The sequence below is a fragment of the Carassius auratus genome, chromosome 30, assembly GCF_003368295.1.
Source record: "Carassius auratus strain Wakin chromosome 30, ASM336829v1, whole genome shotgun sequence".
NCBI classification, from domain to species: domain Eukaryota; kingdom Metazoa; phylum Chordata; class Actinopteri; order Cypriniformes; family Cyprinidae; genus Carassius; species Carassius auratus.
Window position 1 is genome coordinate 26,890,920 of NC_039272.1, and position 72,089 is coordinate 26,963,008.

General features: G+C 36.7%; 3 protein-coding genes and 1 long non-coding RNA gene across 5 annotated transcripts in view; 1 reads left to right on the plus strand and 3 right to left on the minus strand.

Moving 5' to 3' along the window:
• Positions 1 to 17,057: 17,057 nt before the first annotated feature.
• Positions 17,058 to 20,641, minus strand: LOC113049827 (uncharacterized). Of its 2 annotated transcripts, none has more exons than XR_003276647.1 (4): positions 20,217 to 20,641; positions 19,281 to 19,406; positions 19,070 to 19,189; positions 17,058 to 17,792 (listed from the first exon to the last, which is right to left on the minus strand). It is a non-coding gene; the product is annotated as an uncharacterized LOC113049827 (long non-coding RNA). The 2 variants fall into 2 exon arrangements; XR_003276648.1 differs by lacking the exon at positions 20,217 to 20,641 and adding an exon at positions 19,977 to 20,107.
• Positions 20,642 to 20,707: 66 nt separating this feature from the next.
• Positions 20,708 to 30,525, plus strand: LOC113049826 (Meckel syndrome type 1 protein-like). Its single transcript, XM_026212489.1, has 18 exons — positions 20,708 to 20,967; positions 21,192 to 21,319; positions 21,402 to 21,454; positions 22,397 to 22,552; positions 23,091 to 23,188; positions 23,320 to 23,448; positions 23,772 to 23,876; positions 23,973 to 24,081; positions 25,308 to 25,364; positions 25,448 to 25,490; positions 25,685 to 25,747; positions 26,083 to 26,153; positions 26,233 to 26,302; positions 26,403 to 26,510; positions 27,639 to 27,772; positions 27,867 to 27,949; positions 28,037 to 28,134; positions 28,372 to 30,525. The coding sequence occupies exons 1-18, from the start codon at positions 20,891 to 20,893 to the stop codon at positions 28,473 to 28,475; spliced, it is 1,686 nt and encodes a 561-aa protein (XP_026068274.1). The 5' UTR covers positions 20,708 to 20,890; the 3' UTR covers positions 28,476 to 30,525.
• Positions 30,526 to 57,801: 27,276 nt separating this feature from the next.
• On the minus strand, positions 57,802 to 60,331 carry LOC113049828 (frizzled-9). The gene has a single exon (XM_026212490.1). The coding sequence runs from the start codon at positions 59,832 to 59,834 to the stop codon at positions 58,089 to 58,091; it is 1,746 nt and encodes a 581-aa protein (XP_026068275.1). The 5' UTR covers positions 59,835 to 60,331; the 3' UTR covers positions 57,802 to 58,088.
• Positions 60,332 to 71,344: 11,013 nt separating this feature from the next.
• The window catches only part of LOC113049829 (inactive peptidyl-prolyl cis-trans isomerase FKBP6-like), a 4,891-nt gene continuing 4,146 nt past the window's right edge, over positions 71,345 to 72,089 (minus strand). Inside the window, exon 8 of the mRNA XM_026212491.1 lies at positions 71,345 to 72,089. This exon is cut by the window's right edge and continues 186 nt beyond it. The gene's annotated coding sequence lies outside the window, so the exon portion shown is untranslated.

Genomic DNA, 72,089 nt, shown 5'->3' on the forward strand with positions numbered 1-72,089 from the left:
ATATGGGATTAGTTCCCTATTGTAATTTCAATAATATTTAAAACATGACACATAAGTTTCAATAGAAAATATTCTTCAATGTCAATTCTGGGTAATGGCACAGTGAGTGTCCCGGTCGTCTGAGAGCCCTCACTAAATGACTTGTGAGGGCAATAATTGGAGAGGAGGGAGAGAGATGCATAATGAGCAGTGGTATCAAACAGAGAGCAGAATAGAGGTCAATGTAAAGGCAGACACACAGGATGCCCACCAGCAGATTACATTCACAAAACAGGAAGTCCTGCTGAGGAAATTAAGTAATTTTAGAGGATAAACACTTGATTTGATTTAAAGGAACAGTACAACCAAAATATTCTCAACTGGTTTTGCTTCAGAACCAATATATATATATATTGTTAGTTTATCTAAAGTCCTTTATGCTTATTAGTATAGTTGAACTGGATCATCAAAGGTCAGCAACAAAGACATTGGTTAATAATACGGGATTAGATACATTTGTGTTGTTTAACATATTTAATTATTACAGGTTTCCGTCTTATTCTGAGTTTGCATTTTCCTGTTTTAATTCATTTTTGATGAATACTAAATCTGTTTTTCTGTGAGTGGGATTAATTCATGCTCATTCACATTTAGTCTAGAACTACATTTCTGATTTCTCCCAATATGGGGACAGGAGATTTTTCTGTTAATAAATGGGGAAACAAAGTAACTGGCGTTACTTTTTTTATTATTATTAACTATTTTCTTATAAATGTTTTTTATAAAATATATATATATTTTTTAATTTACAAGATATTTTCATGTAAATTAAAAAGTAATGTGTTACTTTATTAGTTACTTTAAAAAAATCTGATTACGTAACTCGCGTAAACTGTAATCTGTTACCCCCAACACTGCATTGTAGTAGGCACAAACAATATAAATTCCACCTGGGTCATATTTTCCTTTACTGTAGGCCTTTGTTGGATGGTTTTTGAGAATGTCGGCATGTCAACATTTTCATAAAATAAATTAGTTTCTATGAAGTGACAAATCAAGTAACAATCTAGTACATACAGTGAGCTTTTCCTTCCTTATAACCCCGCCCATTTAACATCTTATTATTTGCATTTAACAATGTATTTTCCCTGTTTTTCAATGGGTTCTGACCCACTACTTCATGGTGTGCTAGCCATACACTTTTGTTTTTTGTGGTATGCAAAAGAACAGTTTGAACATTCTTTAAAATAGCTCTTTTTATGTCCAACACAAGGTTTGAAACATAAAATTGAGTAAATTCTCTCTTTGGATCTCAGAATCTCAAATTGGGCACAATAAACACAATATATCTTCATGAGTTTCACATCTCACACCACACTAATCTGATTCATACGAAAAGCTTCATGCGTTACAAGATGGAGAAATTAAACAATGGCCCTTCAATAAAAAAGAAGTGAAGAGAGGGAAGTGAGGGTAAGTAGCAAGCTGAGAGGGGTGTGGGTGAAAAGAGACAAGGCAGATGGCAGAAAGCTGAATAAAATACCGCTGTAAGATCTGAGCCTGTATTCATATGAGCCGCCTTCCTTTGATTTTCAAGAGGATTACACCTTGTGCTCAAACACAGAGCAGAGACAGAAGGAGAACGAGGAGGTGCAGCATCCATTGACTGACTGCTTAAGGAGGTCTTCATTCAAACTTAATTCCTTATGTCTCATTAACACTAATCCTTATTACTCTGTGAGTAAAGCAGGTCTGAATGAGCCTGCGCTGGGTAGGTGGACATGTGCCCCTATTGTGACGGGGCATAGGGGGTTAATCCAGATCTTAGGCTGGGGTTGAAGAGGAGAAGCCAGGTTACTCCCATCCCCCTATTTCCCTTACTGAGGTCAGGGAGGGAAAAGACACTGTGATGGTGGTTGTCATAGTAACAGGCAAGTTTGGCTCCGAACAGCAGCAACATGCAAATATTGCCCCGAGGTGATATTAAGGTGTAAATGCTACAGTGAGTTTATTAAAGGCAATTTCTTTGTCACTATAATACCATATGGTATTGCAAAAATAATGTTTACAAACAGGTTTTCCAAACCCTCCCCTGTCTGCCATCAGACAAACTGGACTTCAAGTGTGTGATGCACTTATGCATATATATATATATATATATATATATATATATATATATATATATATATATATATATATATATATATATATATGTCAACATTTTCATAAAATAAATTAGTTTCTATGAAGTGACAAATCAAGTAACAATCTAGTACATACAGTGATCACATACAGTGATCACATACAGTGATTTCGGTACTCAAAAATCATTTTAAGTATTTGCATCCTTTTTATTTCATTCAAATCATTTTCAAAATGCCTTTATCCTAATAGTTTAGAATTAGCATAAATCTGTGAAAAATTTATTTACGTTAAAAAAGTGTCTGTAAACTTGCATAGTATTCTGGCAGCAAATCGGCAATCCATTTTCTGTTTTCTGTTTACTACAGATTTTTTTTCTTACAAAGTAGGACAAAAGAAATACAGGACAACAATAGCTGGAGATCTATCAATTAGAAATACCCCACATTTGATTTTGAATGTAACACATCATAAAATCGCTGAAAGACAGAGAGCCACATGGCCTTTAGCCACTTTTATATGCCATCTGGGACCTGAAGTTCAACCCTACGGGTTCCTCCAGAGTTCTTACTAGACAACCTCGTTAACGCAGGTCAGAAATTAGCACCTGCTGTTCTCTCGTTAGCGTTTGTGAGTGAGGTGTTAATGGAAGCCTAACCTGTTGAGAGATTCCGGCTGTGAGAAAAAGCAGAGATGGATAAGGTGAGAACATTGTATTGGAGGAAGGAGCACTTTGTATAGTGCCAAAAAATCATTGGCTTTGAATTCTTTACTGTTTGCATACAGCATATTAAGCATGCTAACTAATTTAGCAAACTTAGTAAAGTTGGAATCTTATGTAAATTTAGCTAACTTTGGGTAATACATCAGAGCAAGGGTTTTCAAACCTTTTCTGGAACCTCCAACAATGCACATTTTGGGTTTACTTGACATCAGCTGATTAATAGATTTACTTTATGATCTGAGCTGGGAGACAATGATTTGAAAACATCTGCATCAGAGTGTGCCCCAAATGTTTGACCAACACAACAAAGCAGTTTCTCATTTGAGATCAAAGTGCTCATTTTATTTTTGTTCAAACCACAGCTGCCAATAAATGATAGAATATTATTACTTGATAAAAAAAAACCCCATACAGGCTCACATCATAAAATGGTATTGTTTAAGGAGTTAATGTTATGAAGCCTGCCAAAAACAAGTTATAAATGGGTCAAGTTCATAGTTCATCCCATACTCAAGAGAAAATATAATAAATCATTTTCTGAATAGAGAAAATGTTATCTACTTTTACTGTAGCAGGACTTTGTTAACACTACTGCAAATGTAATTTTACTTAAAAACTATAAATATGCTACATTAAAAAATCCTGTGAAAACTGGCTACTTTAGAATATTACAATATTACAACTTTTACTTTTTTGTTTTAAGAAATATATAGAGACTGACCAAAATAAAATGAATCAATATATATATTTAAAACAATTACAGGAGTACAGCATATTCTACAAGTATGCATATTTTATATAACTAATTTATATATAATTTTCTTATGTTAGAATTATGGCAGTGTATTTTGCAGTAAAGTAACAAGTTAAATGTTTCTAATAATAGAATATATCAAAGTATAAGATTTTTCAGCAACAACGAAATGACTTAAAAATGACCGTTTCGCAAACATTTGTTTAAAGAAAATGTTTCATCGTAATAAAATTTTGGAACTTAAATGTTGAAAACCTTATTTACGTTCTATATACACAAGTTCTTATCGCTCACATCATCTTTTGTGAGTCATTAAATGATTGCTGGACATCCAGACACCATCCTTCTGCACATTTCCTTTATTAAGTTTGTCACTGCTTCAGTAAAATCACCCCCTGCCAGAGTTTAAACATACACTTCAGCTCACACACTGCACCATATCAAAATGTAATTAAATTATGAAGAGATACGCATCAGACCGGTCACGCTTATTTGTTTCTCCATTATTAGAGAGTGAGCGCTTCATGTGGTGAATATGAAGTAGGGTTTGTGTACTCTTCTCTCTTTGCTGTGTGCCAGGGGCCATCTACTCCAGCGAGACACGCTCATGCTGGGAAAACACATCTTCTGCTGGGAGCTCTGCTCTTTAATAGTTTTACCCTCTCTCCAGAGCATATGCTATATTATCTGTTGTTGTGCTAACTGAATTGTGGGAAACCTCAGCGAGGTTATTAAACTGTATGTGACAACAGGAGTAGATATAATTGCTAACAAGGCTGGTTGATTGTAATTATAATTATTGGGGGAAATGCATATATGAAACTATGATATTCACTGACCAAAAACCTTTAAAAAGCCATGGAGAGTAAAAGAAGAGGCAAAGAAAGCTCTGAAACTATCCTGATAATCTGTAAGTGAATAAGTACAACGGAATGGCAATAAACACAGTTTTTTTAGGGTTTTGAAAAACTCCAGGGTCATTTGGTAATTGAATTTCCATCCAAATTGGAATAGTTTACTGGGAGGAAGTCATAGCAAAAATAGTTCAAGAACAAGTTTTCTATTACTTGTAGAAAAAAAATATTATTTATTATTTATTTTGTGCCATAGCTATATACTACTAAAGTTTAAATGAGAAGAATTGAGTGTATTTCGGATAAAATAGATGCTTCTATGGGACAAACATTACAAAAGTACTTCTTAGGAACATTTAAGTGACCACCTTAAAACAGTGATTGAGATTACAAGACAAAAAGAAAAGAAAATGAATGTAAATGTAAATGTAAATGCATTATTATAATGCCAGAAACAGGTGTATAAACACACACACACACACACACACACACACACACACACACACACACACACACACACACACACACACAAACTAACATTTTATGCTTAGCTATATTGCTATCAGTAAATTTCAGGTGACAGGTGAACACGACATGATTATTTACTATTTGATATATAAACATGGATTATATGCACATTATATGGATTATAAGCATTTTGTGAAAAATATAAAGATTCTCCATTATTTGTGGTTGATTATGTGACTTCTTTGTACAGACAGTCAGATGTTCTTCCTTCCTTTGAAGCACAAGATGCTCTTTCGATCATTGTCAAGTCTCATTTTGAATTAAATTAGAAAAGAATGAATCTTATCACAAGTGAATTTTTACGAGTTCTCACACTGGCTGTGTTTCTAAATGAAAACAGACCTTGAACAATTCAGCTGTTTTGTTCAGCAAAGTGGATTGAGTGTTACCAGAATTATTCTGGCTGTTTTTCCAGTATTTTCCCTGAACATATTTATAGCAGACGGGGCAAATATCGCCCTACTTCCATCCTTTTGATGAGAATGACTGTTTTGTTGCTGTCTCCTTTGTACGCACACTGAATCTGTGAGGCTTTTGTTGCGTACAGAAATTGGTGTATTACATTTTATGTGTTTTGCCTTTTCAAATTGGGGACACATTATTATATATAGGACTCACAGCGAGCGCCACTGAGGTGAGGGCAATTCACAAAACGCTCACCGTTCAACAGCTTTAATGACCGCCAATGGGTGATGTCTGTACGGTTTAGAACGTGTCTGAATCAATATGAGGTATAATTGGCTCTGATGGGACTTTATGACATGTTAGTGGTGGGACATGACAGCGTAAACACTCATTTGTCTAAAGGAGGCTTTCTGAACACAGTCACATGGTGCTGAAGGTACAGATGAAGAGGAAGTGTGGAGAAATACAGCAATCTACCATAATCACCTCTCCATTTGCTAAAGAAGAACAGCTCTCTCTGTATTTCAGCAGTAGCCAATTTCAGGCTGTTTGCTTACTTGTTAACGTGCTTATGTGCTGTTCATTTGGTGGTGCTTACAAAATGATTGTGTTAAATTCTTTCTTATCATATTGAAAATTGAGTCCAGCAGGTCATTTTGAGATGTTTGCATACAACGTTATAATTTAGTTCCATTTCTAACGCTTGGGGGAAAATGGCTTGGCTTGTATTTGCATCTAATTTTGTTTAAATAATGATATTTTCAAAATGTCTTTATCGAAATTCTTTAGAAACAACATGAATCAGTTAAAGTATGAACATGGTTTAAATATGATTCACTTAGTTAAAATGCTTAGTCTTGTTTACATATGATGCACTGTATTTGCTGATGTTAAATATAAAAATAAATAGTCTATTATTGTAGTTATTAGTATTATTACATGAAACTTGTTCTTGTTATGCATGACTGATAAATAAGCATCACATAACGCTTATCAGATTTTGATAAAACTCCAAATCCAAATGGATACATATTTATATGCAATTAAAATATTACATTTAAATATGTATAGGCATTTTTGTGTGAAATACAAATGTTGCATTACATGTGCTCTTTTAGCCAAAATAGTGTTCCTTCATTACTTACTTGTGTTTGCTTTACATAAACATACAGATTACAAATTTGTAAAACTTGTAAAAATTTGTAAAAATTAAGATATCAATATCGAGCTTTCCTGTCACCCAAAATCTGTGTTTTGACTTGATATTTATCAACTGACATGTAAACCTGTGGTGAATGTGTATGTGAAGTGGATGCATAGTATATCAACATCACTCTGGTCAGCTGCTGAAATCAATTCAGGCTAATTAACAGAAAGGGCTCTCCAGGGTAGACACTGTCTCATTGACATGATGATGCCACTCAACCTGATATGAAGTTACCACAATTATGGCAATTACACGTGGATGATTGCACTCAAACTGAGCAGAGCTCTGAGAGACTCTCAGCTCGATTATCACTCGATTCCTCCGAGCTCTCTGATGGAGGGCTGTGCTGAGGATGCATCAGGAACCCCCCTTTGACACATTGCCCAAAATCACTCAGAATTACAATACGCAAACATATTGCATTGTATTACCCTAAAATTAAAATGACGATTGAGAATCTCTATCAAAGACTCCCATATAACACACATATTTCTCCAAGATAAATGCCTTTAAAAAGTCAGTATTACACTATAAATATAAATATCTTAAATACATTTTCTAAATGTCTATTTAATATCTGGCAAGTTACATCAGAGATAGCTAAGCAAATACTATAAAAAATATATCTTACAGATGTAAACACGCACATCAAATAGATGTCTCTGAGATGTACATGTGCTATAAGGGACTGTTTAATATAATGTTTCAAAACCTTGTTATTTGGCTTGCTGTTTACTGATTACACAAGAAGCTGCCAATTAAAATAGACCTTTATAATTGACTGATTTAGAACATTTGCTCTGTAGTCATATCCGCCGAGATGAGCCTGGTCAGTACCTGGATGGGAGACCTCCTGGGAAAACTAAGTTGCTGTTGGAAGAGGTGTTAGTGAGGCCAGCAGGGGGTTCTCACCCTGTGGTCTGTGTGGGTCCTAGCGCCCCAATATAATGATGGGGACACTATACTGTCAAAAAGCACTGTCTTTCGGATGAGAAGTTAAACTGAGGTTCTGACTCTTTGTGGTCATTAAAAATCCTAGGATGTCTTTCGAAAAAAGTGTAGAGGTGTGACCTCAGCATCCTGGCCAAATTCGCCCATTGCCCTCTGACCATCATTGTCTCCTAACAATCCCCATATATCTACCTATGGCTTCATCACTCTGTCTCCTCTCCACCAGTAAGCTGCTGTGTGGTGGGCATTCTGGGGCACTATGGCTGCCGTCACATCATCCAGGTGGATGCTGCACACTGGTGGTGGATGAGGAGATACCCTCTGACAATGTAAAGCGCTTTGATTGCCTAGAAAAGTGCTATGTAAATGTAATGAATTATGATTATTATTATTTTTATTATTATTTATCAAGGGCTAGAGTAATGACATATTATTGTAGGCCAGACCTTATTATCACCCTCGACATAAACCCAATAAAGCAATAGGCCCCAAGAAACCAATTTCAATTTATAACTGCTAAGGGGGATTCCACTTCACGTGCCTAACAATGCCCCTTAGTAGTTTTAAATTCACTGTAAACCACTTCACGGGCTTATTGCTTTTATAGACGGTTTCAACGGCAGCAACATAAACAAACATTACTGCGCATGCGCGCTTTTGTGGCCCTAACTTAACTTCCGGTAGACTTCCAAATAAAATCAATAACAACAGCCAAGTCCCTCTAGAGTATATTTTTTTTTTTGATAACAAACAAAATTATGTTTGCTGCATAAATCAGGTGTACTTAATGAAAATGCAAATTAATTATTTCCGAGCAAGAGATGCATAAAGCGCAAGAAATAGAGGTTTCCCCAGTAAAAGCAGTAAACAAAGCAGAGCTACGCTCACATATGCTGCGTTATCAGGCATATAACATTCAAGTCTTCCTTCAGAAATAGTGATATAAAAACACCCGTGCCTCGTTTTCATATTTAAACATATAAATGTAAGGAATTATTATTATTAAACATGCAGTACGTAATGTTACTCATTTTTATTCAACAAAGCCTTTTTGAAAATCGATCAGTTTTAAAATCGTGGCGAGTCTCCAAAAATAAATAAATGTATGGGAAACACAACCCACAGCCCAACCACCTGAGCCCAACTTCACTCTACTCATCACCTTGACTTTAACTGCGTTTGTAAAAGGCACCGCAGCCAGACCGATATACTGTACACAACACAGACTGGAAGTTAACTTAGGGCCAGGCGCGTGCACCAGATGAAACAGTCTATAAAACAATTATTCCATTTACACGAGCAAATAAAGAATGATTTAAATAAAAACAGTATTCTTCCAACAAATTGTAGAAATTTTGTGTGAGCATTTGGCTGGATATTGTCTTTAACTAACTAGAAACCTGAAAAGAAAGCATGGTCTGGCTTCATAACAACAACATTTTTTTATTAGTCAAAAGGCTGGTTGAGGTTAATGGAGCTTTGAGACAATATGTTGGGCTACAAAGGGAGAGGGGATTTATGGTTAATGGATCATGGCTGCCAAATGCTGGCAAGTCTTCTCTAGCTACAGACAGGAGTCATCTTCTCATGTTGGCAGCCCTTCAGCCACCCACCCAGAATCCTATCATTTATTTAACACCTAATCACCATAGAGAATATGCCTTACTAACACCGTTAAACACAAAACAATCACAGCAATTACAATGTCGTAATTGTAATTTCACATGGGAAGTATAGTTGATATAGTAGAATGTCGGGTTACTGTTTAGCAATTAACAACATGCTGTTGCATGACTAAAAACAGCTTGTAGGTACAGTATATGTAAATAAAATGTACATATTTATGGAAGAAAAACACATTTTAAGGTTTCATGGAAATAAAACAATGAAAGAGCGCCACTCCATAAATATTCTACCCCTCACTTTTATCTCCTGCAAGCTCTCTAGCCTTGTGTGTGGCCTTTCCCATGAAGAACTGCCATATTTTCTGATAAACTCACCAGATATTTGTCCAGATGACAGCTGTGTCGCAGCTATGTGTGAAGAACATGCAGAGGTCAGTGAGATATTGCTGGTCACATGACTAACACATAAGTCATTTTTATGTACATTTTTCATTTATAAACATGTGGCTGAAAGACAAAAGTCTTATTTTACTGCATGCTATGCATATTTTGTAACTTGCAAGATATATACAGTATTGGATACACAATACCCAATCTGGATCCTGCTTTTGAATGCAAAGCTCACCATCATTATTAGTCGATGCACAAACACAAAACCCTTCTGAAATGGGATGTTTCGAACATACACAAAACATGTTTTAAATAACATAATGGGAACATTAGGAAAAATTCTTAAAACATTAACTTATTCTTTAGATTTTAGTCATAGTCACTGTAAGGAATAAGAAACAAAAAACTAAATAAACACACAAACACACACACACACACACACACACTAAAACAGTATAAAAATAGAGTGATTTAGCAATATTTCATTAAAAACGTTTAAAGAATAAGAGATTTTTACACTGGATTCAAGGAGAGAAAGACAGCAGGCCATTAGCCTGTCCAGTATAACCTAAAAGAGACAGATTTGATGGCTAATTTAAAAACAACAGTTGCCTATAAATCAAGACTGAGGGAGAAATTGGATGATGAGGAATAATTAATACAGGGGTCAGACTTTACAACGGTGCAGGATGACACTCCATTTGTTACAGTGAGCTGCTAGAGGAAGCATCACTCATAGTGGAACCTCCTGGAATTGTAGAGGAGCACCAGTGATCCTAAAGTATGAGTCAGTGTGTGGTTACAGAGCCCCAAATGGGCTTTCATGTATCCAACAACAGCAACCAGTAGCATCATAATTGTCCAATTATTATAAGGGTGTTTTTTAAATACATGGATAAATAAAAAAAAATAAAATATAAAAAGGTTGATTCTATAAGCAGGTGTGATGTTAAAGGTGTTAAATCAAAGCACATTGAACCGGTTTTGTATTGCCTGCTGGCAAAATATTATATTTTAATATCTAATTATGTTATGTGGAAATTAATGTAAAATTAATGTGGAAATTAATGTAAAATTAAACACTATTTTATTGTTAATCAGATGTGTTAGGACACTATTTAATGTTGTGTCTTGATTGCTATCTGATTTCAGCTTCTACAATAACAAAATAATAACATTCAATAAATAGTTACTTATTAACATATAGCCTAATTTTGAGCTGTTGCAACCTGGTGCATTGAACAACTGCTGTATGGTTGCAGGTGTGCATATATATTTCAATCATGGCAACAAATATTATTTTTAGTATGTTGATGTATTTTGTCTTCCCAATATAAACAGAGCTCTGATATAGACAGGTGGAGCTGGCGGAGGTGGAGGAAGTAACTGATTATTTAAATGTTTATATTTTATGAGATTGAAATTGGTATTGAAATTTAACTCTCTTGAGATCCTTTGCTAATAAATCATAGCTATAATTAGTTAGTGCATCATTGGAGTTATATTACAAAATAAAATTCTAATATGTAACCACTAAAATGGGCTAGGGTTATATGTCAAGTTTTTGAAAAAGCACTGCATGTCATTACCAGGCCAAGCAGTAAAAAAGCTGCCACTTAAAGAAATATATCAAGTGTCCAAATGAGAAGAAACACCACAGAAGTTTAAAGTATATTGGCTACCTTCCACCCCACAGCTTGACCTCTCACACTGTTACTCATCTCACACAGTCTTGTCTCGCAGCAGTGGCTGTGGTGACACTGGTGGCCAACGTGGCCAATAATTGGGTGAAAGGAGAGGCCAGCAGCCCCTCTATTAGCCCTTGGCAACTCTGCTCTCTATCACAGGATGCTAATGGCAGGGGGCAGAGTAATTGGACCTGTCTGGTGCTTTCTATCTCTCTCCAGTCACCAGTTCATGTTTAAAGCGATTAACACGCTAAAAGAGAACACAGAGGTATATCTTGGTCATACTGAATGAAGAATGCAATAGATGATTTCAAAAGCTATAGGTACTATATTAGATTGAAATGCTTGTATTGAAATATTTTTAAATTCAACCTCAAACTGTGCCAGATGTTTTGTGAGGGAGGGGCACTGGTGGGAGCTCCTGGTCTTGTTTATGAAAACAGAATGTCTTTCATTTCTAGTGGTTTTCAAGCTAATTTTTTTTTTTTAATGCATAGAAGTGATTGTAAAATATGTACTTTAGGTGTGCAAGTGGCATATTTACAGTTTTGATACAGTGTAGAACATTAACATCCGTGGAACCAAAATAAAAGTTCTTTATAGTGGAAAAAGGTACAAAATGTTCTTCACATTAAGAAAAAAAAAGATTATTTTAGGAATTCATAGTTTCTTTTAGAGAAAGTTTCTTTTCTTCTAGGTTCATTGGGCTTTTTCAAACAAAAAGTGTTTTTGTGACAGACTTGGCAACCCGGTTTATAAGGGCAATTACTAAATCATTAACTCACTTAATATGTAAAAAAAAAAAGTCGATACTTTCAGTATCTAAACACTTTTCAGTATCTGCACAAAAACAGAGCAAAAAAAAAAAAAATCACAATTTACAATAGTACATTTATCACATAATATTAACTTTTTTTTATGTTTACCGAGCTGATATAATATATGGTGCTGTAAAAAGTCCTGATTTCTTCTGTTTTTGTGTATATCTCTTATCAGGTTGTTTCAGAAATGAAAACAAAATCTAATAAATTCATAATATTTTGAGCAGATTTTTTAACACATACTTTAATATTTATCATGGATCTAACTTGGCATGTTTAGAATGAGTTTGTTGTGTTAGGAATGACTGGTAGTCTAGCTTATGATCCATCTTGCTCATTTATTCCCATTTTAACCAAACCTAAATTTAAAATATTAATAGCACAACTACAGAGAAATTGATCAGCATACTTTATCCTCATTTACGAAGCCCAAACAAACCTACAGTATATGTGCTCAATTGATCTCATCTCCAAGCCATATGCTCTTATATTGCCCATTATTTCCCTTCCCATGCATCAATATTTAGGAAGGTTAAAAGATACTTCATAATGCATGCTATGAATCTGAGATCAGGTGTTTCTGTAATGATGTGGTATCTGTGCTGGTAAAGGGCTTGAGTGAAATCAATAACTGGAGACACCTGTCTCCTGCTCAGCCGTGAAAGGATCTATCATAGTGGAAACGTGATTTACGCTGCTAGAAGACAGATCAGGAGGACAGGCCACAGAGACAGATGTGGGTGGATGGAGAGATAGGGTGGATGCTGATAACGATGCACATCCTTCCTTGCCAGCAAGTGTCAGGGAACAAGACCGCTGTGTTTTCTTCTTCTACCAGCAATGAAAGGTCTGTAATCACCAGTGCCTTTTTATCTCAAGCAATGCGTGAATATACGTGCATTACTGACTGAGAAGCAGTAGCACTAAAATAAATTAAGACGAATCATTGTGTCATTGTGAATAATATGCATGCAGCATATTATTATTGTATCAGTGTATGCGGAAGGGGGTCTTACTAATATTTCAGCTTATAATGCCTATACTTCACAATATATAGTGTGCAAAAAAGTATGCCAAATGAGTAGTGTGTCTGTCTAAATACCTGGACTGCTTCTGAAATCACTATATGGACAAAAGTATACTTCTAATGTACAGATCTGACAAATTTGGTAACTTCCATGAGTACAAAACTTAATGTTTGAGAATAGAATGATATTCTAGGGAATTGTGTGCTTCTTATTTTATAGCAACAGTTTGAACAGGACCCTTTCCTATTCTAACATTACAATGCCTTTGTGTATAAGGTTAAAAAAAGAAATGATTGTTTCAGGCAGTGTGGAAGAACTTGACTGGTTTGCAGAAAGCAAAGTCCTAATCCCAACAAAACACCTCTGATGTGACATGAAATGCAGACCTTGAGCCAAAAGCTCATCACTGAACATCAATGACTTTAATAAGTCATTTTTTACTAAAGTAAGTTCTTCATCTCATACCAAGCACACTGATGCAGTTTTTCTTTGTCAAATGTTAGTGGATCATGTTCAAAGTCAGACTTCGTACAGTAATAATCTAGAAATGGTCCAACACTGTATATTCTCTCAAAGATTTCACAGGTTTATGGTTAGACACATACAACACAAACTGCGACTCAACATTTGTAGTATTAGTTCATGCAATGTGTCCAAAATCCAGTTTTCGATCGATTAGATGTATTTACTATTGATCACAAAAATAAACTTGTCTTACCTCTTACATGCAAAGATTTTTGAGAAAGGGGGCATTTAGTATGTTCACAGGTATGGAAATGAGGTTTGGAAGGATCCTGCAGGGAATATCCTATAGAAACTGGCCGTGAGCGAGTAGCCTACATGATGTAAATGCAAATCATTTATGGCACAGTCTGTCCTCTCCTGGCTCCGTGCCATAGCAACCACAGTCTCATTTCAGATGTGTCATGCTGCATTATCGTCATACACACACACACACACACACACACACACACACACACACATTTACAGTCCAGTGTTCTTCTTTTGTCTGACACTTTGACCAGAAGCCAAATTGAATGACAGAGCATAACTGATGTCTTCCTTGGTTTTCAGTGAAATTTAAGTATTAATTGTTTAATAAAACAAATGACTCAATACAGTAGAGTTAATGTTGGTCAACGCAGCTGTAACATATTGTCTAATAAAGAACACAATACAATAATATGCATTTTGGACTATTTTTTTCCCCACATAAAGGGGAAAAAGCTGTTCATATTAGAAACAGTTAGATACTTAAATATAATTCAAGTTAATTACGTCCAGGTATATTTCAACATTTGTAGAGGACTAGACCTATCATAGGCAATATTTATTTACATGTCTTTCTGTAATTTAGCATAATGAAGAGAGAGAAAACAAGGGAAAGAAAACGGATAACGTTAAACGTTAAAATTTGCATTTTGTTACAAATGGATGTGTTACAAAAGTAAGTGACAGTATACAAACACAGCAGGTCATCTGACTACCTAACATGTTCATGTAGATTATTTAGAATTAATATTATTCAATGCTAATATTATAATATTTATATTTAAAAACATATGATTTAATAAATTAAGGAGTATAAATAGACAACTATTATTAAACTGGATAAAACTCAACAGAACAATATTTTCAATTGTCTTATTAAACATCTCGATATGAAAATAGTAATTATACTATTACTATATTATCTTTTTAAACTCTAATTCAATTGTACTCCTCAGCTAAGCTCCACGTTTAGTCCAGTCATAGTACACCAGCTCAGTCAATTTGCCCTGCACTTTTAATGAACAAATTAGCTAATAACTCACGATCTGTAATGAACTAAAACAGTGTCATAATAAATTTATGAGGAATATTCATTTGTGCAGTGGAGTTGCCTCATTTACTAAATAGACCGCAAGGAGTGTGGGTGAACAGGAGCGATTAAAGGAGATAGATAGATAGATAGATAGATAGATAGATAGATAGATAGATAGATAGATAGATAGATAGATAGATAGATAGATAGATAGATAGATAGATAAATAGATAGATAGATAGATAGATAGATTTCACTCCATAAGATTTGTTTGGACCTGCATGTGCTAAAAGAACTAAGAATGTCCCTCAGCCTTGACCTCCATCTATCACAGCTAGCAGGCAGCTTTTACGCTCGGCTGTTCCATTACTTTGCTCCTTTCTGTGGCATATTAAACAGATTAATAGAAGTGCACTCCGGGGAGGGGGAAATGCCAGTCAATCTAACCTGCCGACACAAAGGCGAGAAAAGCAGACACGCCCGCGACTCATCCTGAGAGCCGATAAAAGAAAGACAAATGTCACACCAGAGGAAAGAGGAACTCCGAGAATGTTGACTTTCGGCTTCGATTTTGTAAACAGAGGAAGAATCTGAATAATTTGCTCACTGAGCAAGTACAGTGAAGTGGAGACTATAAGGTTCCTGCGAAGGCAAGCATAATTTCTATTGTTCTTACTTGTAAATACATACATGTTTAAAAATTAAGGTTCCTAAAGAGGGTTTTTGCAGCAAAGCCATATAAGAACAATTTGGGGTTTCTAAAAGGAACAATGAATTCCTAAAATAATCTTTTTTTTTCTTAATGTGAAGAACATTTTGTACCTTTTTACACTATAAAGAACTTTTCTTTTGGTTCCACGGATGTTAATGTTCTACACTGAATCATTAATAAGCAAAAATAGTGAACGGAATATTTTGAGAACAAAATGGCTTTATTTTTTTCGTCTTGTTCTCAATTAACCAATCAATCCAGTTTATTTCTATTTAATTTCTATAACATTAAAAAACAACATACATTGATCATAGTTCCATACATAACTACATATTATTTTACCACTACTAATGTAGTGTAACACTATTTTGAACATACCAATGATCAATACTACTAATGACTAGTAATAATGGAGCTTATACATATATGTGCGTGTGTGTGTGTCATATTTTTATGTATCTGATTTTTATTTATTTAATATTTATTTTAATTCATGTTTTTATTTTTATTGAAGTTTAATTAACTGTAATAACCCTGGTCTTACAAACACTCAAATGTAGACTATGAGATGACCTCAAAAGCCTTAGTTCTCCTCCAATGAGGTCTCAAAGCAATGAAATCAGTAACAAAATAAATGTAGCAATCTAATTTTAATCAAATTGAAAAAAAAAATATAATAATAATAATAATCCACATATCTGTCCATTTAACAATTGGAAGGATTAACAAATCGTCAGTTTTGTGAGACACTTCAGAGGATAGCTGTTCCTGTCACAAAGACCTTCAGATCAGTCTTCCCTGTAAAAACAATAGAGTGCTTCATTACATTCAATCTCATCTCATATCTCCCTCTCCCCTGGAGCTATGGGTGAAATGAAAGTGAGCTCTAACTGTCTATAGTATTAGCAGCTTAATCGTACTGTCCTGCCCCCCGCAGGCGTGCCAATCGTGCACGTTTTAGTTTAATTGTAAACCATCTTGGTCCATAACCTGCAGTCAGCATCTCGCTGTGAAGCGTGAAGGGAAATGGAGGTGTGAGATATCCATTCAGTGAACTTCACGTAAACGCTGTTAGATGTTACTGGTCTAGCACCAGCATCCATGTGTCAATCCCTCATCTTGACTGTCACAGAAAAAAAAGTGTTCACATGCTAGCTATATATATATATGCAGTGCCACCTGCTGATTGGATGGAACTTGCTCTAATTCTGAAGCGTATATACATGTACAGGCTGTAGTGCACACTGAAAATGTAAACTTTTTAGGTCCCACTTTATATTAAATGGCCTTAACTACTATGTATTCACATTTAAAATAATCATTTGGTACAGTGCACCTATTGTGTACATGTTTTTACATTGTACTTTTTTAAAAATACCTGAACATAATTACATCTGTAATTATTTATTTACATCTTAACCCACCCTTAAACCTACCCATACCACTAAACCTGTCCCTAACCTTACCCATATCCCACCTCAATAGCGGCAATTATGCATGCAATATGAACACAATAAGTACATTGTACTTATTATTTGATGCTATTGCACAATAGTTGAGGCCACTTAATTTAAAGTGGGACACATTTTCACCATACACGTGAAATACAGTACCTGGATGACCTACATTTAAGCAATACACTGTGAAAATACTGCATCCCACAACACACAGCCATGTTAGCCTACAGTTCTGTGTGTGTTGTTGTAGTGTTTAATCCATGCTGCTTCAAATACTGTTCATTATTATTGAGCATTCAAGTTTTTTTTAAGTAATATAAATATCATCAATAAAATTAGCATTACTTTTAATTAATCCGCATGTAGCAATTGTGTACAGTAATAAAGCACATGAACTAACTTCCGACATGAAGAGAATAAATAATTACACCTCTGTTTCTAAAAGCATGTTTCCCCCCAGTGACCCTGTGTAGCGAAGGTCTTGTCTTAAACAAGGTGGTCATAGTCAGTAACTGGTCCAGAATGCATCTACAGCCTCTCTTTATCTGATCAATGAGCCTCTCCAGACTCTCAGACTGTTAATTGATGAAGTAATCCAGTCATTAATCACTGTAGGGAGCTAATGAGAGACGTCTGAGTAAATAATGCTGCTGTCTTGTCGTTGTTGCCATCATCATCTTCTTCTTCCTGTGTGTGTGGACGGACGAGAGTGCAGCAGAATGCCTGGGAGAAGGAAAAAACCTCAATACATTAAAAGAAAATGACTGAACTACATTGAAATACATTATGAATTAACAATCAATATGTTTTATTGATCTATAGTCCTGAATCTCAATGAAATCTGGTTAACTATTTAAAATAAACCCTTTTTCTATATTATTTTTTAGCGGTTCAAGCGCATAGTGCTGAAATCATATTGTAATTGTTAGAATGACCAAGGATCAGCAATCTCCTTGTAAAACATGATCAAGCAGACTATAAACCTTCAGTCGTCATTGAGATGTGATACTTGGATGGATGGTGTACACACCATCTACAACGTCACCAAGGCTCGCTCCAGTCAGTCTGACGGGGGCGCTACAGAGGTCAAAACTACAAAATTGTTCACAACTCCTAAACAGTTCATCGCAGACTCGTGTTTTATGTCGTAGAAACCTTGGATTACGTCAACCAAAGCACACGCTTCGGATTCGGCTGTCATGTTGGCAAAATTTTCAAGTATTCTGGATTTTTTGAAAAACTTACTTTTGTGAACTAGAACTATTCTCTGGAGAACAAATATCAATAATTATATTTAAAAAAAGCTGTACTTTCTAAACCTTCAAAAAGGGCAGGGCCGATTTTACTAAAATGGCAATACTCTAACTTTTGAACAGAAGGAGAAATCTTCACCAAATTCACTTTACAATGTAAGATCTGAGGTCACATGAAAAACATTGTTGAGTTTGGCCACTTAGTGGGGCTATAAAAAACTAAAAATGGCCATAACTATGCAACCGCTTGTAACCGCTATAACATTGTGTCTATAGGGACATTTGTCCTTATAGACACAATGAGTGATGAATCGCACAATAAGCGATGAATAAACATCTATAAGGTTAACAGAGGCCGAGCTGAAAAAAAAAAAAAAAAACTCAGTGGGCCTGTTTGATTCACAACATCTAAAGCTCTGTGATAAATTTGAAAGAAATAGTTTTTATAAAAAAACTACATCATATCATCTACACATTCGATAACACTTGCCTCCTAGAAGTGAATAAAGTTATATGGCAGATTTCATTACAATGTCTGCAGACACACTGACTAAAAAAATAAACATTTACAAATGATTTTCATTTTTTTTATACAAACTTTAAAAATGTAAATTTATGTTTTTTAAATGTAAAAAAAATAATAATAATAATAATAATTTATGTTTTTCCTGAGCTGTGTTTAATTTTTAACAAATAAATTGTAAGGTTACCAGAAATTGAGAACGATATTTACTTATATTAACATACCTGTGGCTGCAGACACATTGAGAGATTATACTCCAGGGCGCAGGTTCCTGCTCGGAGGGATAGTGAGCAGGACGTCACACATCTGACACAGCTCTGGAGAAAGACCATCACCCTCTCCACCTGATAGCACACACACAGACAGACCAGTGTAACGCAAAGAGAACACAACAATTATGAGTCTAAATATGTCTGAACACACACTTGCTCTTACCCATTAACAGTAGTGTAGGTCTGGACATCTTGAAATCTGAACATGGCATAACTGTGGATTCAGGACCGTGTTCCTCTAACCCAACAGTGGCCTACCAACTACTTGCCAACCTTCTTCCGCTTTCACCTATAATATCAAGAACAATAAACAATGGAAATCCTGATAGTTAACTTAATTATGAGATGTGCTTCTCAAAAGAACTAGGCAGACGGTCTAAAACCTCAACAGTTTTCTTAAACTGCCCTCTACAGGCTACAGATGGGATTTTCCTTTCACTAAGCTTTTATGTTATGAAAACCTGTTTCATAACTCAATTAAGTAGCAAAAACAACAAATGAAGGATTTTCTATTTTGTTTTAGGCTACTTTTGACAACATTTCATAAATTCATTTTTCCTTAATTTCATCTTCATTTCTTTCTCTTTTCCCACTATAGTTTTTTTTTTTCGTTTTGAGAAGTATGATGCTCTCCTTGCAAATATATATATATATATATATATATATATATATATATATATATATATATATATCTTTTGTTACCACGAAACATAATTTATGGGACTTCTTTCAGATTTTTTTGCCCCAAAATTAAACTTGCTTCTCTTAATAATTGTACTCATATTTATACCATTTTGTGCTGATTTGCAGTTATATATATATTATTATTATTTATATAATTAGTGACACTAGTATCCACCTGATGGAATTCAGTTCACTTGATTACGTATTCATCAGTTTGTTTGGGCTCAATTGTTGATTTTGATGAGTTAGCATCGCTAATAAATAAAAATCGCCAGTAAATCAATCGCTATGGCAACCTGAACCAATTTGTAAAACCATGAGCTAAACCACGTGACATTTGAGTTAACTGCCCTCTACTGGCTACTGGAAACTTAGTCTACGTTTACACTGGCACCAAAAATCTGTTTTTACTCACATGTGACACAGATCGTAAACATAACAATCTGCACAAGATCCGATTTTTTGCATCCGTTCTGAGTCACTTCCATATGAGGTTTTAAATCAGATACACGTCCGATATCTGAACATCGGACCTACGTCTAAACATGTAAATCCCACTGAAATTCCAAACGAGGTGAAGCTTTGTAAAGCAGTTTTGGGCACTTGTCAACTGGACATGATTTAAAAAGAACCGACCTCAGCCACATCCAATACACTATATTCATTTTTCAACAACAAACAAAACCACGTGGGACAGCTTTCAGTTCACTAGCAGTGGTCAAATGTGAACGTGAAGCCCAGACTGTTTACTATCACTTCTGCTCCCAGATCAGAGTTATAAGCCCGTTTTGTGTAACTACTGAATCAAAAATCAGTGCTAGCTGGTTTGAGAACAGGGTATTTATATCCGCACCGAGCATGCGCATGAGTGACTTCCGGCTGCTTCCGGTAACGTTAGTGTGTTACTATGCAACGAGACGCTCTGGTGTGTTGTATTAACTTCCTACCGGAGGATTGAATTAAGAAGGAACTTAAATCAGTCAAAGCTGCTTATCCTTGCTCATGCTTGCTGTGCGTTTTTAATAGTCAACCGATGCAAATGATACACTGAACCTACAGACTTCTATCTTTTGAGGCCGAGTGTCAGACATGGCCGAGGGTTGGTGCACTGACACCGGTGAATCGGTTTACCGTTCCCGGGATGCAGTTAAAAACTTACGAATACGGTAAGTGACGTCGCCTGAGTGTACTTGACATATATAATAATAGTTAACGTACTATTAAGTGTACCAAACGTCTTTACCATATCAAATACCATGGTATTCTTAAAAACAACAAATCCATGCACCACTCTATATACTGTACATGACACTTTAAGTCACTAAATATGATAAACAAAACAACATGTATTACATATGATACTAGTGTTACTGTTTTGTTTCTGTTTTAGAGTGCGCATACAGCGTGTGACCTCCACAGCTGCTCTGTCTCAACATCTCCATCAGCAAGTGCTTTCTCAGCAGGAGAGAGGAGTTATAGAGCTGGACACCTTCAGCTCTCAGACACAAGCAGCTTCCAGTACGTGAAGGATGCTGATATAAAGCTGTCAATTCACTGGCATATGGTGGATAATCATTTTCTCTCTCTCTTTCTAACACAGCCACTGATGCGGAGGAACTGGTGGTTGGTTGGCAAGAGAAGTTCTTTAGTCAGGTAGGTCACTAGTGAGATCAAAGCTGTGTGCGCTAATAAACTGACCAGATTTCAAAGAAGGAAACTGGGGAGATTTACTATTTAAGTGGTCAATATTTCATTGAAATCTCACTTTGTATTATATTGTTATTATTATTTTTTTTTTTTTTTTTTTGTAAAAATGGGGACAATGTAATGTTTTGTTTAATTGTTGTGGGTGTTTCCTGTGCTTTTATTAAAATTAATAATTATTATGTTAGTTTGATTGTTATGATTTTTGGACTGGTTTTAATACACCGTAAGTCACACTATAGTTATAGTAACCATTGTGAATAGCGAGCAGTGCAAGACTAACAAGGCTTTACCAAAACACATTATATAAGAACATATGATAAATAACTATTTTAAACATTTTCTAGGGTACCTAACACTTTCATTTCCTTTCATCACTTTTATAAACTATTCAAATGGTAATTTAGGTTTGTGCATGGAAATGACTATTACTATCCTTAATTAGGCTTGTTATTTTTCATTTTAGACTCATTTTGAACACAAAGTGTGTGTTTTCTGCAAATGTAATTGTTGCAGGTGTTAATGTTTAGCCGTTCCTTTTTTTTTTTTTGACTCTTTTGGTCATCAATAATATTAGTGCTCCGCTCTCAACCAGGTCAAGTTCTTCTTAACTGAAGTAGCAGCGCATGACCAAGTGATTAATGTAGCTTGCAGCCGAATTTATTGGTGCAAATAATCACTACGTGATTGCTCTGATAACCAGCTGGCTATGTTAGTCAGGCTTTTTTGCATTGTATCTGTGAGCTGTTTCAAACATGCTCTAAAACTGGAACAGCTCCAATCAAGGGCAATACTACAAAAACTGGGAAATGAGCACATGTGGTCACCCTGTGCTAAATAGTCAGTTTTCTTAGTGTATCTGATGAGTTCTGCTTTGTCATTTACATGCAGTATGAAGTGGATCTTTACCAAACAGAGTCAAATTGTCAAACACCACTGGAGCGTCAGTATCACACAGAAATAATGGCAATGGAAAGATCCAGAAGAAGACAAAACCAGCGCATTTTCACCTACACAGACTTTGATCGCTTCTCCAAATGGGAAGAGGTCGGTTGACTCTACCGTTTTCTTTTTTAAACCTGACAGAAACATACCTAGGTCATATTTCATCACAAAATCAAAAAAATAAATAAATAAAAATACGACATTTTATTGCATAAAGAGAATCAAACATCATTTTAGGTCATCATTTGCTCACCTCTTTGTCATTCCAAACCTGTAAGAATGTATTACTTCTGCTGTACACACACACACAAAAATATATATTTTAAAGAAGGCTAATAACCAAACGGTTTCAGTTCCCAGTGACTTGAATTGAAATTGGAATAGGTTTCCCGCCAAAAGACAATTTGACAAATTAAGAATTGTCATGAAAACATCACAATACAGAATCTTCATATTTTGAAATTAGGCTTAATTTCCTTTAATCTAATTAAATTTCTTATTTATTTGTGTAATAAATATTGAATTGTTTGGTGTTAGATATGACCCAGATATGGTTTCGACGGGTTTGGTGAGATTCACCAATGGATGTTTAGGCTGCATGAGTTTTTCCAGATTTCTGAAGTTGTGATTGTATCGACAGCAAGCTCAGAGTCTGCTGATCCCAGCTCAGCCTACACCAACCTTTTTAGCAGAACGCATGGCCAATGTTAGGCACAGGAGACAAGAGAGACGTCCTGTGTAAGTGCACCTAGAAGTATAGTATATAGTTGTCTTTGAAGTGCTTTTTTTTTGTAAAGCCTTTATCATATTTGAAAAGTTGAGGAGGTTTACCTTGTTTTCATTTTATTTATTTTTTAAACACATCTAAGAGAGTCTAATGTTCCCAAGTCCCGTTTAATCACATGGGAGCCTTCGGAGGAGTTCATAAAGAACAGTCACATCATCAACACACCAGTGCAGGCCATGTACATCATGGGAGATCTGGGGCCTTCAGGAAAGTAAGTGTGACAATACTCTTCTTTATCCACTTAAACATATCATACATTGTCTTATTATTTATTTGACAGGAGGTCCATTAATAATGTTTTTTTTTTTTTTTAGGTTTTGTTTTAGTTTTATATCACCATTTTCCACTCTCTATCTTACCTATAAAATTAAACTGACATTTTTGTTGCTGCATTTTTTAGGTAAATAATCTACAGAAATGTTACGAACACCGTTATTTCAAAAATACAAAGAAAAATACTTTACTTAAACTATTTTATATGATATGACCCATTTAAAGTAATGTGACATAACCAGACATGTGACTGTTTTACAGGTTGGGCTTGAAAGAGAATGAATATGTATTATGCACCATAAAAGCAGACAGTAATGGAGTAATCACAATAAAACCTGATTTTAACAACAATAGAGGAGCCTACAGGCAAGACCTACCACTTCTGTCAACTTCTCTTGTGAATAATATTGGGACGAGTTCATTGTGATTACAGAAGGTGTATTTGACTGTCTTTCACACCAGACTGGAAACGCAGGGGGAGAAGAGGGAGGTGTGGAGGCTGTATCTGGAGAACGCCTCCTCACACATTCATGTGGAGGAGAACGAGAGAGAGCAGCACATGTACAGAGATGTATGTCCCTTTGTTCATGTCTAGGATTGGTGGTTTACTATCTCACTCACTCTCTGAGCAGCATCCTGACACAGAATCTCATAAGGGATGGATTAGAAACATTTGTGACCCTGGACCACAAAACCAGTCATAAGTAGCATGGGTATATTAGTAGCAATAGCAGAAAATACGTTGTATGGGTCAAGATGATTGATTTTTCTTTTATGCCAAAAATCATTAGGATATTAGATCATTGTCCATGAAGATATTTTCTAAGTTTCCTACCGTAATATCTAAAAACGTAATTTTTGATCAGTATTATTTATTGCTAAGGACTTCATTTAGACAGCTTGAGAAGCGATTTTCTCAATATTTAGATAGTTTTTTTTTTTTGCACCCTCAGATTCCAGATACTCAAATAGTTGTATCTCGACCAAATATTGTCCTATCCTCAAATCTGGCTCGCGAGATCCACTTTCCTGCAGAGTTTAGCTCAAACCCTGATCAAACACACCTGAGTTTGCTAATCAGTGTCTTCAGGATCATTAGAAAATCACAGGTAGGTGAGTTTGATCAGGGTCGGAGCTAAACTCTGCAGGAAAGTGGATACCGCGAACCAGATTTGAGGATCACTGTCCTATCCCAACAAACCATCAATCAATGGAAAGCTTATTTATTCAGCTTTCAGATGATGCATAAATCTCAATTAATAAAACTAATAATAATTCGGTATATGGTTGTATATTTTTGGGTTATTATTTTGGTATGCATTTATTCACGCTACACAAATAGCAATCACTTGCTGTTATTTAACAAAGTATATCACAGTTTTTTAAAAAAAATATTTAACTGTTTTCTATTGATACTTTGCAGCTCTGAATATATTAATTTAGTATAAAACTATGTTGGCGCCTGTAGCCTTGCTCTTGTGGGCAGTGTGCCGACATACAGCACTGTTGCGCCAAGGGCGTCCCGAGTTCAAATCACAATTCGATTACCTTTTCTGATCTATCCTATCATATTAAAGGCAAAATGGAAAAAATTACTATATGTGCAAAGGATATACATGATATTTTATGTCATGGACAAACAAGGTGTTTTTTTTAGGATGAAAAAATAAGCTAAACTGCACGGACCATTTCCCCAGAGAACTTTGGAATTCGTTGGCTGACCCGAGGCTTACTTGTGGATTGCTGACCCTTTTCAGGTGGACTCATCATTCTCACACATTATTATTTTTTTTTTAGCTGTACACACGTCACAAAGATTACCTCAACAGCCTGGTTGGCCAAGACTTTGAAATGGTAAGAATTGCAATTCTTATCCAGACTTATGGTGTCATACATATGGTGACATTTTCATTCTGATTGTCCAACACTTCGTTTAGCCACCTCCAGGGATCCTTCGCCTGATTGTAAATGGAGAGATTGGTGAGTATTAACCGTTATCCTGTATCATAAAGATTAGCCTAGATTTACTGTGGGCAAAGCAGTATAACATCAGTACATTAAATGCATGCTTGAATTGTAGTGTTTGCAATATATATATATATATTTTAATTTTAGCAAAAGCTTGGTCTCAGAAGTTACTGCTCACAATATAATGTAACATTTTTTACTTTCAGTTTCTGCTCAGGGTTATGAGTATGACAATCTTTATGTCCATTTCTTCCTGGATTTACCAAATAGTAAGTCATCCTATTCTCAACCACATACACTGGAAAAAAATATTTCAACAGTTAAGTCTCATTTATATGCACGGCATTGCATTTGATTTCCAAAATCAAACGAAGTAGTATTCATTTTACAGAAAGATTTTAAAGAAAGCACAAGTACACCTTTTCAGCAAAAAAGTATTAGTTTGCTCATTTTTAAATAGTAATGTTTTAAATGAAGGCAAAGGTAAACATTCTGGTTTTTAAACTAATGAAATGACATTCGGACATTTTAAGCGTGAATTAAGTGGCCAGACATTAGTCATTGTATTTTATGTCAGTAATTGATGTTGTTTCATGTTTTTTAGATTGGTCCAGTGTTCCCTTTCACTGTCTGTCCGGTGTGACTCAGACATGTCGCACACACAGTGTGGAAAAGGTAAGATGTCATTTTAATAAACCCCATCAACCGGCTCTGTGTTCATGGAAATGTGGTAAACATGTTCTTTGTTTTATAGGAGGATGTTGCCTTCTTCTCCTATCCATTCAGCTTTGAGACCTTCTTCCACAAGGAAGATGAGTCTGATGGTGAGATCTTTGATTGCCTCAGAATATAAGAAAAATACATTACACAGACAACGTCCCGAAGATATGAAAATAAATGATGAAATGCTGATCATCTGTGCAGGGTCAATGCCCCAGTGGCCAGTGCTGTATTTCAAAGTTCTCTCGTTGGATTTCTGGCAGCGCTACAGAACTGAAGGCTACGGCTTCCTGGTCATTCCCTCAATGCCGGGTAGGAAAGTCTTTTGTTCTGAAATATCGCAAATTATAATGTAGTGACATTCATGTCAGATGTTCTCCTGAAACTCTTCTTTTTAATGCTACATAACCAATTCACAAATCATTCATTTTGTTTAGTAAAATTGTGATGTGGGTGGCATTGGCACCATAAACATGTGACAGGTTTTTTAGATAATTTCCTATTTAAATCATAAATATCAACCATAAACTTTTCCACAAACATTCTTTTAAATGCAAATGTAATTTCCTCAACACCAAGTAGGACAAACAATAAAATGATTGTATATCCCAATTTGTAAATAGCTATTTTTAGAGTAAAATTTTGATATGGGTGAAGAAAATCAGTACTTTTTAGTGCTGTCATACGATTAATCGTGATTAATCACATCCAAAATAATAGTTTTATTTATATGTATGTTTACTGAGTTTTTTTATTATGTATATATAATTACACACACACACTGTATATATTTTGAAAATATTTACATGTATATACATGTATATATTTATATATAAATGTTTAATATATTTCTTAAATATATACAAGCATTTGTTTGTATTTATATATACATAATAAATATAAACCGAACATATATATTATATAAACAAACTTTTATTTTGGATGCGATTAATCGTGATTAATCATTTGACAGCACTAATACTTTTATTTAGCAAGGATGTGTTAAATTAATTAAAAGAAACAGTAAAGACATGTTACAAATCATTTCTAAATGGAATGTTTCTTGAGCACCAAATCAGGATATTAGAATGATTTCTGAAGGTTATATGACAGTGAAGCCTGGAGTAATGGCTGCTGAAAATTCAGCTATAAATACATTTTTATTATTTATTATAACTCTAAACATTTTGGAGTAATGGTGTAATTGCTGCTAAAATATTCAAATAGAAAACTCATTAAATTGTAATAATAATTGTTTTTTTTTCCTCGATCAAATAAATGCAGCCTGGGTGATCCACTTTATTAATCACAATGATGTACTTTTGTCACATGTCATTCCAATTCAAGATTTTAAACCAAGGACATCGTTTATTTAATGAACTGTAGCAAATTTTGTACAAGTACGTTCTAGTACGCACATTTGTGACTTCATGTTTTTAGGGTATCACAGGATGACTTGCCACACTTGGAGACCCCTCCAGTCCGGCACGGTGGCTGAACTGAGACGCTTCTTCATCGGCGGAGCACCTGAACTCGAGGACATCAGTTATGTCCGAGTGCCTGGCACTTTCAAGGTGACTCTTTATACATTTCCTGCTGGAAAGATTTGCACTAGCATGTCCAGTAATTCAATTTAACAGTTTAATGTTCTCTTGCTTCTATTTTTAGGGAGAGCGGTTGAGTCGCTTTGGCTTTCGCACTCAAACCACTGGAAGTGTGACCTTTACTCTTAATTGTATCCAGCATGCCAGGTTGGCCAACACAATCTCAGCATTTTGTCATTGCAACAGTACTATTTTGCCCCTTTAAGACCATAAAAGCTTTTTTATTTTATTCAGGGCTTTTATTGATGCCATCACCCTGAAGAAAAGAAGGCAGACTGTTCTGGATCAGCTGGGCGGACACAGTCAGCAGGGCTCTGTCTATAATGTTCTGGGTAAGACAAGACTAAACAGCTTTAGGACCTTATAACTATTAATAAGTGCCACTTGCCAAGGTCATTGTTCACATTTAGAGGTTCCAAATATATATATATATATATATATATATATATATATATATATATATATAAAAAACTTTTTCAAGTTGCTATTGACCTCAGTACAGACAAACAATATATGATATTTTACAGGATGTATGTACTTTCTGATTTGGTGTGTGTTTATGATTTCAGAAGCATTTCAGAGGGCACGTAAGCGAATGCAGGAGGCAAGAGACACTTTACCCAGAGACCTCATCAACACCTCTGCACAATTAAACTCAGAGTCTTCTGCATAGCAACATTACACATGGAACGTGTATAATAATACTGGTTATGTGTATAGTACATTTTTGTATAGTTTTTTTTTCAGTTGTGTTTTATGTATTACTTGTATTATGTATGTACATTCTACCTATTTCTTTTGCTTTTTGCAAATGCACTTAATGAAAACATTATTATTGTAAAAACTAAACCGGATTGCTTTGGTAACTTATCGAGATTAAGGAATTTCAAAGAGAGTTTAGCCCAAATTCACAGTCCCATAAAAGTGCAGATTGGAGTGGAAAGTTCAGTGGGTGATCTACTGATAATGTGCAAATGAAAGAACGCAGACTCATTTCTATAATGACCAGAGCAAATTAGAAACAATCACAGCCATGTCAAGCTCAAAATGGGTTAAGACACTTGTTTGGGCATTAAATAATAGTGCAAATAATAGTAAATGAACTACCACAAACCCTTGTAAATCACATTGCATGATTTATTTAAATACTCTCCTCCCATGAATTTTCCTAATTAATTAATCAATTCTGACAGTAGTTTTTTAATGTCAAAAGAGGGATTGCATTTGGTTAAATCTGAGCATAAGGTTTGCATAATGTTTCAAGACTTATAGATGTGTTTGTGCTATTATTTCACACAGCGAGGTTTATTATATTTCAATTATTTCAGACTTTATAGCTATACTTTTAAGGAAGGTAAGGAAGAAACATATTTGGATATTTTTAGTTTTGTGGCTACATATTTGTGGGTCGTTTATATGCGATAAACTACAACTGTGGGTCGTTGAACTCGGTAACTGGAACTGAATTTATGCTGTAGATCCACTCAAATGACTTTCCAAGAGTTGGTTAAAAGTACTTGCACAAACGTCTAATGCAGACAGTGAGACATGCCAAGCACATAAATAAACAGCAGAGGGCACCATCTTATCTATAAACAAGCCACCCGTGTCATAAAAACATGGAAGGGCAGTCATATGATTCATGGGAATTGTTACAGTTACCTAGTTCTCTACAGATTCCTTCTCTGCAGTTTGTGTTGTCAAAAGACATGCATGATCACATGGTCTTCATCTGATTTGGATGGATATAGTGAGAACATAATGTCAGCTATCAGCACTCCTGTGTTCACAGCCCTTGAGGCAGGCAGTCGGATTAAAACACAGCCCACTGTCCCCCAGACCACCTGTCCATGTGTAAAGTGAAACCAAATGCACAGACTCTTTGGGTATCATGCTGCTGTGTGAAGTGTTCTCCATTTTCATTCTTAAAAATACATTTCTTAAATGGTTCTTTGTCAGGGTGTACAGTTCCATGAAGAATCTTTAAAATCCATGGAACTTTCCCACCACATATAAGTTCTTTGTAGTAGAAAAGTGTTCTTAGGATAGAAAAAGTTTTTAACACTAAAACGTTAAATAGCCATTTCTGTTTATCCTGGCACTTTTATTTTCAAGAGTATATTACTGGGTCTAAAGAAGGGTTGGCAATGTCAGAACTGGGCAATTCAGTCCTGGTGCCTATATAACAGCTGCTTCTGTCAGAATGCATCCTGCTATGATTGCACGTCACTGAGACACAAAGTCAAGAGATTGCACCGACACCAAGAAACGGAAGCTTCATTAGTTCGAGGAACTTTTTACCTTTTTTTCGGCCTAAAATTACTGATTTTGCTGCTGCTTTTTTTAAATTTGCAGTGATATTTGCTGAATTTCCTTGTTGTTTTGCAGTGAAAATATACCACAGACAACATTCTTCTAACACTTTTATGACTTTTTCTGACTTCGAGAACCATGTTTAAGGACACCAGCAGTAGTGCCATTAAGTTCAACAGAAGGTGGCACCAGCACCTGACAGTAAAGCACTCACCAACTCATACATGTACATCTTGGAGAAGTTTATTTGATGTCTGCACATATGCAAGATGTATTTTTAAGAGTGTTGAGATGTATTTTTTCATCTGTAGTACGTCTCTAAGATGTTTCCTGTCATATGTCAATTAGACATTTATTAGAATGCATGTAAAACTGCTTCTGAGATGTTTATGAGAGTACACAGCAGATGAATCCCAGATCTTTAACAAACTTCTTACAGATGTAATGAATATACAGTATATCATCTGATAAAATGTACTTTTATTACTGTCATTCATAATGTCTAAATATAATTTAATTAATACACACACACATATATATAGTACTTCTATATATAGCGGCTTTCCTACGTTATGAAACTTTTAGTTTTAACATGGGGGAAACCTATGAAGAACAAATATTGTAATACTATTGTAATACCAAATTCGGTAATACTTACTGCTTTGAAGTGCTGGGAAAAGTTATGTGAAGCATTTAAAAACACTCCAACACATTAGACCATTTCTGACACAAGCTGTTCCTCTAGTTTTACTATGGTAAATCATTTGGCAATTACAAAAATTTACGAGTTTTTGTGTAAATTGCAGAGTTTGTTTGTTTTTGCGATAAATTCAGTGATCGCAAAATCCTGGAGATACTGAAAAGAAGTCAGAATTGTGAGTTTGACTCAATTCTGTAATTAAAAAAGTCTGAACTGTGAGATAAAAAGTCACAATTACCTTTTTTATTTTTTTTAATTCCGTTTACTAGTTACTTACACTCAAATCATTCCAGACTAATGTTGTTGTTCATTGGTTTTTGTTTGTTACTGATGATGAATTGGTCACAGCACACTAAGTGAACACAACTTAAATGTGAGAGTTGTGAGCAGTTAGGAATATTTTCAGTTTTGGTCTTTTCCTCAAAACAAAATGATTACATTACTTAAAATAACAGCACATGTGTATGTTTTAATACATTTTAAGTTAATTTTGGACCTTGACAGCCCTGTCACAATTCACAAGAGCAGCCTAAACATCTGCTCTTTGTGTTCATGACAACATGGTGTGCAAGTGTTATTTTCCCCATGTAATTGAAGTCAATGGTCACCAAGACAGTTTGGTTAGTTCTTCAAAAAAAGTGAAGTGAAGTGACATATAGCCAAGTATGGTGACCCATACTCAGAATTTGTGCTCTATAATTCACCCATCCAAAGTGCACACACACAGCAGTGAACACACACAGCAGTGGGCAGCCATTTATGCTGCAGCCCCCAGGGAACAGGTGGGGCTCCAGTGCCTTGCTCAAGGGCACCTCAGTCATGGTATTGCCGGCCCAAGACTCAAACCCACAACCTTTTGGTTAGGAATCAAACTCTCTAACCACTAAGCCATGATTTCTCCAAAGAACAAAGAAAAAATAAAAATATTTACATTTTTTGTGATTCACAGTAGGATGAAATTAATACAGGTTTGGAACCACATAAGTGTGAGTCAGTGATAACAGAATCTTCAGTTTTGGGTGAACAAATCCTTTAAAATTATCTTGTTTGATTGTCGGTTGAAATATTTAGTGTCCGAGAAGTAATTAAATTTTAAATAGTTTTGAATAGCTGGGTTTTAAAATTCACCAAACTAATGGTAAATGTGACCATATCTTGAAAATGGCAACTACTCACAGGAAGGTTTTTTTTTTTTTTTTTTCAACTTCTATGTTGTGTCATTTATATATGACAGAATTATTTATATATGACAGGATTAAAAAAACTAAAAAAGAAAGAATATTATTATAATAGCAAACAATGCAAAGCAGATGAGATGGAATTCCTGGTGGCTGGCATTGAGGCGTCATGCCTGGCACAGCATGACCTCATCCTGTCATCACAGTGACATCTATTAGCATATGACTCATTCATCCTCCTGCGTCTGCTTTAGCTTGTCAGCTATGCCAGGCATCTTCATTAGAGAGGCCCGCTGCTGTCTGCTGATTACCAGCTGACCTCGAGTCCCATCTCTGTTCCTGCTCTCCAGTGATCAGTCACCGGAATGGAAGTTATGGCCATGCTCTGTCCATAGGGATGACCTGGTATCTCACACCAGTGAAAAGGGAAGTCACACGAAAGCACCAGATGCAGTGTACCACGAGTCCCTAAGCTTTTTCCTTTAAAGACAAAGTGTATAATTTCTGCAACAATAGAAAGAGAACATTTTTTACAACACATTTTTTTTTCATGCCTGATAATAACTACTGATTTCGTTAAGATAGACATGAAAAACTATTAATGTTTATTAGATGAGCAAATTTTAAAAGACAGTTTTGTGTGTATCAAAAGAATTTTATTGCTATTTATTTTAATCTTGTGAATCATAATTTGTTCTCTTTATTATATACTGCATGGTATTGAAAGATTTGACACTATGTGTCTTACCTCTGCACAGTCTTTATCCTATAGAGAGGCACTGTACACTCACTTTAGGTACACATGTTCAATTGCTTGATAACACTAATTGCTAATCAGCCAATCACATGGCAGCAACTCAATGCATTTAGGCATCTAGCTGTGGTGAAGATGACTTGCTGAAGTTCAAACTGAGCATCAGAATGGGGAAGAAAGGGGATTTAAGTGACTTTGAACATGGAATTGTTGTTGGTGCTCAATGGGCTGGTCTGATTATTTCAACTGCTGATCTACTGGGATTTTCACACACAACCATCTCTAGGGTTTACAGAGAATGGTCCGAAAAAGAGAAAATATCCAGTGAGCAGCAGTTGTGTGGACAAAAATTTCTTGTTGATGCCAGAGGTCAGAAGAGAATGGGCAGACTGGTTAAAGATGATATAAAGACAACAGTAACTCAAATATCCACTCGTTACAACCAGGAATACTGTCTCTGAATGCACAACACATTAAAATCTGAAGCAGATGGGCTACAGCAGCAGAAGACCACACAGGGTGCCACTCCTGTCAGTTAAGAACAGGAAACAGAGGCTACAATTTGCACAGGCTCACCAAAATTGGACAATAGAAGACTGGAAAACCGTTGCCTGGTCTGATGAGTCTCGATATCTGCTGCGACATTTAGATGGTAGGGTCAGAATTTGGCTTAAAGCACATGAAAACGTGGATCCATCCTGCCTGTCTCAACAGTTCAGGCTGGTGATGGTGGTGTAATGGTGTGGGGAATATTTTCTTAGCACACTTTGGGCCCCTTAGTACCAATTGAGCACTGTTTGTTGCTGACCGTGTCCATCCCTTTATGACTACAGTGTACCCATCTTCTGAAGGCTACTTCCAGCAGGGTATTGCATCATGTCACAAAGCTTAAATCATCTCAGACTGGTTTCTTGAACATGACAATGAGCTCACTTTACTGAAATGGCCTCCACAGTCACCAGATCTTGATCTAATAGTGCAGATTTGGGATTTAGTGGAACTGGAGATTTGCATCATTGATCATACTACAGTCAACAAATCTGCAACAACTGCGTGATGCTTTCATGTCAATATGGACCAAAATCTCTGAGGAATGTTTCCAACACCTTGTTGAATCAATGACACGAAGAATTGAGACAGTTCTGAGGGCAAAAGGGAGTCCAACCTGGTACTAGCAAGGTGTACCTAATAGTGGCCAGTGAGTGTTGTATACATTGCAAAAAGACAACATTTTGTCTTTATTATCTTGTTTAGGAGCTTTTGGGGATTTTATTATTTTGTACAATGTCTTTTGTCCTTTTTGCTTTATTGTTTGTTGATTTATATTGGGGAATACAGTGTCATTGTTTGATTTGTTATCAGAGATTTTGTGTCTTCATATGTGTTATTTGCTATGTTGTTTGTTGCTCAGGTGTATGTATTTAAATATATATATATAATTATTATTATTTTTTTTGTTTTGCCTGACAAAGGGTGAAAAGTGTTACATTTTATTAGTCCACTATTACCACTACTACTACTATAAAGTTTGAGTGTATTATGGCAGTGTGCTTTCCTTTTTTTCTCTCTCTCTCTTTTAATAGGTAACCGCACCGACACAATGGACTGATATTATTGAAAATACTTTTGGATAATTATTATTATTATTATTTTTATTCATGCTAATAGAGAAAACATGTGTGTGCTAATCAGAATCCACATGACTTTAAAGTAGTGGTTCAGTGGTTTAGGCTTGATTGTGTTTATGGGGTGCAGTCTAACATGTGTTAATGCTTTGTTTAAAAAAAAATTCTTAATATATTTTTCACATATGTGCCTTTTATTCCACACTGCTCTGTCCCTTCTCTGAGAAACAGGATGATCAATTCCATATTTTTCGAAGACCCTGCCTAAGAATTGGGCGATGGGCTCTGATTTGGGTTAGCTAGCCCAGTATGTTGTGATTGGCTAAAGCATCTCTCCGGTTTAGTGCTCTGGTTGTATTGTGCTTCACTTGTATTGTAAATAATGGCTTCATTAATATCACTTATCAATTTGAGCCCAATTGAGAAGCAGAAGCTGCAAGCAAAGCTTTTAATGGTAGGACTATGTTTTTTGATGTTGTTTCCTAATACTTTTAGCTACAGTGTTCTCTGTAAATGCTACTTGTTATGTTAGCTTTTAATATAGTCTTATCCTGATTATATTTTGATTATATAAGCTTTTTATATTTTTTATGCTTAAACAGATACATTACACTAACTAACGTTAAAAAAGTAAAATCGCAGTCTACCACCCCTTTAAAGAATTTAAGCATTTATACCAGCAGATTATACAAAAGTCCCACTAATAATATACAAAACATCTTTGTGCTTTATCATGCAATATAGTTATTGTAATAGCTACTGAGTCTGGTGGGAACAGGCCTTTAAGATCTGCTATGTGGAGTGTTGCAAGGGTTTTAATTATTACTTAGATAAAATTACTTTCAGAAAATTACCCACCCTCAAGTCTTTATGATATTCCATTCTCTAGATTTGGTTTGTGTCCCTTTTTTAATATAAATATATGGATTTTTTTTTTTTATCCATTTTATCACCTGCCTGGCATAAATTAATTTTGATCACTTAGAAAACTGTTTGCATACCTGTTCTCAACATGCAGATTTGATGTAATGTATCATTCATGCTTGTACCGAAATGGAAGTTCCGCTCACAATTTAATATGCAAAGTTAAGGGGTTCTTCGATCCTCAACCCTAAGTATGAGAAACATTAAAGGACTGTTAGCTTTAGTGAGCCGAGATGGCCCCACCCCAAACTCACACGATGGCAGACAATATAAACATGTCTATATTAGACTATTATTGCTGGAAACATTTACTATGGTGGGAAAGAGCAGTAAAGTATTTACATTCACACTTGTAACAAAGCAAGCTGCTGATGAAAACTCATGCTGGTGGGTGGTTGTGTGGAGAGAGGAGGAGAAGAAGAGAAGTAGCGCAGCTCTGAAGGGTGAGAGCAGAGCTCACAGCTGTGAGCAACTGTTCTGCTCTTTATTTTTACACACTGGCTCTGGAGCCTCGCCGGTCCATTACAGCTGGGACATATCTCCGGAGAACAAGGACAACACAAAGGCATCCCAAATCAGTCTTTGCTCTATTTTGCTGTGGTGATTTAAAAGTTCTAGGCAGTTTTATTACTGTTTATGAAACTAAATAAAAACAACCACTTATTTTTAGCTTTTGATGCATGGTATATTATTGTAAACTTGAAACCTTTACAACCTGCCTCCATTGAACATGAAAATAGTTAGCACTAGCAGTAACCATTATTATTATGGTTAACTAAAACTTAAACTACTAAAAAACATTTCTGTTTATTAAAATAATATAAATATTGTCTGAAAAAAAAATTAATGTATATATATATATATTTAAACCCTTTTAGGTATACTTTCGTTTAATATTTTCAGTTAGTTGCCAAGTAATTTTAACTTCTAGTTTTTATTTAGTTAAAAAAAAAAATACTAAAACTACAAAAATTTAAGATAACAAAACAATAAATAATACAACAACTACAAAAAAAAAAACATATAAAAAACAGCAAAAGCAATATTAACAACAAACGGTATTATTAAAACTTTCCAATAATAAGAATAAGAATAATAAAAGCTATATACGAATATTAATTAATAGATATTATTCAATTGTATTATTTATACTAAAATAAAACTTGCAGTGAGTAGCACTATGTTGGGAATTTTATAAATTGGTTAGTGCATTAACTTTGGCAGCCCTAAAAGTTTCTAAAACAAATTGGAAAAAAATATATAATTAAGAAAAAACAATGATGAAGTTAAAAATAACAAAAATGTACCTAAAATTAAAATTAAAATTAAAAATAAAATGGAAATATCAACTAAATAAAAAATAATAATAATAAAATAAAAAACATTAACCCTAAATGTAGCATTATGCTTAAAAGTAGGATATGAGCTCTCTGGATAATAAAAAAAAAAATGTTGTTAAAAAAAGATGTTTTAACCATCTTCATGAGCTGATGCATTCACTGTTGAAACAGAAAGTATGGGAGGGACATATCAAAGGAAATGTCTTCATTTTTTTTAAAAATCAATAAACTTTTTAATTTGCAATCAATTGCCGATCCCTGCACATGATATGTGAGGGAAAACAGTACCAGACAGTGGCCATGAATTAATTAAACATGACCATGAATTAATATGTGTGAAAACAAATTCTTCAATTGTGGCCACAATAATTTTTTTTTGCATGTCATGTTCTTCGCCTTCGCTCCATAAACAATTGAGTTTTGGATTAAAGGACAATATTTTTTTAATTATCATTATAATTTTAGCCATCAGAAACAGAACAGTAAAAGGATACAGGAAAGTGCGGGTATGCAGAGGGGAAGGACATTGGATTCAGACTTGGTCCTTGTTATCCAACAACACATATTTTGTGAGCAACAGCATTACCTTCTGTGATTTTAATGCTGTAACAGTGAACAGCTTTTCTTTTTCCCAGCATCCTGCAACTTCACACGCCGCCTCGCTCCAGCTATCAAAAAGGGGATAATCAAAAAGCAAATATTGATGTCTACAAGGAATGCATTCCTGTTTCCACAATCAGCTTTGCAAATAAACGTCTCTGGGTCAGTTACAGGGATCCATTAAGGAAAGTAAATACATGGATGAGACTGTGTTTTTGTGGCTGCATAGTTCAGATTAAACCTACTTTCAGTTACAGTACATCTGGTTCAGGCAAAGTTTGAGACAAACAGCTTCTGTATGTAGAGGGGATGTAGAGATCCATTCGGTTTCAGGTTTGACTCGAGGCACGGAAACCCACAGTAGAGTTTTCCAGAGGCGCTGAAGTGTGCTGGCATTCAAAGCCACAGCCGAGCCTGAGCCAGCTAAAAGTCAAGAACTCTCAAATGAATTCATACCACAGAAAGTACAATTCCCAGCCTCTTAAGAAAATGATTATTAATAATGCTAGTAGGCTGTTTATTAGCATTATTAACATTATTACATTTAATTTTTACCATTATAAGTATTGTAATTAAAGTGATAGCATTGGTATTAAAGTGGAATTTATAAAAAAATACTATTAGTTACAATGATGTTGGTGTCTGTTTTGGTTTGTGAAACCCGCCCACTGCCAGTTTACACAATTGTATTTCAGCACACTGAGTTGCCAGTTGGCAGAAAAAGCGGAATATTTCGTTTTATTCATCTTCAAGTGTGCTCCTCCCTTTTGATCTCAACAATCTGGCAACCTGTGTGTGTGTCAAGTCTTAGGAGGAGGGGCCGGGTTTAAAAAACCCTATTGCATATTTTGAATTTGGGCTACCAAGTTCAACCACTCGGTGTCAATCCATCATACAGCACCTTTAACTTATTTGTCATGTTTTAAAATATGTTTAAATACACATTTGTAATGATGGCCTTACATTTTAATACATACATTTATTTATTTCATATGACTGTAAAGATGTGCAGACTCATGGAGGTAAGTGAACCACAGCAGTTTATTGAATACATTGAAAAAAACATAGGAGTAATGCAGATTCAGTGAAAATTCAGTGAAGAAGAAACTTCTAGCTTGAGTCCTTATAAGTGCAGACGGTGACTGGAGAGGACAACAGAAGTAGTGGAGGCCATAGAGGGAACACAGGTAAGTATTAGACAGGGATATTACAAAGAAGAAGATTGTTGGAGGGTCATAAGAGAAGATGCCGGAGATCCTTAAAGATTCATAGGAGAAGAGACTAGAGATAACAGGAGATCACTGGAGAATTGAATGAAAAGACTAGGATTCGGGCAAATGAGCCTGCATTCCAAATGAGGCCAGACATTGAATGAAAGGTGAGTGTGATCTTTATAGTGGAGTGAACTGGTGCCCTGATGAGCGAACAATGAAATGTGGGCATTGCACTCAAAAATGGATGAACATGAGTTTGGAGGAGTGAGACTTAGCAGAATAATTGATTGGAAAAATCCTCCATTTGTCAGAAAGAAGTAAGTTGTTTTCCTAGTTTGAGAGAGAGAGAGATAGAGAAAGAGGGAAATTAAACATGTATATTATGAGTGAACATTGTCTATGACATGTATTTAGAAAACAAATAGGGTGAATTTTCTTTCCATGCTGACTTTTAATTTCATACTAGGCTTTAAAAGATTGAAATAGACCATACAAGTCCCACAAACTTCTTTTGTGACATTGAATGTCTTGGTCACCATCCAGTTACATTATATATAAAAGAGCAACTTGGATATTCTGTCAAATAACTTAGGGAAAAAAAGAACAAATGAGGGGAAATAAATGATGACCAACTGTTTATTGTTGGATAAACTATTCCTTTAATATTATTATTATATTTATGTCAGTCATTTTGGGCAAAACTGCATGCCTGTTATTCTCCAAGCCTCAAAGGGTATCTTTAATCCCTGCCTAGCAAGCAAGCAATTCTTTGCTCTGAATGACATATGACCCTCTGGGTGACTTAATCCTATTTTTGTCAATGTACGCTCACATATGGTGGCTTGTCACACAATACCAGAGGGCCATGTCTTATTCTCAGTGGTCAGGCGGTGAGAGAGAGTGTGTTTGTATGTCTGGCAATGTGTTGTCAAAAAGAGGATTAAAACACTGTGTAGACCGCCTGCCAAGTAAAGATCCTGTTTCGTTTATGCCTTTACATGCAACAATGGTGGAATGCTTTGGTCAAACTCTTGCGACTTCTGTTCTGTGTAGCTGTCTGCTTTGTTGTAATTGTCCACAACATTTGTTTGAGATCTACTGCACAACTGCAATAAAATTACAGCATTTTGAAAGCGTCTTGGCCACGTATGTAACCCTCATTCCCAGAGGAGAAAACAGAGACATTACATCGACACTTGACATTATGGGGTCTTACTTGAGAGCCCAATCAACAATAATGATTATACTGGCAAGTTGAATTTGCATGGCAAGCCATTCCCCAAACATACAGGTATGGATGGCGGCATACATCCAATAATTCAGATTTGTGCTTGAGGAGCCAAGAATGGGTCCCAGCCAATCAGTGGTAGTTCAAGGTTGTGGCACAAGGGATATAATGTCTCTGTTCCCTCCTCTAGGGAATGAGAGTTACATACATTCACTTAAGATGGACGTAAGTCACGTTCAATTCCGGAACTAGACAGCAGGAGAGCGTGACGCAGGGACTGAGACGAGCGATCCTGGGTTAAGTACGGAGGTGAAGATCCCACGGTGATACAGGTGTGAGAGATCCATCTTGAGTGACACAGGAAACTATGAAGGATGAGAAGACCAGGCAAGGACACGGGAAACTGCAACAACAATCTGAAAAACCAGATGAAAGACAGGGCAATAAATAGTGAGCTGGAAATGAATCACAGCTCAATTTGCGGCCACGCCCACATAAAACAATCAGTGGTAACGAGACACACCTGACCCCACCCACACAATATCAAAATGAGAAAATGGTTCTACCAACCATGACACTTCCCCAAAACAAGTGACACAACAATGCAAGGTCTGGGCCTGCCTCCTCCAAAGAGCAGTGCTTGCAAGTTTACCACTTGATCCTGAAAATGAGTGGTGGGAATTTTGGGCACATATCCCGATCGGGGTCTCAGGATTACGAGAGATCAGCTAGCTATCAAGACATGTTTTTTCAACCAAAAACTCCTGCATGTCCCCCACCCACTTGATGAAGCGAGCCCAGTCAAGAGTGTTGTCTTAAGGTATTGGATATTAAGCTCAACTGACTCAAGGGGCTCAAAGGGAGCTCTCTGTTATCCAGCAAGGACCACAGAGAGATCCCAAGTGGGGATGTGGTGATGAGGGACAGCCTCCGCTCCAACTTCTCTTGCAGGAGGAAATCACAACACCATATCGTTGTTTCAGAAATTGTTTCGGTGGGACCACTCTCTTCCCCCTGAATGAATTCAGGCAGGCCAGCACTGACTGGGCACAATCGTTGATAACTCTTGCAATCATATTGATTGACTCCAATGGCCCGAAGGGGAGGACCTTGTACTTATGTGCTTAACCCTTGTAAGCAAAACGAACAAATGGCCTGTGTCAAGGTAAAATCGAGACATGAAACTATGCATCCATCAGGTCGATTGATGCAAACCAATCATGGGGCTGAATGCATGAAAGAATGCATTGCTTCATCAGGATCTTGAATTGGAGCTTGTGCAAGACCATATTCAATACACGCAGATCAGAGTGGTGGGTTATGACTGATCCTGAGTCAGCGCAGAGTAGAGCGCAGTCTCGAGGGTACCCCCCAGCCTGCGAGGGGCATTGGGGGTATGTGGCGAGTGGGGCGGGGCTGAGAGGTGTGGGAACCTGCCCTGGGCAATATTTTATGTTTTGGTTTTCATTTTGTGCGCACAAAATGGCCTGGTGCGCTGTTTTGTGTTTATTTTTGTCATTAAAGTTTCATTTTGAGAGTGCGCCGGTTCCCGCCTCCTTCTTCCGGATGAATAGGAAGTTTTTATTATTACAGTGGTGCCGAAGCCCGGGAGAAGGAGGGACGCGCTGCTGAAGATCCCTCGCTGCTGTGGTGAATCCGCGGTGCCCTCGAGCTGGCGAGGTATGTGCCGCCATGGACGCTCAAGGCGGTGGGCTGGAGCGAGTTGCCAGGGACGGACGAGCTCGCTGCCGGCCGCCCACGATATGGAGGGGCGACTGCCGTCCGTGAGGGATCGGAGGAGTCGGCGCCGTTCGCCAGGGGGCCGGAGCCTGCTGCCTTCGTGAAGGAATCCGGTGGGGCTGGGAACGGGGGACTCCTGCCGGCTGCCCAAAACCGGAGGAGCCGTCGCTGTCCACTGCTGAGTGTTGTGCCGTCCGCAGAGGGCCGTCCAGTGCCACCGCCAGGCACCGTGGAGGAGATCACCCAGTTGGTGGAGGGCCGAGCATCTGTGCGTCTGGGAACCGGAATTTTTTTTTTCCTCTCTCCCCTCTCTCGTCTCTGTCACTCCTCCTTCCATCTCCTTTTCTCTCACCTCGTCTGTCCTACCCTCAGGTTCCCGCAGGTCTCCGTGAGTGGTCCCCCCCGGAGGGAAGGGGGGGGTAGAGCGCAGTCTCGGGAGTACCCCCCGGCCTGCGAGTGGTGATGGGGGTATTTGGCGAGTGGGGTGGGGCCGAGAGGCATGGGAACGAGGAGTGAGGCCAGGTGTAGTGATTGGAGATGAGCTACACCTACACCCCACCGCCGGTATCGAGTCCCATGTAGGAGATGGAAGGATATAAAACTGGAGCGACTATAGTGAAGGACGAGAGAGGACCAGGCCTGGGCCATTATTTTATGTTTTGGTTTTTATTTATGCGCACCAGTCGTCCGTGAGGGGCTGGTGCGCTGTGTTGTGTTTATTTTGAATATTAAAGTTTCATTTTGATTGTGCGCCCGCAGCACTACAAACCTTGGTAGCTAGAGTTGAGCTTTACAGCTTAAAGGCTTTGGATGCAGATGCAAATGATTTCTCCAAGTGGTGGCGTTTTGCAGGCAAAGATGCACCCATACACCTAGGTTGTTGTCAGAGTTTTGCTATGCAGTGGCTTCATCCGATACTTGGAAGGGAAAATGGCACTCACCATGGGACGAGGAGGACGGACGGGGCATAAGGAGATGATATGCCCCGGTGATCCACAGTATAAACAGAGATTCTGGGCTAGCCGTCTTCGCCGTTCAGTCGTCCTGAGTCGAGTGGAATCTACTTGCAATTGTTTGTGGGCTGGATCTGGGGAGCTGATGGTCTCTGGACGGCAGAGGGGTGAGTTGGCATATGACTGGCCCTGGTGCTCTTTGAGGCACGACTGCATATGAGTGGCGAAGCGGATGGATAGTTGAATGAAGCATTCGAGCCTGATGTCCTTGTATGCAACGAGATGCAACCGCACTCGAGGATCCAATACCTGACGGTAGGTGGTCAGCAAGGCTTGGTCATTCCATCCACTTGTGGCTGCGAGAGTCCTGAACTTAAGAGCATATTCATTGACAGTAATTTTCCTTGTTTTAAATTATAAAGTTTCTCACCAATGGATGAATCCCAGGCGGGTTTACCGAAAACTTCTCTGAAGTGGTCAACAAAGCTAGAATATGACTGGATGACAGAATTATTTTGGGTCCAACTGGAATCGGCCCATTGTAGTGCTTTAGCTTGCAGCTGGGAGATTAGGAAGGCTATCTTCGATCGTTCGGTGGGGTACAAGTGCAGTTGCATCTCCAGGACCAGGGAGCATTGGAGGAGAAAGGAGGATGCAACGCGTCAACAAGGTCCTGGAAGGGGTCTGGGAGGCTCATGCTTGTGTCGATTGGTCTTGGTCCGGTCTTCTGTTACAGTAGCCAGGGACCTGAGACAGAGAATAACAGGGAATGATGTTTATTGGACACAAGCAGAGGTGAAGGACAACAATGGTGAAGCAAACTGAAGCACTAAGGTGAGCAATTGTTATCTTTTTTTTACTTCGGTGCTCTCCGTCTCGGCAGCCGTATGTGTGCGTAACAGTTTACCAGTTACTCAAGTCCGTGCAAACGATGAGTTATACAAAGTGTTCTGAGTATGCTGCTTTATTGGTCTCTCCGGCATGCATCCACATGACCCACAATGTTGCAGTGAACACAACTACTCAGCACATCTCTAATGAAAACAACAGAAAAACAAGGAAACATACATATCCGCTCTGTTCAATGCTGTACACACCAGCATGCGTGTTCCGTACTACTACACCCATAATTCCCTTCCGCTCGAACTACAATTTACGTCCTTACAACATTAAAGGAACAGCTCCCTATTTCCCCTTTGTTCCACAACACAATGGGTGAGGGTATTGTGCTGGTGTCTTGGGAGGTGAGATGATCCGAGAGGTAGTAGCTTGAGACGATGGAGCAAGATGACACACACACACACACACACACACACGCGCACACACGCGCACACACACACACACACACGCACGATGGGAACAGGAGAACACTGGACATCGCTGGAGAGAGGTAAGTCAGGTGTATGGTTAGTCCTTAGAGTTAGCAGGTAGGTATAGACCTAGTTGCGAATGAGACCGGACAGTGACTGCGTGTGTGACTTTTAAGTGCTGGGGAGATTGCAGGTAGATGAGGAGCAGGTGAGTGTGATTAGTACTCTGGTGATGGCGTGCGCTGTGATTGGGTGGTGTTGGAGCCTGGGGTGTCTGTGACAATGCTAATGGCACTGAGAATTTTATTGTCATGATTATATTATATGATTTGATTATATGGTGTGACTTTTTATGTAAAAAGTTGGTTTTATTTACATAACACTATTTACACATTTATTATGAGCACGTAACCCACCATATGTCTACCTACCATTTGTCAATAAAACACAGTATATAGCAAGCAGATACAACTACAGTTACAATTTATTAAAAAAAGTATTCATATTCCAAGTCTTCGGACGCAAAACGATTGATTTGTGAGCAGAATAGATTGCCATCTCCGTCTGCCATAAAGCTCATCCTGTGTGGTGCAGTCTTGCAAATTTAAAAAAATGCAGCTAGAAGAGGCTTTACGTGAACTTTGATTGTGAAATGCTATTTGCACTTGTGTGTCTCGTGACCAATTGCATCATGCTACGGGACGGGAGTATCTATTTGAATGAGATGTGAGGGTGTTAATGGAACAGGAACATTTTCAGCAAATATTGCTCTGGTTATCACTCAGCGTCAATAATTATCATTCTTACTGTTACTAATCACTCACAGAACACAACTGTGCAATGTTTATGTGGCCAGTAGTTCACTTAGCAGTATATGAAAAGCATAACTTTTATTTAAAATGCAGGAAGTGAATATAAATGTGATATAGGTGAAATAATGTAACTTTACTTTTCAGCATTGTTTACACCAAATAATGTATGCACGTCCATTGAAAATCAAAAAAAAAAAAAAAAAGTCATGATATTTGCCAAGTATGGTAACCCATATTTGGAATTGGTGCATTGCATTTAACCTGTCCAAGTGCACACACAGCAGTGAGAAGTGAACACACACCTGGAGCAGTGGGCAGCTATTGATCCAGCGCCCGGGGAGCAACTCAAACCTGCGATCTTCAGGTTACAAGTCCAACTGTCTAACCATTAGGCCACAGCTGCCCCTACTATATCTGCTTATCTGTAGATTTATCATTTTAATATCAAAATGTTTTCTGTAGTTTTAAGATAAAACTTTATTTACATTGATGAACTTGTAAAAACAGAAGACTTACTGCAGGTTCAGTAAATGTTAGATATTATCAGTGCTAAAACTAACAACAGTTTGATTTTCATAAATATTTACTTTCCTCTAGTATTATATAATGCCTGAGGGAGTACTGCACATCCAGACAGAGCGACATGAAACATCTGAATGCATGTAGAAATGTGGTGAACCATTTTTCACATGCATTAATTCAGTGGTGTTCTCCCCCAGCACAGGTCCCTGAGCTCAGCCAGCTGGCCAGAGAGATTCCTGAGAATACCCATGAGTCCACTGGAATGTGCCGCTGAGGTCGAGCCGTGTCTGTTCAGTCTTACTCAGCACACTGCCATTCCATCAGAACTCAGTGTGTATCTTTAATAATCCCGTATATCCCCTTGTAAGCACTAGATTTTTCCAGCCAACATAAAACAATCAAGCCCGTTTTATTCACATATTGGGTTTCAGTTTTTAAAATGACTGCAGAAATTGTGTCCTCACCCTGCAAATCAGATTAGCAAGACCTAAAACATTAGTCCACAGGGTTTTTTTGAGCACTTCATCTTGAATAGCGTCAACCAACCAGCTGACCTCTAATTTTCTACTCAATGTTCTACAATAAAGTTGATTTTCTCAAGTTTAGATATGTAAATGTATTCTATAACAATCAAGTTTGAGTGATGATTAGAGATAAAGTCAGTTTATGTGATTTATTAGTCCCCTTCTTGTTTTAACTTTCATTTTATCATAGTCTTTCTAAATTTAAACACTGCTACATTTTGCGTATAACATTTTCATGCCAAAAATGACCCCAGTCTTTCATACAATATAGTATGATGGATTTGGCACAATTTGTTCTAAATCAAAGAGCTACTGTACATTGAAAATAGTGTAAAAGTTGCCTGGATGGACTACCACACCTGGTGGGTTTTTGACATCTGTCTACAGGCTTGCTTTTTTGGCTGAATATTTACCACAGCACTTTCTGCTACAATACAAGTTCCATGTCTGTCATCATAGGATACAATTTTATGGTGTGGCAACATGTCCCAATACTGATTTACTTCATATTTATTAAAACTATGTATTTTTCCAGTGAATGTGGTATGTACTTTTAATGCCCATCTGGAAATATACAAATTAGGGTGAAGCCACATTGTCAGCAATTCTAGCCAAGAACTACCACTTAGACAGACACTGTCACATGTCTGGCTGACATGTAAAAAAAAACCTGACCAGATCATAATGAAAAAAAGGTTGAGAAAATCTGAAAAAAGGCCATTGCATGCAGTGTTATACAACATGCAAGTGGTAATTTATGTAGTGGTGCAGAAATATCTGAGTATAAGGACAGAATTGTCTTCCATTCGAGAAAAAGACTTCCCATCAGAGCTATAGCCTTGACATATTGCGAGGTATTGCGTAAGTTTAAATCTTTGCTCAAGGTCAACCTGTTCTTGTTCCCCTTCTCTTTTCCTGATTATTTATCCAATAAAGACAAAAATAAAAACTTAATAAGAAAAAATATATACTGCAACATGCAGCAAGCTGCAAAATTTTCCTGGTGGAATTATACAAATCTGTTTACTCCGTTTTCCAGAAGCTGCTCAGTGACAAGCCAATCAGATTGGAAATAACTGATTTCATCAGCTTGTGTATTGTGGGTGTGTGAGTCTAAAGGGAATTGGTGGAAACATGCAAACTCCATGCATGCAGGCTCAGAAATGACTTGGACAAGGGACCTTCAGTGCTTCCCACTTAGGCACTATGGGGCAACGAGCATTTCTGGCACTTTTTCTGTACAGCCCCCTCAGGAGTACTTCTCCAGCCTACATTTCCAGTGACTTAAAACTCAAAATTGGCCCCATTTGGACTTTAGTCAGTGGTGGATAAAGTACACAAACTCTTGCCAAACTCTGCAGGAAAGTGGACCTCGAGGGCCACAGTTGAGAACCTCTTCATTAAGTACTTTTTTACTTTATTCAAGTAAAAGTACAATAGTAGAAAAAGAGCCCCTTACCCTTTTAATCAGCAATGATGAAATGTTATTTCGGTCCTATGCAAAAACCAAGGGGGATACCCCCTGCCCTACGTAAACATTTTGATGTTGTTTAATGCATTATGTTTTAAGCATTTCCTACACTGGGTTTAAACAGTTCATCCTTTTACAGCAGATTTAGTTCACAAACAACTAACAGTTACGACGTAAATTTGATTTTCATTCACTTTAATCAATCCTAAAATTCAGAATTAATAACTACTTTTCAAGCCATCATTCGCATGCACTCTCAAGCTTCAATGATATCCCACTCGTCTCGTTTTGATTCACACTTGTGAGTTAAAAGTATGATATTATGTTTTGAAATGTACTGAAGTAAAAGTTTTTAATGAAAATACTTTGATTAAGTTTACAGAAAAGTATTTAAATACTTGGTTACTGTCCACCATGACTTTAGTTCCAGGTTCTCAGCAAGACCAAGAGCAGTGACTCAGAATTAAGCTGACTAGTAGTTCTTTGACAAACTGCTAGTAGACTGTAGGTTTTTGTTTCGCTTGACATAAAGTCTGCAGCAAGTGGACCAAAACATCTTCCACTGTTCCTGCACAAAAACAACATCCACCAAAACTGGAGTCATTCCAGGACAGAATAGTTTTCCTGCTAAAACAAACAAATCAAGATAGCCTGCTTTTGAGAGGCAAAGAGACAGTTCTGTTGAGAGCCTGGCATCTTTTGTCATAGCTGAGCATTAGTGTTAAGAACAGTAACAGCTGAGAGAATAGAGGGTATGACATGGAAACAAACAAGACATGGCCCACTGTCCTCTTAATCTGGACTTGGTTTCCTGCTGACAGATGCGTTAAAGGGAAATTGCAGGCCCAGAGTCTGGCGCCAAACTGTTTTATGGCCCGCTGGGTGAGATCAGAACTTTCCTCAGGGTGGATGAAGGAGTTACAGGAGCACGGCTACCAGACCGAACCACTTGACCAGTCAAGAGAGGAGGGTGTTTAAGAGGACTCCTGTGGGACGCTGGCACATGTTGCCATTCCCATAAACACTCAAGCAGATGGAGTCTGCATCATCACTGCGCAGTTGATGCTCTTGGAATTGTTACAGCAATTATGTAAAGTCATGCTGTGTGCGTGCGAGTATGCTCAAGTGTGTAGATACTTTCAGAGGTATTGTTTACATTGGTATAATAGGAGCAGACGACATTCCAGAGTTCATGTTAAGATGAGTGTGTCCTTGCTTGTTGGTATCTGACCTTAAATGTACATATTTGGGACCGTTTCAACTTTCAGCCACATGATGCCACTTTATTTCAGCTCTGGTTTCAACGTCCTTTCATGCAACATAGCAACACCTTTACAAACATCCATACGGCGACATTTCACATCATCAGCTGCATCTCTGAAGGACAATAAGCACCATGGGAGGAGAACCAGATCACTATATCTGATGAGGGAGGAGACTATTGTTGGCCAAAGCTGGCACACAGTGGTCCTGATTGCTTTCCAGTAAAGCGAGGTGACTGATATAGCTAGAATATGAGGAAGCTATCTCGTCTGTTCCCAACAATCAGTATTCCTGTTCTAAATGCTTGCTATTTGATGAGACAGAAATAGACATATCGGTCCACTCAAACCAACACAGAAATGTACTAAAAGTGCCAAATAAACAGCAATTTAACAGCACAGAGAGACAGCAATTTCTTTAAAGATTTAATTCAAAAGTTTAAAAATATATAAATATATATAAATATATATATAAATATATATAATATACATATACATATATATATATACACACACACACACACACACACACACACACATATGTTCAAGGTAAAAAAAAAAAAAAATATATATATATATATATATATATATATATATATATATATATATATATATATATATATATATATATATATATATTATTATTAAATATACTATTTTTAAATGAATTTTTTTTATTATAAAATAACTAGGGGGTTTGCAACAGAAAACAGCTTCCAAGTGGGTCAGGTTTGCAGATTCATGTTATTTCTAGCGGATTTGTAAATTGATGCCACTGCTGTTGTGCTTGTGACCTTTTATATATGTTGCTTTGCATTTAGAGTAGTTGTTCACACCCATGTTTTAAGCCAACACAGTCAAAACTAATATAATGAACACTTGCTCTGGGACACATTTTCTACAGGTATAGACTCTTTATATAGAACTAGATTATATGGGGAAATATCTAGCTTCAAGAGTTTTTACTGTTATTTCAAGTATAACTGAAATGTCCATTCCTGTTCTTGGACAGCCACTGTCCTGCTAGTTTAGCTCCAGTCATAGTTAAACACACCTGAACCAACTAATCTCTGTATCTTTAAGATTACCAGGATGCATTTCCTCTTCGCTTTAAAGCATTCCTTATCTTCTCCAAGCTCTTGGAGAGCCCCTGATGCCATTTTGAAGTGCGTTCCACTTAATCAAGTGGATGATGGAACTTTGTGTGGACAGGTACTTGACTCTCAATTTTGGCAGAAGGAGCAAGTCTAAATTAAGGAATAAAGCTATATTTAAATAAAGTCATAATGAAAAAAAAAAAATTAAATAATATATCAAGTTCATGGTGAATTTCAAATGAGCAAAGGGCTTAGGTCATTCCAAGTTGTGGACACTCATTCAACATAAGCGTAACATTCATCCGAGTCAAAATGTAAGATTTAGCGATGGAAGGGCATAACATTCAGGTAAGTGTGTTGGGGCAGTTGGAGTTAAACACTGCAAATGCAATGGTCCTCCATGAGCAGGACTGCACACTTCTAAAGTATGGTAGTGGCCGCCAACTTACCTGTTAAAATAGTCTACTGGTTTGTGCTTTTAGCATTGACTATTAGAATAATTTCTCAATTATGAGTAACAAATAACTGGCAGACTGCTGAATAACTGATATCCAAGATAATAACACTGCAGCCATGTTGGTGAGTTGTTTTCTTTCTTTTCTTTTTTTTTTCTTCTTCTATTTTTAATCATTAAATGATCTGAAATATATTATTCATTTTATATCATGTTTGCCATTTACCATTACTTTTTAGGATTGCATTCCAGAAATGTTGTCTGAGAAACTGCTCATCTATAATATTTAGCAGATTGCTTACATTGTCTCCTGATACCTACGGTTATCACAATTGTATTCAGAAAAATACAATGAAGGTTCATAATAAGCCTTACATGAATTAAAAACATGAATATGAAATGAAACGATTGGGAACAGAGAGGTGGAACTGTCCAATCAACTCTAATACTGAAACACATCTGCTTCACAGACACATAAGCGCATGAACTATAGGGGTCATATTTTGCTAGATCTTTTAAATTTAGCTTGGAGTGTCTTCTGCTGGGGTTCATTGTTGTTCAGGCAGCCTACCTTTTAAATAAGAACAAGTTCACCAAAACCACTAATCAGATCAGAGGTGACAGGCATGCACCAGAAGAAGGCCAGTGTAACAGAGTAGATAGTCCCTGTGAAATGCTGATGCAAAGGGGTTAGATTATGGCCACATGTGCTTCATTTAGCTTAGCCAAACACAAATACTGCTGGCCTCGTCAATCAGGCTTCTGCTTTTCCCAGTTACTCAGCAGTGAGGCAGGGTGTGGTGGTACAGATGAAACCACATCCTTTTTGACTTCATTGTACCGGAGTCGGCACCTGTGAGAATGCTATTGGCATCGTCATCTTCCTCCCACTTCCACTCCCACTCTCTGTCCTACAAGTGACCTGAAAGGCAGCTCTGAATTGACTGAGGAGGGTTGGTATATGAGCTCATCTGAGGAGGAACTCACAAAGTTTGCCAGGTGATTTTTTAATGAGCTCTGCATTACTCTTATTGTAGTATAACATATATTAGGTTTACACATGCATAAAACAAACTGTGGTTAATCATTTTACTTGAATTATGTTGTCAAATCAGACACCAACATCAACTCTTAGCTAATCTAATAATCTATTCCAGCTTCCTGTCTACAAAGGACATTCATCAAACTTTAAATGGCTTTAAGATGGCTTACTTTCATCTGAAAAGACAGCTGTATCACAGCAAGTATGCAAGACCTTGAAGCAAGAATGGCATGCCAATAAGGAGAATGACAGAATGCAAAGTTCATCCTCAGTTTCAGTGATGTGTGAGTCATGAGCTGTTGTGAGAATGAAGTCATGGCAATATTTCTTCATAATCGGCAGCAGTGCGAGCTCCAGCATACTCCGCTGATCTGTGGGGGCAGACAGGCACGCGAGGGAGATCACAATGCTAACAATGGTTGCTTTTTGCAAGTAGGAGTGTTCCAGATGGTCAAGTCAAGTCACCTTTATTTATACAGCGCTTTTAACAATATAGATCGTAACAAAGCAACTGAACAGCATTAAATAGGAAAATAGTGTGTGAATAGAGCAAAAGGGCAGTTCATCATTGAATTCAACGATGTTATCATCCAGCTCAGTTCCGTTTAAATAGTATCTGTGCAATCAAGTCAACGAGAATGCTGGTAATTAAGATGGTGGTAAAGAAGGGAAAAATGTATCTGCACAACATTGTCATTTAAAGGGGGTGTCTACCTCAAATATTTTGTACTTGCAGGTAATATAATATTAATTAAAAAAATACCTTTAAGAGAGAATGCTCTAAAGTGGAATTAATTGCGTTTAAGTATGCCAAAGTTATTTTAAAGGTGCACTAGTAGGTTTTGTTGTTGTTGACAATGACATTGTTCCTAGACTTTATACTAACACCTATAGGTGTGGATGCAGCATGATGCAAATTTTAAATTCAGGTTGCATTAAAGAAATACCATATTGACCAGTCATTTTTTCTCATAATATACTATGCATACTATGCAAATGAAAGTGTCTGATAATAGGAGGGATATGCAAATAAAGTAACTTGACATGGCAGCAAGTATGAGGGGTGACTGCCTTGTGTTGAATTAAACAGCCATTGTTTTCAAGGCCACTGAAAAGAATCAAGACTTAATTTAGTGTTTATTTACCTCTATATATATATAAAAATACTATTTTGAGATGTAAAATAAAATAATAATGCTGCATCTGTATCTTAAAGAAATTTAAAGTAATTATAGCTTTTTTCTGCAAGTTTGGAGTTCTCTGTGAAATAATAGTTTTAATTTACATTAAAATAGTAATACATATATGTATAGCATGACTTTTTTTAAAGCTTTTATGCTGGACAACACTGAAGGTCATTACTGATTCATTTCTAATTCATCATTGTTCTGCAGAATAATCATGGAAAATGTAATTTTAGAAGATGGCAAATTAAGCCAAAAGAACAAAATTTCACAGTCCTATTGGGCCCAACAATAAAAAAAAGACTAGCCTGCCTCATTTTGAGACAATTTAATAACCAATTGCTTCTTCCTGAACTGGCAAGGCAAGTGAACTTGCCAAGTCAGGGAAAATAAGCATTCCGAGTCACTGTTTGCATGTTCACATGTGTGCCTTGTGCCAGGCTTTGGTGACGCCAGCCAGTCCGAAGAGCTCCAGGGAAACCAGTGTGAGCTGCCAATGTACCTAGTTCACTAGTTTTAGGGGGGTAACCATTAGCATATGCCCCAGTTGGGGGTTTCCTGCTTTTTTGGACTAGTGTGTCTCATCTCGCTAATCACAAGCGCATTGACACAACTACCATGGGACGCCTGTTTATGAGCTTTAGTTGTAAACAGAGATCCATATAAAAACCATGTTTCGCTAATGTTACTAATTAGGCACTTTTACTTTCCCATGGGCTTACTCCCATTTACAAGAGTACACACTATACATTTTCAGCTTTAAAAACAGTGCTATATTTTCTTGTCCATGCAGGTTTTAAATGCTTTTTTTTTCACTGACGCCTGTATGTCTGCGAGTTGTAACTGTGACAGAGTCCATAAAACAATTCAATCCATTTGTTTATCCATGCAACAAATACATTTAATGCAATTTTCAGTATCTCACTCAGTAGGTTCAATTTATGTTAAAGTACTTCCATCAAAATATATAAGATTTACTCTACATATTTAGTTCATATATAAAAATCAACATTTAACCAGGCTCTATAAGCTCTGAACAAGCACACTATGAAATATTTGAAAACTCCTCTTTTAAATGTAATTTAGGTTTTGTATTAAAAATAAATGGGCACACAGGAGGCCTGAGATTGTAACAGTGGAGCAATTCTGTACAATTCCAGTGAAGTGTGCAAGATGGCAGTAATCTGCTGTATGTTCCACAGTAAAAGCTAAACTTATCATTTTCCATAGCTTGCAATGTGTGTGTTTTAAAGTGCAAAACATACACAGCTACTAAACTTCGAAAGCTACACAAATGCCTCTCATGTTATCACCTGCAGATAGAGAAGTTTTTTATTTGAAGAAATACTTTAGACTGAAGCTGTCAACCAAACAAGGCAAAGGAAGAAATTGTAATTCTATCTGACATGAAAAGCATGATAATAAAAAGCTACCCAGACTCCTCATAAATTACACCAGCATACTTCTTCCTGGGTTTAGTGTGAAAATGTATGATCTCACTTTGAGGTAATTTTACTTCTGGTTCAGGTTGGCTGGTTTCTCATTGACTCGATCATTCTCTCAAATCCAGTTTGTTTGCTTTGTATGGCTGAGATGAAATCAACAGTAGGCCATAACACTGACAACCCACAATCAAAAAGGCAGATTGGATATGTTTTTAAATGAAGAGAAAAATGTGGATCAATAATTCATAAAGGGGTGCTAGACAGTACGTAACAGTGTTTTCTGAAATCTGCAGGAATGTCTTCCTCACATCAGGCAATTTGTTTTGAACTCCTGTGATGTTATCCAGATCGCTGTTGTGTAAATCTTCTGCGTGTTCTTTCCTAACCAAAGAATGTGATAACAGAGTCATATAAAAAAACCTTGGGTCTTAAATCAAGTCTTAACAACTCCTTTTTTGACCTTCTTATAAGTGAGTATAATTCATCTCATAATTATGGAAAAAAACAGTACATGGTCGGAAAAAGACAATTACACTTTTAATTATATGAATTAGCATGATCAAATTGTCATCTGCAAACAAACAAACAAATTAAATCAAATTTCTTTATGTTGTAATAAACTTTTGTCACGCTTCAAATAATTGCACAAATTTTCTAAGGCAATAGAAATAACTATGAAATTATTTTGGTTACACTTTATTTTAAGATGTCCTTCTTACAGTGTAACTAAACAATTAATTACTGATCAATTTACAACAAATACATATAAAATCTGGAATCTGAGGGTGCAAAAAAATCCAAATAATAAGAAAATCAACTTTAAAGTTGTCCAAATGAAATTCAATGCATATCACTAATCAAAAATTGAGTTCTGAAATATTTATTGTAGGAAATTTATAAATTATCTTCATGGATCATGATCTTTATTTAATATTCTAATGATTTTAGGCATAAAAGAAAAATCAATTTTGATCCATACAATATGTATTGTCGGCTATTGCTGCAAATATGCCTCTGCTTCTTATGAATGGTTTTGTGGTCCAGGGTCACATATAGGATTATAATTAATTATGCATAATTACTATATTTATAGTACATAATACATAATTATAATAGTTCAGTGTTAACTGAAGTGTTACTAAGTCAAGTCCTACTTGTGTGTCAAAAGCACTCTTAAGTTTTAATTGCATTTAATAGAATGTAAACGTTCTAAAATGTTATTTTCCACAAGTGTCTTGTTTTTATAAGTGTGCAAAGTGTATTTCATTTGCACTAGGAATGTCACTTATTAATATCCCCACAACCCTGACAAATTGCACAGTTTTAAGTCCAATGTCAACTGTTTATCAAAAGCAAACAGAGAACGAGTGAGTGTGTGTATGTGTATGTGTGTGTGTGTGTTTAGCCATTAGGCAGGTGGGACGTGGCTGTGTGGATAACACTCACAGTTCAGACTCAAGCATTTTGGTGAAAAGTCCTTTTGGTGACAACAGCTTCTCAATGGTCTTTTACCATAGCCTCATTTCCACATCAAATGATGAGGAATGGGATACTACCCATGGGGTGAAGAGTAATGAGCACCACTCCTTTATTCTTGTTCTCGATTCCTCTGGCTTCTTTAAGAGGAGGGAAAGTCCCAGATGCTTTAATGATCCTCCCTTTACCAGACACATAGCTGCTCCTCCAAACTAGCAGACAATTACAAGGCTGTTCTATCTTGTCTATTCTCAAGCTCACTTACAAGCCCATTAACATTCACTTGATAATGGACTCAAATGGCAAAAAGGGTTTCTTTTGACTGTGCTTTGCCTGAAATAGAGCTAAAACCTTAAACAGCAAGGTGTACAATGGAGCCGTTATGCCCTGGGTTTTGATGGGCAAAATAATGAACTGCGTTGCTGTTGAAATGGAAAGCTTATTTTCTGCATGAATGCGGTGGTGTCGCACAACTACTTCAAAAACATGTATACAGAGTTGATCTTGGCCGATTCTACACAACAAATATGGTTTTTGTGTGTATTTGAGCTGTGGTTCTGTGGGACGTGACAGTGAATTGAGAACATTAGCTGTAATATTGGTTCATTTCTGCTGTTATAGGACTGTGATCACACACTTTTTAAGGCTCAAAACATCAGGAAGCACTGAGGTCTAATTTATTACCAGTAAAAAAGACAAACTAAAACTGTAGTATTCTAGCAATGCATTGATGATATATTACTAAAATAACAGAAAACTACTTTACATTTCCATTTTTATCAAGACTTAAGGTAAAATAGAACACTCACTAAAGTGCTTTTTAACCACTTCTACCATATAGATGAAATTATTTAATGTATTAAATTAATTTAATAATGTATTAAATATGATTAAATATACATAATAAATATAAAAAATAAAAACAATAAATATTTTATTTCATATAAAGATAATATACTTAATAAAACAAATTAATAAATATATTATATTTATAATTAATTATTTTTTTTTCAACTGCTTGTAATAATATGAAAAGCTTTTTTGACCAAAACCAGCACATCAGATTTCTTAAAGATCATGTGCCACTGAAGACTGGAGCAATTACTTCATAAAATTCAGCTTTGCTAATACAGGAATAGATCACATTTGGAAACAAACAGTTATATTAAACTGTAATAATATTTCAGAATGTTCTTGTTTTACTGTATTTTTGATCAAATAAGCGCAAAGCTTTGTGTGCATTAGAGACTTCTTTTTTCTTTTTCTTTTTTTTTTTTTAGTAAAACATACAGACCCTGAACTTCTTAACGGTAATTTAAATAGAGTTGTTCATTATTATTAATTAGTAAAATCAATGTTTCTGGAAATTCCAGTTTTGTTGTTGTTGTTGTTGTTATTGTTTTTTTCTCTTTTTGGTTTTGTTTTCCAGGAATGTGTGTTTGCATTTTCACTTTTAGGATAAAAATGTCTGCTAAATGAATACATATTAATATAACTGTGACTCGTAGAGAAAGCTCAAACTCAAAGTACTCCATAATCTTATTAAATGTTAACAAATCCATAGTCAAGAATTATGTTTATGTTTTTGTTAACAACAGCACAGCTTTTTACCATCGATGTTGCCAAATGAGTAATGTCTTGGTAGTATTTGACAGGAATTAAACATTCATCTTCCAGTATATTAACATTTCATTCAGTTTTTCCTAGTCCGCTGGCTGATGCAGCAGGCTCTGGTTTGTCTTAAGACACTGTTTACAAATGCTACCGCACTGTAAACCTGAAAACTGAAAACAGTCATGTGTTAAATTAGGTTTATACAGACTGCTACATGTGGTTAATGCACTGTTAAGTTTAGGCTACAAGCTCCAAGATAAACATGTTTTTTTTTTATGACCAAATGTAACAGCAGTTTATGCTCAAACGTCTGAGACCTGCCAAACCACTGGACAATTTCTACACAGGCAAGGGAAAAGTGCAAAAGATAAATAAAGTTAAAATGGTTAATCTATATGTATTTAATACAATACTATATACTTTTGCATTTCAGTAGCTCATAATTTAAGGTTGCAAAAACCCCAGCTTTTATGAACATCACAAATACATATTATGTCAGATATAAGACATTAAAACAGTATAAAAAGTCTGATATGAGTTATGTACAGAACTACTCTAAACATACAGTATCTCCTCTTCATCAGCCCATGATTTCCTCATCGCAGAATTGTGCATTCAGAAAACAAATCATAAATGTATGTTTAAAAAAAAAAAGGTTAAAAGAATTAGGCTAAAGAAACAAGTTTCATTTTTTCATAAGTTTATAGCAGTATCATTCTCAGCTGACTGCAACTTCGCACTTTACTGTAAGTTGGCTTGGTGGTTTTGTAAGAGGATTTGACAACTGTAAATATAAATGGATCCCGTTGTAACATAATCACTTTACATTTGGTGCCAGGCAGATGTGTTATCAGAGAAGACTGAAAATTGTGATCCTGATTTTTTCAGTAGTTTATATTCTTATATAAATCGAACTGAATGCAGTACTGAATTAGTGTTTTTAATAATACACACTTTGCAAAGAAAATTAATAATAATAATAAACCTGTTTATTTTTCACTGTATAGAAAATTATTCCTACTAAAATTAATAAATGTGTACTTTATTTCTACCGTTTAAAATCCATTTTAATCAAAAATGTTTTGGAAAAAAAAAGATTTACATGTACATTTTGCATTTAACACTGGTAAAACTATAGAAACTTTATCACAAAATAAACATTTTTAAAAACTTTAACAGAGAAAACAAATAATAAGAAATGCTTTATTGCTCCTCTTTTGAGAAAAAAATAACATACTGTAAAATTATTTAAAACTCTTCTTTATATACAGTATAGCACATACAGTATAAAACTATACAACTTAAATTTCCACAATAAATAAAGCATTCTGCAATTTGCTGCATTTACACAAACCTTCACTTTTAATGAAGTGACCTCTGTGTCAAGGAATAGCTTATAAATGCCACCCCTTAAAACTGTTGTGACTTTACTCGAAACTGAGCACTTCATCCTGATATGAGCCTCAAAAGTCTGTGCATGGCTCCAGAGAAGAGGCCTTTAGTCTCAAACATGTGTGGGACTGTCTGTGTACATGTCTGTTTTATTCATGTGAAGTGTCACAGCCGGTGCTTTGTAATGACAGTGGGAGCTGCTGCAGCTGACACCGGAGCAGGGCTTGCGGTTCATTTGCACGGCCAATCTCCTGTTGCACAACCCCTGCCAGGTCTGAAGTGTCTTTGAACTCCATACCCAAACCCCACTAGTGATGCCCACCACTAATGACATGAAAATTTTCAGCATGAACACAGCCACTGTGGGAACTGACAGGTCCAAGGTGCAGTCCGCACTCCTACGACCAGGAAAGGACACGCACTTGTTTTCCAGAGCTTTGAACTTCCAGTATTCCATATTGAGCCTTTCATAGAAATAGCATATGATGACAATAGTAGCAGGCACCGTGTAGAGAATGGAAAAGACTCCAATCTTAACCATGAGCTTCTCCAGTTTTTCTGTGTTGGTGCCACCGGTTTTCATGATTTTGCGGATGTGAAAGAGCGCTACGAACCCCGTGAGGATGAAAGAAGTCCCAACAATGAGATAACAGGATAGAGGGATCAAGACAAATCCAGTGAGAGCATTACTGTCCATGCTGCCCACATAACACAATCCCGTCAACTCATCCCCAGCCACCTTCCTCATAGTGAGGATGACTATGGTCTTTACCGCAGGAATACCCCAGGCGGCCATATGGAAGTAGCTACTGTGTGCCTCAATAGCCTCGTGGCCCCATTTTCGTCCCGCTGCAAGAAACCAAGTGAGGGTGAGGATGACCCACCAAATGGAGCTGGCCATGCCAAAGTAATAGAGGATGAGGAAGACTATGGTGCAACCTGTGCTCTCCAAACCCTCTCGGATAATGTAGAGCTCTCCGTTTTCCCGATCGCAAGCGATATTCTCAGCCCCAGCCACCGAGCGGATGATGAAGGCCACAGAGTAGACATTGTAACACATGGAGAGGAAGATGATGGGACGTTCAGGGTACTGGAAGCGCTGCGGGTCGAGGAGGAAGGTAAGAACTGTGAATGCTGTAGAAACAAAGCAAAGCGTTGACCACACCACCATCCAAATGAATGCAAAGTCCTTATCTTGCCTAGACCAGTAGACATCCACTGTAGGAGTACAACGGGGGGCGCATGACTCGCTCTTGTCCACGTACTGGAACTTCTCCGGGTTATCACAGGACCGCAAGCCGCTTGAAGTACGTCCACTCCCTGCTGTGGGTTCCCTGGACCTCGGAAGAACTGGCAGCATTCCCTCACCTTTCTTAGTCTCAGGTTGAGTGTCATTTTCGGGAGCTTCGATGCACAATGCGTTCGGGTCGTTGTTGGTTGGCAGCTTTGAGCAATCCAATGAGTCGGGCCATCTGAAACTGAATTGTTCCATTATGGGTGAACACCTCTGTCTGGCCTGTTCACACATAGGACGGCATGCTGGGATAGTGGTGGACACTTGATCGGCGCACATTGGCACATACAGAGAGCACAGGAAAAATCGCAGGTGGACATCACATCCGTACTTCACCAGAGGAGCAAATTCATTCAGTTTAATGCTAGCTTCCTCTTGGCTTTCATAATTCAGGAAGTTGGGCATCCGTGTCATGTTGTAGCCGATTCCCTGGCACATGGGAATGGTGATGGGTTCACATTTTGACGGACGGCCGCGCTCCAAATCATACGCTCCAATCTCCAGAGAAGATCCAGCAATCATAAGCTGGAAAAGTACAATCAGGATCTTTATGCAGTGGGCCATTGTGATAACCTCAAGAAAGTCTTATAATGATTAGTACACCCAGTGCCATGCAGATGATATTTGTCTTGTTTTGTTTGTAACAGAAATTCAATTCATGCTTCATAATACAGTAACTGACACTGAATGCTCAGCTGTTTTGAAGAAAAAAAGATTTCATTAAGGAAAACGTCATTTTCATGTCACTGTCAACAAATCCATTGAGTTTCAGTTTTAAATATATCCAAAACGTCTAGGAATTGTTTTAAAAAGACGGTCAGTCTGCGCAATTAATCCAAACAATCAATAACGGATGTCAAAACCAAGATCTCGTGCACCGGCACAGTATTTCAAACTTTAAAGCCCTTTACAACACGCTATTTTCAAAAGAGTTTCGCTCTTTTCACCGTTCGCGTTCACATCCACGAGAATAAACTTTCAGTAGACAGCAGGACGGGTTGAAAGTGTCCGCCTGTGAAATCTCCCGATGTTGTGCGGCTCCACGCATGGAAACAGTGCGCTTCACGTTCACTTCTCGTTGTGCTCTTAAAAACGGGCTCTTGGTCGGTGACAGACTGACAAGCTCCTCCTAACACTCCACCTCCTCCACGATACTATAAAAATACAGTCCTTCCTCTTCACAGACAGGATCACAGCGTGCTGGTACAGAACAGAGCTGCGTTTGTTTACTAAAAAGATGTGTTGAAATAACCGAGAAGTCGCCGGTTCTGTTACAGCACATCGGAGAGTTCACGTGTAGGAAACAGTGTGAAATATTTTCTAATTCTTGTAAGGGAAGTTATGGACATACTCTTTATTCAACTTCAAGTCATAAGGGTCAGGTTTTTTTTTTAATTTAGATGTATAAAATCATCTGAGAGCTCAATAAATGAGTTGCAAAACTATTAGAAAATCTGCAGTCTGAGGGTGTAAAAAATAAAATAAACGCACATTCTTGAGAAAACTCCTTTAAAGCTGTCCAAATTAAGTTATTAGCCATGCATATCACTCATCAAAAATTAAGGTTTCATATATTTATTATTTTTACTTAATACCCTAATAATCTTTGGCATAAAAGAAAACAGTAATTTTGACACATACAATGTATTGTTGGCTATTGCTTCAAATAAACCTGTGCTACTTATGACTAGTTTTGTGATCCAGGGTCAAATTATACTATTTTTTTATTATTGTTTTACTGCAAAATTAGACTATTGAGACACTGTATTATATTATACTCAAAACTGCTTTTAAATATTTCATTTGAACTGCTTAAGGATTACTGACACGGTGAAATGGTGGAATGTGATAGGCTATAGGCCAACTTGTATATTACATATACTATAATGTAATATGATAAAAATGTATCTACTACTATACCAAATCCATTTATATCAAGCTGTAATTCACTCTAAAATAGTAGTTTATGACAATGCAATATAGGACATGTATGTATGTGTTCATATAACATATGAGTGTAAAATATTCTAAGCATTACAATATTACTGTTATGTTTTCATAATGTATTCAAGGTCAGAAAGATACACTGTTTCAAATAGTTTCAAATGTACATTTAATGTTTCATTCCCACAGTACTGTTAAACAAATAAATAAATTATTCCAGCATCCCTGCAACATACTGTATTATAATGGGTTTGGAGAATGGATGGATAAATACATCTCAGATTTCCTTGTGCCCTCAAAACCCCCTGTTTTCTTTTCTTTTGTTTGTGTGCAGTGACACCAATGCCATTCCCAAACAAATCCGGTTCTGCTCCCAAACACAATTCCACAGGTTCATCATCCGGTCCATATGAGGCCCAGGAGGCTTTCACTTTACCATTAGTGCCTGCTTATGCGTTATTGGGTGTATGGTAGGGAAAGCACCACCTGTGACATGGCCCATCTCTCTACCATTCTCATGCTAAACAGAAGAGAAGAGGAGTGCCCCTAGAGTCTTAGTGTGGGCATTTGTTATCGCTAAACTCAGCTCTAAGCCCAGCACTCAGCATGCAGACGCACTGGACATGTTCCTGCAATACAGAGTATCAGTTCCCTGGTTTTCTCGTACTCTGACGGGTCAATTTCCTGCTCGTATAAATGAAACTGGATTCCTTTTGCCGGTAGTTTTTGTTTTGGCTGAGAGCTGTTTAAGCACTGCTTTCCACGTCCACGACCGCAAGCCTGCTATGAAAGAGCCTATTCTTCATGCTCATTGAATGGAGCAAAAATAAAAGCAGAGCAATCACATCTACAAGGGCAATCAGTCAGAGATACAAATGCAGCCGTTAAAGCTGGGAAGAGCTTTTCAGTGAACCACGAACATGCTACTTAGCAGATGTTATAAAAGCATCTTAGAAGGCTAATTAGGAGAAATGATACCAAAATGTCACAGCCACGAGTAAAGGAAGAAAAAAAATTCTGCCAAACTTTATGGGAACTCCAAAAGTATTAGTGACTGGGATCCAAACAGTCAGTACTCACTGTACAAATCAGTTTATGCACAGTTCTGTGTGTCAGTCTGATTCAGGCAGTTTTGCTAACATGGAACATGACAAAAAAAACATTTTTTTAAATTTGGGTCAAATAAGATTCTTGATGATTAAAAATAAATAAATGCAATTTTGTTTCTGTATTTATATTGATTTCATATATCATGTGGGGTAATCATATTTTTATTTCTCTATTTAAATATTTATTATGTCTTTCGCAACTTACTGTACGAAGATACAGGTACATTTATTTATTTGCTCACTCAAACTGGCATGAAAGCAATCTTTTTCATCAGTATCAGTTAACAGTAAATATCATTCCAAAACATAAAATTAGAAAGCAGGGCCACTAGTATAATATCCACTTATTCTTAAGTAGAACCATTCTTTATCCTGAATAAATCTGAATTAGAATGATCCAGACGTGAGTGATCTCATTCTGTTTGTGTATGAGTGCAGTATGATCATGAATATTCCTAATCTAACCATCAGCCCGAGGCAAGAAAGGCCTTATGTCTTCACACGACTCTTATTTGAGCACAGTCTTTCTGGCAGACGTCAGGACTAGCCAGTCCCGTCCAAACTATGAGAACAACAGAAGATGCCAAGGAAAGCGAATACTTTTTGAAAAATAATGGCTGAATCCGTTGTGCTCAATTTGCAGCATTAAAGTCTCAACTGGACTTGCCATAAAAAATGACATTTACAGAAAAAGACTTGTATAGAATATTCACCCACACATGTTCACTGTCGAACAGTGGAAAACAAGGTCAGTGTCTATGCATTTCAATGCACTTTGTTATAGTTGTAGATTTTAGGCTTATATATCCTCACAGGACACTTTACAGGCCCCATAAGGTATTTGGACGCATAAGCCATGCTTAAAAATGTACGAATGTCATCACTAAACCGTATCCCAAAGCACAAACGAAAAAGCAGCTGTTTGATGATAGAATATTGAAGGACTTTCCAGGCTGTATCTAGAGGACATAGTTAAGTGGCAGGTATGGCAATGTTTTCGGTGAGTATCTTGACCAGTAGATTAAAATAAATTGGACAGCCTAACACTCCCACCTCATGCCATCCTCCCCCCACTTGGGTTTCCAGCAAGTCACAGACACCTAACAAGTCCTATTAATACGGTGTGGATGGCAACAGGAATCAGGTGTCATCTCACTGGCTTGAGTTCACAAGACTGTGGTGGGGTATATGCAGACAGACTGTGACATACAGTGCTGTCTGATACGTGCCAGTACCTTGACTGTGTTGGCTGGAAGGACTCTGGTATTCAATACAGTCAGGGTCGATGGATGGGGTGAGGTGTCAGCAAGTAGGGAGCAGTATTTCATATTTCCCTTCATAGTTGGAATGAGGAATAATACGGTTTAAGTCCGTTCAGTCTAATAAAAGGTAATTGCGTAAACTTTCTTTTATTAATCTATCAAGAATCGTAATTTCAAAAATTACTGCAATAAAACATTTTGAATATTACAACTTTTTCTGTTTGGCCTAAAAAAAAAATGTGAATAATATGCAATAATGGGATTCTAAAATGATTCATATTATATTTTCTAAAAATTTAATTAATTCACTTATTCTTCAGTGGTTCGGCTGACCCCTTCACATTTCAAATCAGGGGCCAGTTGCATAAACAAAGCCACTAAACTATGTTAAGACTGTCTCTTAAGAACTAGTTTGAACATCTAGCAGTTAACCAAGTGGTAACCAGTCTTGCTTTTCAGATTCAAATTAGACCATTCTACCATTTTAGCTGACTTTGCAAAGTTATGAGCACTATGCAGTCTTCAAGTAAAATAAAAAATACTTTTAAGACTAGTCTAAGAAGTTTATGCAACCAGCACCACGCCCCCTTACCAATACAAGCTGTCTTTGCACACAAGAGGAGACATGCACATAATCAGCATCTTAAGTATAAAAATACAGAATAAAGGAACATGAAATTAACATAGAAATATGAAATGATCTTAAAAAGAAAACAAATTAAACTGCCAGTAGGTGTCTTAAAGAGTGGGTCACTGAATCATTCATTCATCTGATTTGTTCAATGGCTGATTCATTCAAAAATGATACAAATGAACAACTTTATAAAGAGATCATTGAAACATTCACTCAGCATATTTGTTCTATAACACAGAGAAATCCAGTAATGTGTCTGTTACTCAGAGAATAGAGCAAAAACAAATAATAATGTTAAGCCTTGTTCAGACTGTAATTTTGTGCATATCAAGACGGAATCTGATTTCAATAATGGACTGTTCACACAGTGTATTTTATCTGTTCTTATCTGATTTGTGTGTCCATAAGCACTCTTTCTTTTTATGGATTGTGTGTTGTTTACTATGGTAATGCCGGCTGTGTTGCTATGCCTATGCTAAAAACAACAATAACAGCAATACAGTTTGCAATACATATACTGTTTAATGCAGAAGCGCAGGAAGCTGGAATGTGCGACTTTATTCCATGATGCCATCTCCAACGTCTGCTGGTTTAGTTTTTTTTTTTTTTTTTTTAAGCAGGAAACACAAACTTGATTCTGCAAAGACATTTATTATGTTATCTACAAAAACATCTGACCTTTTTATGCTTTGAATGATCTGACTGTTCAGACTGAAAAGGCTTTCCAGGAATGCAATTAAATCGATTCCAAACCACATATGAATGTAGCTCGAAACAGATTTGCACAAATCGGATATCATGTAGTTCTAAATATCGGATTTGCAATAAAATCCAAAAATAAATAAATCAAAATAAGCCACTCCTATGGGGCATTTTTTTCCCCATATTGTGAATTTTTAATACACATTTATTCATTTTGGTGTAATTTTTTTACCCTAACATGGGACAAGTTGTCACTGAACCACTTTTTTGTATTATTAGTATTATATCTCTATAGCTGTATATACAGTAGTTGTATAGTTGTTATTTCAGTTCTGAAATCCTAAATTAGGCACATCAGTTTTATCTTTGTGTAGAAAAAAAAAACACTTACCAACTTACCCTATACTCCCCCTGCAAGCCATTTAGAATAATCTACCTTTAGGCAGAAGATAAAACTGAAGCCATAACAAAGATATGAAATGGATGTGTGTGCGGATGACAAAGAGACAACCAACACAACTATTTAGGTTATAAATATTTATGTTTCAACATTTATTCTAAATAATTTTCAGTGTACAGTACTAACAGGGATTCAAAAATCCTTACAGACGTAGCTTATCAGTTCTAATGGTTACTATGCTTATATAAAATAATAAATGATAAAAAGAATAACAAAAATAAATTGAACATGCATAAAGAAGTTCATTACACTCATTGTATTTTAAAAGGTTCTTTTCAAATTTTTGGATCCCTTGAACTAACCTGAATCTGACTGACAAACTACAGGACCCATATCCCCCTGATTATACCTTACACTTCTCAACCATGCCTTACCCCGAAAGCATGTCATATGTTTATGGTGAGATGCTATTTCCCACCTGCAAAGGTGACAATCAGTGATGTCTTTCTCCAGACCGTGGCACTCTTTCCACCCATCAGCATGTGTGTGGAGCTTAAGAAAGTCATCCCACTCCAATTCCTTAATCATTTGTCACTCGAAAAACACATTGGTTATTCTCCTCCCATTCCAACACCATGGCACTTGCTTTTCTTCATCTTACCTCCCCCTCACTTTCTCTACACTCCTCTCTGTTCTGTTATGCCCTTGTTCCAGTTACAGCTAGACTAACATAAACATTGGACTCATATTCACATAAAGCCGATTCTTCTCCTCCATGCAGGGGAATAAAAAATAAAAGAAGAAGAAAAACATATATGGTATTTTCTGGCAAAGGCTGGCAGGGCTACACAGTATCAAGCCTTGTTCTTTAAACCTACAGTAAAGCTTCATGAAGAATTATGGTGTTAAATGAAACACACACTGACAGTTTACATTCTTCTATGCAGATTATAATGAGAGACTTTGATGACTTTGAGCGACTTTGAAAGTTGAGAAACTTTGAATACCTGTGGAATACCTTTGAATTCCTTGCCCGCATGCAAAAGTCATGGCCATGATGGATGAGTTGCTACTGCTATGCGATTACTAGGTTATTCTGGTTGGTTGCTAGGCTGTTGTTACAGTAGGTCATTTCTAAGGTGTTAAACTAACCAAAGAAGCATTGATTTGATTTTAAAAAACAGCAAAATAACTTAAAAATTAATTTATTCCTGTAATGGTAAAGCTTTTGGGAAGCAGTCTTGAGTGTTACATGAACCTTCAGAATCATTCTAATATGCTAATTTGCTAATTTTTGTATTATTATCAAAAACAGTTGCCGCATATTTTTGTGGAAACAATTTATATTTTGTTCAGGATTCTTAGATTTTTTTTTTTTACCGAAATATTTTAAAACATTATTAATGTCTACTAGTCTACTGCTAGTTTTGATCGATTTTGATATTTACTAGCTGAATAAAAGTATACATTTCTCTCCCCAAAATGTCACGCATATTCATATCTATAATGCAAATGTACTGGTCAAGTTGTGTGAGTTAAATATGCTCTAATAATTATTAAACCCTAAATATTAGCTATAGTAAAAAATAAAAAAGATCATGTATATTAACTGAATTGTTAGATAGCAATATGTTCATTTTTCCTCTGTGTGATACACATGATATACAATGACATATTTGTAAAAGACCAAAATCCTAAATCTGCATATCCTGCCTGAACAAGCCTTAGATAGCACCGATACCTCACCACTATCTGAAAATGGCATCATGCACACAGACTCCACTTTCACACAATACACTTTAGAAAAAGATTGTTACTACAAAATGCACATCCACACTTTATGTTGCATGTTAATTAAGGTATTGGTCAATGTATTCTTCAGTGTAAATGTAAAATGTAACACAGCTCATATAAGTCTACTTGTGCATGTCTGTTCTTAATCATACTGTTTCAAAATCAGAATTACCCCATTTCTACCCCAATTTTCATGGCTATCAGGCTGTACACAAAAATATATTCATTAAAAGCCAGAAATATGCTTTTGAAAGAGCCAACCTCTATTTCTAACCATTGCAACTCTAAGGACCAATAATAATAATATCACTGTGGAATAGAGAGCATAAAATGTGCAAAAAGAAGGAAATAGACCTGAGGCACAGGCTCACTGTGTACAGCTTTGAGTAAACTGGTGATTTGCAGTACGACGTGTCCATTTGGAGGTAACAGATAATAGTCTCTATTGGCCTGTTAAAACTATGCAGGATGGTTGTGGGGTTTTTTTCTCTCAAACTGTTTAGCTGGCCAACTCACATTTGATACAAGCGCTAAAATAACACCTAACATATAGCCTAATATATTTTAGTGCTGGCATGTTTTTCTAAATGCATCAAAGACTATTCAAGCCTCTTCGAGTTTTATTTAAACAAGAGGGAAATCAAATTTGTCATGTTGTTCTTTAGCAGTGCTATTAAATTAGGAGTAATGGGCTGAGAGCATCACTATGACCATGCCTTTTATACCTGACGAAAAAAGCTCACCCTTTGGCTTTTCATGTTCAACATCTAAGGGCGCCAATTTGTCTGTAGCAACCACGGGGCACCGTACCACCTCCTCAGCCCTGAGCCAGGACAAACAGTGCCCCAGAGTGCCCAACTAGTCTTGCAGTTTAGTACTAAATGGAGTTACTGTGCCCAACACAGCTTCCCAGCATGCCCTGGTAACCCAAAACATTACAGCCTCACGAAATATCATTCAAGATAAAAATGGGATTTATTGAGCAATAATTAATTTTGTTGTGTAACAAATAGGCCTATATATAAAACACACTTGAATTAAAACACTGGGAAAGGCAGTGAGATCTGTAACTAATTATAAAGTGGCTGGGTTGCACTTTTAAAAAGGAAGCTTTATATGCATGAAGCTTAACAACAATAACAGTACTGTTGGTGTATTACATACTTTAGCAGTACCACTTAAGAAAAAGGGGGCAGGAGGACCCCTCTACCCAGTTAAACAAATAGTACCCACTCTATCAAGGAGCCTATCAATTGAGTTAGGATATATCTGCAGCAGGATGTATGCTTTTTTGCATTTTGCAGAAGTAGCCTTCCCAACACTGTCAATAATGAACCATGCAATTTTCACAATTTTCTATTGTATATGGTAACTTACCAATTAATAGTTCTATAGCACTAACGTACTAAATACAATTAAATGATTTAATAGCAGATTTTAATACCATTTTCACCATCCTATAATAGAAATATTCCTCCTTGACTCGACTGACACTTGACCACTGGCTTGAGCACCTGGATGGCGTTCACTGAAGAACACTGTGGCCTTTCAGACAGAGGCCAGACGTGTCTGCATGACTGCCAGATTGGACTGCATGCAACAGCTGCTCAAGTGCATCTTAGCCTGGAAGAGCTCCACAAGTGCTAATCGGAGGATCTGTTGGACCCGGGTTTGAGTGCTGTCATCACTTGAATGACTGTGAAAGACCAGTTGCCATGATGCTAAACATGTATGGAGCCTAATTCGTAGAGACTGTGCAACCCGTCTCGAAAAGATGGTCTGTGGCATTCAGACTTTGTCAATGGAATTCTTTCTGTGATAGTATCTGCAGTGATGGGTGGCCATCAGAACATCTTATGAGGGCAGCTCATCTTTTGGATGTGTATCGACTGAATACACAGAGTCACATACAAGCTCTCCGAACATGTATGGACTGGAAGAGACAACTTGGGTCTTTGTGTCAACTGCTATCAGCTCGTGTTGTTGGAGATCTGGATCTGCTTTGTGTTTGCACGCAGGTGTCTGTAACCCAGGAAGAACTGGATGTTCCTGGATCCTCATCCCTTGTTCATTAATAACCCAATCATCACCTTAACTCTCTCTGAATGAGATTTTTGATCCAGGAACACATCCTGTTTGGCAAAATCACAGTCACGGTTGCCACGCGGTGAACGTGATTTTGCAAGGATGTGTTCTTGGTCAGTGTCTTTTCTTGGTCCTGGTACAACATTCCTAACCATTAATTAATTTCAAATGAGAGGGAAATTACACTATTGGCTGATCTGAAAGTCGTTCAAGTCCCAACCTGAGCCTTAAGCTCTAACCGGTTGATAGGAATGTTGTTTCAGAACCAAGAGGAGCCTGCTCCAGGAACATGTTCCACTTGGCAAAATCAGGGGCACCATCCAGACATACCACTGATTCTCTCACACACAATCTTAATATTACACTCTTACTGTCCTATATTTAACACTATGGTCTTGGTAGCCAAAGAGAAAGAATCAGAGTATCAACTTCTGCCTGTTAGTTTGGGGAAGGACTGCCTTTTTCACTACACAATGGAGGATTGGGCAAAAGAGGTGATAGAAGTGCATTCAAAAACTTAAAATAAGCATCATACCCATTAGGTGATAAAATAGCATAATTCATCTTTCAGAAATAAAAATGCACTATCGTTTTGTTTTTACTATATTACCAATCTTTGTGTATGACTCAGGCATGCATGTTTAACTTTTTCCACCTTGTAATTTTCAATTAAAATGTCATAACTTATCTTTTCAGTGAAATAACAGACTATACAGACTGTGTAAACCTGCCCCTTTCTTACATAACTGCAAGATTCTATTCACATAATTGTACCATCCAATGGATAGAACCAAGTCTCCACCCTACATTTATGGTGACAATGTCACATTACTTGAGGAACAAGGATTGGTCTCTAACTGTTTTATTGTGGCTGTAAATCCAGCTGTTAGTCCCTGCTGGTAGATGCTATAACTACTCCAGTTATGAGCAAAAAGTCTGTTTTTCCTTCGACTGTCATTCAAAAAAGTAGCTGTATGTTTCCGATCAAATGTCAATTTTTTTACTAATAATAAAAACTAATGTACACATTAAAAATTCAGACAGAGCCTTAAAAATATCAGATAGAACCTTATAATTCAGAGGGGACGAAATGTCTCTAAATGTCACTTTTACTGTTCACCCTCAAATTAATGAATTTGTTCACGGTCATGTTGCTCGATATCTGTATCTCAATTATTCTGTGGAACACCATTCTTTTTTTCTTTTCATAAATTTGAAGTACCAGACTTTCAATGTTTGAAAATATACTCACAATATCTTATTTTGTGTTAAAGAAAAAATTATGTTTGGAACATAATGGAGAGTAAATGATAACAGAATTTCTGGGTGAACTTTCCCCGTAAGACAAAACAATAAAAGAATGCTAAGAAATCTACAAAATATCATACATGTTGCTTTGGAAAAACAGTAGTTTTAAAGACCTATGGTTTTAAAAAATTAACTTGGTGCCAATCACCAAGAGCTTAGTCCAGGAGAAAACCCAACGAACCTGGACAGGTCTGGGTCAAGAATAATAAACGTCACTTCGTACACACATAATTACATCTTCACATCTGGTAAATGTCAGCAGAGCAACACTCAAAAGAAACGAAAACAAGAAAGGACAGACTTCACTGGACTAAAGTTACCAAGGACGCAGAAAGTCCAAGGATTTACAGACCTGCTGTTTGTTTTAAGATTAACTGTTGTTTGCGCTGCTCATCCAGCCACAGAAAAGACTATTCATAACAGTTACATATAACAGCATTGGAACATCACTTTACAAATCTTTGTGGGGATTTTCTTAAATATTGTAGGCCAGTGTGGTCAAAAGCCTGGCTCTGTTGAAAGACGGCATCTTTACAACTCCATACTGAGGTAAACTCGGTTAATCCACATGGAAAGTTTTAACACGAACCTTCATAAACATTGAAAGTTATGTTGCTTCTTGTTAACTGGCACCAACATATTTGTGACATTCTGTGGTTTACACTTACATTTAGCAGATGCTTTTATCCAAAGTAACTTACAAAATACAATGTTTATATAAAAAATGATAAAATATACAATTGAGTAAAAAACCTGGATTGCAAGCAAGTTGGAGCAAATATGTAATGCCATTTTTTTGTTTTTTTTTTACATAGTAAATGTGATGAGCTACACCTGTGGTTACTCTGCTGTTGACGTGTGAACTTGAGAAGAACTAACCTCATACATCAGTTACAATACTTCGGAGAAAACTTTTTCTGAAAAAATACAGAACTTTTGGCAGACACAACATGGTTTAATATTTTGCGATAATGAAATTACATTTTAAGGGAGCTTTAAGTATCCAAATAAATTTTGGGGGCTGCTGAAGACTAGTATTTCTGTGTTAAGACAGGGAGGAAAGACTAGGCAGTAAAATGTACCAAGATAACAAAAGATAACAAGACACGTATAAGGGTAAACTTTATACATAGAATATGTATTGACATTTTTTTACTCTTCTGTTCAACTAAATATATGTGCATTTATAATCGTATAGAGTATTATTAATTTCCACATAAATCTAAAGAAAATTCTAAACTCTGAGCAAGGCATAACAACTTATTGTTTTCATGTTAACTTCAAAATGTAACACACACAAAGTAAGTAAAATCAAGACGAGCATTGCATGGCATGCAAAAAAAAGAAAGAAAAAAAAAGGTGTATGAGAAATAATTCAATTAATGAACAAGTCTATAAAACCTCTGAAACTCCAGCCACACGCTTCGGAGACATCCTGATGCTCCATATAGAGTACTGAACACAACACTGCAAAATCTTGACTGTCTGCTATAATAAAGCTTATCTTACAGTAACGATAATAATGCAAAACAAAAGTGAACTGTAAGCAATTAAAAGTATGACAACATTTGAGGCAATGTT

What these genes read in the sequence shown, in the direction of transcription:
- LOC113049826 (XM_026212489.1), top strand. Translation starts at nt 20,891, where the DNA reads ATGGCCGAGGGTTGGTGCACTGACACCGGTGAATCGGTTTACCGTTCC. An exon ending in AGACAAGAGAGACGTCCTGT is followed by an intron (nt 23,189 to 23,319) that starts GTAAGTGCACCT and finishes AACACATCTAAG; the next exon opens with AGAGTCTAATGTTCCCAAGT. An exon ending in GATTGTAAATGGAGAGATTG is followed by an intron (nt 25,491 to 25,684) that starts GTGAGTATTAAC and finishes TTTTACTTTCAG; the next exon opens with TTTCTGCTCAGGGTTATGAG.
- LOC113049828 (XM_026212490.1), bottom strand. Translation starts at nt 59,834, where the DNA reads ATGGCCCACTGCATAAAGATCCTGATTGTACTTTTCCAGCTTATGATT.